Raw genomic sequence first — 72,089 nt, forward strand, 5'->3', positions numbered from 1 at the left:
AATTAAGGTGAAGTAAATACCTGCCAAGTATTTTAACCAAAAAGTGGTTGATTATGTTTAATTAAGAGCCAGTAAAACAGTTTCATGCCATATTTCACTAAACAAGTCGGAGGACAGATACATGTGGGTTTCGCAATTCAAATGGACATTGACGTTATCTCAACCACATGGGGTGTGCAGCCTACACATTCTGAGTGCCGGTCACAAGCTCAGATAAATTGAGGGTGATATTTGAGAAAATGGGTGAGTGCCCTCATTCTAACCACATGGGATGTACAGCCAGTACATTCTCAGTGGCAAGCCTCGAAAAATGAATAGAAGGCAGCTAGGAGCAGGAGAGGAAGAAAGTTAAGTGTCAAAATGAGAGTCTGGAGTTTGAATATTTACAACATGACTGGTAAAGGGAGAGAGGGGGCTGATCTGGAGAGGGAAAAGTAAGGCAAGCAGCATCGATGGTGGGTTCAAGTTGCATCGTGTGGATGAGAGGATAAATTATGTTATTCTAAAGGGGGACTATCAGGAGTGTGAAGTTAGAAACCAAAGGAGTGATTATTAGTGTCCATGCATATGCCCCCGAAGTAGGTTGTGAGATGTAGAAAGAAACCATGACCTTCCTGCAGTGAGACCACAGTGCTAACCACTAATACAACATGACAATATGTACAACATTCAGAAATTCTCCAGCACTGCAAAAGCAAGTGATTTCAAGTCTAGTTTTTAGAATTAGAGCATAAATACTTACCTTGTTAAGCTCAGTTTGGGCTCTCTCTTTGGAAGCCAGAGCCAACTCCAAGGCCATCATTTCACTTTTTAACAACTTCTGCACCACTGCTAGTTTCTCCTGGGGGCCAACAAAACCCAGTCAGAGCCATTTTAATGGGAAAATCCACAACACTACTAATTAGCATCAGAGTGTTTGCAGTGAATGTTTACAAAAGGAACAGCATGACTAACATCTGTTTGATCGCAACAAAAACCAAGTTACCTGTAGTGCTTTAATGTCATTTTCTTCCTTCATTGTTTGATAAACTCCCAGTCACCTGGTGTCATCTGATATCCTTTCATCCCACGCAGCACAGAGTTTGGGTCATTCTGCCGAGAGACGTGTGCCAAGCTGCCTGCCAATCAGATATTCCATAATTTTATTTAAGGGGTGGTGTCAATGCAACCAAATAAGACAATACAAAAGTAGGGAAGTTCTTGTTACATTTATAGGGACACTAATAATCATTTGTTAATTGAAATGATGTCGAGTCTGAGTGGAAATGTTTCATATAAAACTGTTCAATCACAATAAAATGGGTGGTTGTGTTCATAAATCCAATGGCTTCAACAAAGGCGGTTCAAATCTTTTACAATATGCTAGACAGGAAGATATTTGCCATGCAAACAGATTGTTCTCCACAGGCAGAGTTTTCTGTGCATGTTCACTCGTTTTGTTGAAAAACGAGGATTGGGGGAACTGCTTAGATTTTACAGTAAAGCAACAATGGGAATTTTCAGAGTTTTTTTTTTAAGTGACTTTCAATCAGCAGAAACCAACAAGGAATTGTTCTGTAAAGCCCATGAACCACCATGTTTTTACAAAATCGGGTCCAGGAAAGAACAACAGAACAATATGGAATCATCTGATTTTTATTACAGCCACGTAAATAATCCCTGTGGACGCACTGATCAGAAGGTTTCCTTTCTGACTGGATTCTAGTCCTGCAGAAATCCTTATATATAGTATGTAAATGTAGCTACTGTAGTGATGCAATGAAATGAAACAGAAATCAAAGTACATGTGAGAATCAATTTTTTCCCCCTTCTTATATTTTCCATATTGTCCCAAGCTTTCCCAATTTGGCGTTTCATTTAAATGATTCAGTTCCAATTTATTTTCATTTATATAGCACCAAATCACAATGACAAAGTAAGAAATAATCAGTGACTTTGAAAATCCAGTGTTCCACACTTGGTGATGCCCAGTTTGAAAAGATGTTCCTACTAGCTTGGCTCCTGGGGACTGGTGCTTTGGCTGAGTTGGTAGTGCACTAGTCCCGAGAGCAAGAATCTAGGGATGTGGACAAGTAGGCCAGCGCCTCAATTAGGTTCTACATAACTGTATGCAACCGCATTTTTGGGAGTCGCACAGCGAGTTCCCTGCGGTTCACATTGCTATTGGAGGGATATCCTGATCTATTTTTAGGTCGATGAAAAAAAAAAATCACCCAGCTCCCACCTGTGTTTGAATTTTCGTCACACGCAATTGGAGAAAAATTACCAGATTTCTTGGTTTTGCTTCATCAAAGTCACTTAAATTGTACCCAAAGGAAGAATAGGGATTGAATATCAATGTATAGGGAATAAAGAGTAAGCATTTCTCTTCATTTTTGCTGAATTTCAGAAGGATTGGCCGTTTCACAAAGATTCTGGTCGATCGCCAAAATCCAGCGACTGTCGTTGAGATGATAGACCATTTAAAATGAAGGAGAGGTGGTAATCCATCATTCCTGAAAATTTCATGGAGATATCTTGGCTATTAAGGAAATTATGAGAAAAAAAAATAAGGAACAAGTACAACTCGGTCACAAAGGCCCCGTTTCATCTATTCATTAAGGCCAGGAAAACAAGCCCAATTCCCAGCACAAAAATGTCCATAGCTTCCTTAATACTTAAGATAATCACATTATTTTGGTGTCATTCTAAAGAGATTTTCATGTTCTTTCTGAATTCAGTCAGATTTTATGTTGTATGGGACAGAATGTTTATACACATCCCTAAAGAATCGTGGTGTTTGAGCCCCATCATGGCCATAAAGATGCATCATTTGGTTACACAAAGCAAAGTGGTCATGAAAGTGACAGGTGGTGCCAACTCTGCATTTTTATGTCTTGTTTAATTATGTGAAAGCAATTTATTGTTTAATAACTGATCAATTTATTCGTTATTTTGAAGTTCTGCCTCCTAAATCACAAACTGCGGGGAACATGTATAACTGATGGACATTTTGTTAGCCATCTGTACCATAAAAGCACAAATGTTCCATGCATTTTGCAAAGCTGAAGTATTTATGATTGGGACTTGGACTGTATTGGAATTGTACTGCTGTGCGAGTCTCATAGCACACAAGACTGAAAATTTCCACACCCAACATATTTTACAAAAACGTTCAGAGCCTCGTTCTGACATCAGAAGCATTTCCAGAAATGGTAGTCAGATTTGGAACATAAGAGGGACAAACAAATAAGACAAAAGTGTCTCAAAGGTTCTTCAAATGTTTTCCATTAGAGAACTAGTTATCACAAAGCTGTTTTATTAGCATGCCATAGTAGTTACTTAAACACATTCTGGCTCTGCCATTTGGATCCACACCAGCTCAGACTGAACCTTTGCATATTTTGTGAGACTTAGTGTAAATAAAGCATCAAAATCATAAAATGCATAAATATAACATTACAAACTAAAAATGACTGACCGTACGCTCTATGAGTACAATTTAAAAACAGAGTACCTGTGTTAATCTCAGGTGTGATACGAACACACACCGTGTTTGGGTCACACTGCTCTGCAGTACCTGAATCCTGACAGAGAAGACACAGGTGATGAGGATGACCTTTGACCTATTACAGTAACATCCTTTCTGACAAAGAAAAGCTGTGAGATACATACAGCATGTCTGTGCTCAGGATGCACGAGGTCATCCTTCTGCTCTGCACCGCAGAAGTCCAGATATCGCCTCACGTCTGGCAGAGAAGGACTGCGGTTTAGCTGACGACCTGAAGGGATGTAATTTCCGTTGCAGCTGCTGTCAGGCACACTGCAACTGTATCCACACGACATGTTTGAAACCTCTGCCAACTTTAGTCCTTAAAAAATATATAATAAGTATATAATTAGAAAACAGTCATCAGTACAAGAGCTGGTGCTTGTTTGTTCCTCACACGCCTTTTAATGAGAACAGCTGCTTTACTTCATTGCTTATCATTTTCACCTGTGCTTCACGTTTGACTTGGTTACTCCTCCCAACCAGTAGATGGCGGCAAACACTCACTTTTGACATGGCGCCAAAACTTGAGGTGTTTTTCTGATGGAAGTCTCTAATTTTTGTTCACGTTTGTTAGATATTTTTTTACTCATGTGTAATTCCTTGTTATTTTTTCCTATTAAAAAAGCTTCAGAAAACATCCATAAATACAAAGTGAAAGCTGCATATTGTGACTGGGAATATGACAGTGCATAAAACCACTAATTAAAATGAGAAAAACAAGATGACATGCATATATATATATATATATATATATATATATATATATATATATATTTCTGAAATGGAAAGTCACTTGAAAAAAGAACTCTGAAACGGACTCTGCAGATGAATGGCATGAGCGCTGCTGGATGACCCCTTCCTGTGGACTGGACGCCTGCATGGATGTCTTATCAAATGCATCTTCTTTTGTTGTGTTATGTTCTGTTTTGTAAAACTGAAAATCATGAAATGACACGCACATCACAAAATTTATTGGCGTGCAGGGTCAAAAAATAGCATCAAAAGCAAAAAAGAAAGAGACCCGCCCAGCCAGTCAGCTCCTGAGGAAGGGCGAGGCCCGAAACGTCACATTTTTTTGGTGCTGCATTAAAGGTTTGCTTCGGAGCTGACTGGCTGTGCAGGTCTCTTTTCTGTTTTGTAAAACTGCAAAATCTTGTAACTGTTAGATTGGCCTAAGCAGTGAGTCACCCCTTTGAGTTGGGCCTGCTTGTTTCTTCCTCAGTGTCAGAGGGAGTTTTTTTCTTACCACTGTCACCTGTATGCTTGCTCTAGGGGATGGTAAAGGCCCCTTCACACATAGTGTGAATATGTACAACTCCAGGGTGACACCCGTCGGAGCAGCTGGTATGTGTGCACCATGAAACATCGCGCTGATGGGCAGGCATGCATGATGCTGGTGCAACGGTTCTTGCACGTGGGAACACAGTGCCACCAGCTGCACAATGTGCACGTGGTGCACGAAGAAAAAAATAAATGACAAAAACAATACATGCTGCGACGGTTCTGTGGACGCAGGCACACAGCAGCTTTTACCCAGCTGCGTGATGTGTAACCACATCGAGCAGCTGAAAAAAAATGAAAGTCGCCCATGGGATTTGAACCAGTGGCTTCCAAAAGCTCTGATTACAATCAGAAACTTTACCAAGTGAACTACCATTGCTGTCCTGTAAAGGGTGCTGAACACTGCCTCATATCAGGAAGCACATGGACGTATTAAAAAAAAAAATAAATAAAACGATGCACCATATAAAAACATTGCATTGTATTAAATCCCTCTCATCAAGCGGGCAATAGAAATATGATCTGTCTGTTCCTCTGTAGATGACCCATGGTCACTGACGTACAGTCATGAAATGATATGAATGAGAAGCAGTTAGGTTGTCTCATTCACGTCCACATCTGCTGGCGTGTGTCCTGCCGGCCTGTGCGCGTCTTGCTGACACGTGTGTCTTGTGGATGGTGCATCACAGGACACCGCGTCATGTGGAACAGACCTCAAGTGGGTGACGTGACAGTCAGATTGCCTGCTGCGTGTTATGTGACGGTCCGTTTCAACCTGGGGGCAGCCTGTACATGTGCGCACCATGCTCGTTGCTGCAGCCCGTCTCCTCAGTGATATATGTTTTTATTTATGTCCACTTGATGACAGCAAACAGACACGCGCGTCACAGTGGTCAGTTGTTAGTCCATGTCTGTTCAAACAGAGTACCGTCCAGCTGGGATGTCCAGAATGACAGATCTACATAGCCGCTCTGCCATAGCCACACCTGTCATCTCAGCACACACACTGAAGCCACACTCGTGGGGCACTTAGACAAATTTGACTGTGAGTACGACAGTGATTGTCTGCATTCTCTTGTGCTAAGAGTACGAATGGCCACACATTTTCTAAGTGTTATGTGAGCGGTGTTAGATGTTTGTGCATGTCAGCTGGAATTTGTCCGGCACCTGCCGTGAGAGAGTTCATTGGGTTCACACAGTGCACACTGTCTTTCAGCTGCTGGTGTGCGCAAATAGTTGTAGCAACAGGTGTACGAGGCATTAGAGGCAGGGATGAAATTACACAGTTTGCATACGATTCCTGCTTCATGCGCACTTAATGCGCAATTTGTCCAAATTCACACTATGTGTGAAGGGGCCCTTAGACATTCACTTATCTTTCCAGTGACCATGTTTCTTCAGCCGTTAAGATTGAGAGACTTCTGGGAGGAGCATATGGAGTCATGAGGTCCCTGGACACAGGTGTTTGGTGATGCTGATACCTTTGCAGAAGAACAAAGGCAGCTTTGTTGTGCTATATAAACTAAATAAACAGGCTGTGATTCACAACACTCATTAGGCCCCCTTCACACAACACGAAAGCTGCAGAAACTGGAAGAAAATTCACGAACCAAAAACCAAATGCGGAACCTCGAAACATTCCACCAACTGTCCGGAGGGATGCAAGGTCGGAGAGGCGGGCACGATACCACGGCAACGATTTTGTTCATGCACCGGAATACAGTTGTGAGCATATGGAAAGTCACGCACACAGCAGCGGAGCAAAAAAAAAAAAAATGACCACCACAATTAATTATACTTATTTCCTGTTATAAAGAACGGATTTAGCCTCCGCCTAGACGTACACCAGGAAGTAATGAAATGACGTGGATTACTGTTCTCCCTTTCATGTTTTACATGAATTACCTGATGAGCTTGTCTCAAAAAAGACTCAGCCGTCTCCTGTGTCATGAAGAGTCGTCTTCCGTTTCATGAAGACTCGGCTCCCATCTCATGAAGAGCTGGGCTCTCGCATTGTTAACACATCAGCCATCACGGCATGCCCAGCGCGCAGTGATCCACTGCAAATGTGATGTGTTTCAATTATTCAGGGCTGTGAAATGAAAAATGTGAAATCTGAGGAAAATTCGCAGGGGGTGGAGCTGGGGTCTAGGGCCCGTGGGGCCCCAGAAACCAAATTAATTTAGTATCTAATGATACATTTTCAGCATCTCCTGAAAAAAAAAAATCTCAAAAGAAGTGCATACGAGGTCTGTCCATAAAGTAACGGTCTTTTTTTTTTTTTAAACTATATGGATTTCATTCATATGTTTTTACGTCAGATATGCATGAACCCTCGTGCGCATGCGCAAGTTTTTCCACGCCTGTCGGTGACGTCATTCGCCTGTGAGCACGCCTTGTGGAAGGAGTGGTCCCGCCCCCTCGTCGGATTTTCATTGTCTGGAAATGGTGGAATGAAAAGGACTTTTCCATCAGAATTTTTTCAGAAGCTGTTAGAGACTGGCACCTGGAAACCATTCGAAAAATTTATCTGGCTTTTGGTGAAAATTTTACGGGCTTCACAGAGAATAAGGACTTTAACTACAGCTTTAAGGACGCTCGGCGCGCCGCGCTCCGAGCTGCTACGTCGCGGCACAAACCACTGGATCATTTCTAAGCTGATGGCTCTGTGGATACAAGACCGTTGTGTGCACTTTCACTGATTATCACAAGAGCTGGACATCAGCCATTTTCTGGCAGATTTCACTTTTAACAAGAGATTTTGTCATGGAAAGCCGCGCGGAGGCTTTGCGCGTCACGACCGATTCGCTGATGAAGCGAGACAAAGGAACACCTCCGTTACGGAGAGTTAGAGGACAAGTTGGGACATGTCCAGCTCTCCTCAAGTTCTCTTATACTCACTCGACTGGTAAGCACTGAAAGCCAAGATAGACATGTCCCAACTTGTCCTCTAACACTCCGAAACGGAGGTGTTCCTTTGTCTCGCTTCATCAGCGAATCAGTCGTGACGCGCGAAGCCTCCGTAGCCATCAGCTTAGAAATGATCCAGTGGTCGCAGCTCGGCGCACCGACCGTCCTTAAAGGGGTCCTTAAAGCTGTAGTTAAAGTCCTTATTCTCTGTGAAGCCCGTAAAATTTTCACCAAAAGCCAGATAAATTTTTCGAATGGTTTCCAGGTGCCAGTCTCTAACAGCTTCTGAAAACATTCTGATGGAAAAAAAAAGTCCTTTTCATTCCGCCATTTCCAGACAATGAAAATCCGACGAGGGGGCGGGACCACTCCTTCCACAAGGCGTGCTCACAGGCGAATGACGTCACCGACAGGCGTGGAAAAACTCACGCATGCGCACGAGGGTTCAAGCATGTCTGACGTAAAAACATATGAATGAAATCCATATACTTTAAAAAAAATAAAAAGGACCGTTAAATGATCCTAGATTCAACCTTTCATTTAAACTGTTAATGTTTAAATAACAGAATATGACATGGAAGTAGGACCTGGAATGATTTTCCTTTTAATTGTGCATTAACTCAGAACATTTAAACTACATGAAATTCATGAAGACTGAAAAGACTGTTACAGCATTTTAAAAACCACAGCTAAAGCTTGTAGAATATTTTTAAAATCATGGTAAAATATCAGTAACACACCTTATAGCAACAAAGTCACATATTGTGTAAATTCCTGTAAATCCATTCAAAGCCAAAGTGTCTATTTTCCCATGAAAAGTCCACATTAATAAAAACTAATTTACATTCTTGTGTAAATTCATGTAAATCCATTTAAAGCCACAATATATTTTTCCAATGAAAGAAAGTCTAGATTAATAAAACAAAAAGGGTCATAATCTTGTCTAAAATCCTGTTTGAACAGCATGTTTTTTTTCCAGGGAAAAAAAAATTCTTACATACGTGGAGTATTTCTGTTTAGGCTCTCAGTTTTCCAGTTGGTTTCCATAGTAGAGAAGCTTGAATCTTCGACTGGACTGGGTTGCTTGACGTGAGGACGTTTTGCTTCAAATCACAGAAGCTTCCTCAGCTAAAATTCTTGCTCTGGTAGTCTGACTTCTGTCTTGACTCTTGTAGAGAAGAATAAACCAGAAGCCAACAAAAGCTGGAGTTTTTAACCTAACCAGACCCCTCCTACCGAGAGGCCGACTGCTATAGGCTAGTGACTAAACAATAGCTCTAATTAGCACCTATTGTGCACTCTCCTAACGATGGGATGGAAGCCTCCCCTGATGGCCCCCTTGACGACTCTCCTGATGACGTGAATGACTCATTACCATGAACAAAAGACTGAAACTACTTAGACCTGAGCTTGGAACGTGGAGCTTTTCCCTATGCAGCAGTATGCTGAGGTCTATGTGAGGAAGACGCAAAAAATTAAACCCGTTTAATTTTTTCTGTGTAGAGCGCAGGACGCAGAAAGCACAGTTTTAAGCAGGTCTGCACAACACAGTGCTATACTGTACACATCCAAAAACTGAGTGCTTGCATCCAGAGTGAATCAGCTGTGGAACAGGTGTAGCGTGTGTGTGGCTGCATGATCACGCAGCCCGCAATGCCTCTGTGTGTGCTCTCTGTCTCTCTATCTGTCGCTTTAGAATGCTGACAAAAAAGTAAGAGTTTAAATGGCAATATTTTCTATTTTATTTGGGGGGCACAAAACAAACTCTGAACTTTGCGATCTGTTTCATGCGGACAGACTGTTTCATTCACATACAGAGTAAATAAAGGGGCTTTACCTGGAAAACAACGTCTGAAAATACGTTTAATTCCTGTCGTAGCTGGAAACGTAGCGTTTGATGACCTGATCATACCTGGTCAGGTCTGATCAGATTAACCCGGTGCTTTAAAAGTTTAAAGAGTCACAGCACTTCATTCATGGCAGCGTTTACCACAGCCAAACTCATCAGCACTCTGTACACAATGAAAGTGATCCACCAAGACAAAAATAAAATAATGTTAAATTACTGTTTCTGACCTGCACCACACTGTGCAGTACCGACTCAAACTGCTTGGTGGAAACTGGGCTGTCGGCATACGCTATTTGTCAAGGTGTGACAGCTGCATTAATTTATGCCAGCATTTTTAATAAATGGTTTGACAGGGCCTAAAGCAACCATACGCTACTATAAGCAAGTCTAGAAATGCAACCAAGCGCCATCACACTCCAGCCTACACAGGGACTAAGCCAAATGTGCACAATTTTCCAGTGTACTCCATCCGCATTTTAGCGCAACTGTATACAAGCCTGGTGTGAAAGGGGCTTAAGTGCCCAGCGAGCAGTGTTAGATGTTAGTGTATGACACCCGGAATTTGGCCGACACCTGCCTAGAGGGGGATTGAATGAGCACTCGCTGTCTTACAGCTGCTGATGTGTGTGAAAGGTTGTGGCGACAGCTGTATGAGATGTTTGAGGCAGCACTGATTTTTCATGAATAGCTTTTTGCATCGTTCAACATACATCACACATCATTGATCTCATCTGTCTATTTATGTAAATAAATGGACTGCATTTATTGTTAATGTTTGATTGCAGAGATCAATTGCAACCCAAAAATGCAGGGAGCGTGGACACAAAGGATTTTATCAACCACGGTGATTTATTGTGACATAGTTCCAAAAAAGGTGCAAAAGGTGTTTAACAGTACCAAAATATCCCATACATACAGTGCAGCAAAAACACAGAGGCTGCAAAGTGAAAGATCAAAAAGCAGGGCAAAAACTGAGGAAGTCACAAGAAACAGTACTTACACACAAGAATATACAAGAACCTGGATGAGGAGTTTATACTGGAGATCTACACAATGTACCGGCAATGACTGATAAACAAGGAAGTGCTTAAATAACTAAACTGATGAAGGAACAGGTGTGTTGAATCAGGGGAAGGAGGAGGAGCAAGTGCACAGGAGGAGCTGACTGAACAAAATGAAGGATGGTGAGTGATGGGGTCAAAGGTCATGTGATAACTAATAAAAGGTGATCAGAACTAAACAGAATCTGCAGGTGAGTAGAACAAAATATACAGAAAAGCTAAACCGGGAGCAAAGGTGCACATAAGGTAACTACAGACAGTGAAAATAAAATGATTCACAAAACCACACTGAAAAGCAAAGGTGCACTTAAGGTAACTGCAGAAAAGAAAACAAGCAATTTAACAAAAATCACAGTGAAAACTAAGCAACAACCACAATGAAATACATAACCAAAACTAGAGGGGAACTCAAACCAATGAGGGAGTGTAACAGAAAACTAAGACAGGACATGAGAACAGCACAAACCATTGCAAATAAACACTCAAAGTGCACTAACAGGGGCGAATCCCAACATTTATATTCCGCTTTTACATGATCTGCATCAGACACTCAACACACTTTACAAATATCTATCTATCTATCTATCTATCTATCTATCTATCTATCTATCTATCTATCTATCTATCTATCTATCTATCTATCTATCTATCTATCTATCTATTCCATAAATGGTGCATTTTTTTCAATGATTTAAATGTGACCAAATTAAAAAAAATACTATTTTGTAACTATGTACAACCATAAATAAGAAAAAAAAAATTATACCTTAAAAATAGAAAAGCACAGATTGAATGTTTTTACCACATTTCAAAGCAATTGCACAGGTATAAAAATCCAGACAGTATCTCACAAGCCCCAAGTCATAAAGTAATACAAACAACAGATGAAGTCTTGGGTTTGAAAACCGGTGTTGTTCCAAAGATTGAGTTGAGTTATTGTATTATATTGTGTATATTATATTCTGTGTTACATTTGGCTGCTTTTGCACACGTCCAGCTAGTTGTCCCACAAACATGCTGTGGGGTTACTGTCAAATAATGCTGATAAATCAGGAGAACACTGAGAACTCTGTGGATTTTCATAGCAATAAAAAACCCCAGGACCTAAAAATACCATATTACAAGACCATACGTGAATGTAAAACAGAGGACCGACTTGACTATAAGTTATCTTTGGTTTGGTCAGATCTTGTGTTTTAGAATCTAGTGATCTTGACGACCACCAAAACACCTCCACTTGATGTTTTGAACGAAACTAAAGGTCATCCTAGCTGTGTGTAGCCAAGCAATGCCATGCCCAAACATCATTCTGTAGATGCCACCATGTTGTACCAACAGAGAAGAGACATGGATGCATGTTCTCCATGATGTAATGTTGCACCAGTATAATATTGACCATCCAGTTGTATTCTGATGTTAAACACTATAATTCCAGAAATTATCTCTGCCAAACTTTCCCAGTTCAATGTTTATCCTACCATCTGTCCCTGGATCACAAGCTTCCTGTCAAACAGGAAGCAGCAGGTGAGGCTGAAGAACATCATCTCTGACACATGGACAATCAGCACTGGAGTCCCACAGGGACGTGTCCTCTCCCACTTCTCTTCTTTCCATGCCATCAACTTATTGAACAGATGACCACGGATACATTGCTTTCCCACCCATGCATGACACCTTGTTGCCATCTAGGAACCAAAGCGATGTGTTGGATGAGGCAACTTGTGTCTTCAGTGCATGCGCCCACACCTGAGACCATCATAACTCCACAAACAGGCAGACGAGACCTCAAAAAGGTCTTTTCTTAGGTTGTTAGCTGAGGATGCTATGAGAATGGAAAAGCACAGAATTAAGTATCGAAGTACTTCACTAATTATGATCTGCTTAAGTCCATGTTGTATCGGTTTGTCTAAAAATCCTTTTTATTTTGTACAAATACATTTCTCAAAGATGATGTGTGCACTTTTATTCTGAAAGGCCAAACTGGAGGACTGAAGAGTACAGTTGTAGTAGCTATTGGACCCACCCACTTCCCCCCACTCCCAACATGGTAGTTATGAAAGTGTGCATGTGATACGCTGGTGGGATGTCCCACACAGATCTCATTGGAGGTGCACTGTGAGAGCTGCTGCATTCAGGTATCGACTTCTTTCTGTGAAAAAAGAAGAACTACAGCAGAATGGTGAGTGTTTATTACCACTGACAAATCAACATCTGTTACCACATGACAAGGACTGTCACATCTGAAGTGTGCTCCTTACTCTTGACATCTTAAAATGTATTATTATTATTATTCTGGCAGTTTTACAAAAGTTCATACACTTACACTTGACTTATGGCTTCCTGCGTAATAACATTGAGCCATGTTGCCGTATGTAAACACACACATTGAACGCAGCAGCTTTTGAAACCGACAAACCCAAAAATCTAATCAGTGGAAATAGGTTAGCAGTCATGTGGCACTGGCTCCTGTAAAGGTGAACTGTTACCATACAGGGAGGTTTGATTGTTTGTAAGGTGGCTTAGTGGTTAGCACTGTTGCCTCACAGCAAGAAGGTCATGGGTTTGATTCCCACCTGTGGCCTTTCTGTGTGGAGTTTGCATGTTCTCTCCGTGTTTGCATGGGTTTCCTCCCACATTTAAGACATGCAGGTTAGGTGGTTGAAAACTTTAGAATTGTCCAGGTCTCCCTTGCAAAAGAGGTCTCGAGCTCAATGGGACTAACCTGGTTAAATAAATAAATAATGTTGTGGATGGGAATACTGATGTTCCTTTTGGCTTTATGCTCATAAACAGCTCAGCCTGTGCAGAATGTTTGACAGTAATGCACATATGCACAATACATGTTTTTGTCAGTAGAGGACACCACCACAAATTCAAGTGAGTTAAAAGTACAAAGTGAGGGATCAGGAAACAAACGGTATGTGAGATATTTCTGTTGTGACGTTGCTCTGTTGTGAAATTGGTGTGTTTGGCACATTGCAACATTTGCAACCAGTGCCAGCTGGTGGAACATTTCTAACACAAGTACGGCTGCACAATATTCAACAAGGTGTTGTAATCATCACAGTAAGATTCAATGCAAAATGTGTGGATGCAAAAGTACTTTTGACCAGACCTGTACTATTTGTAGAAAATGTAAAAAACTACAATAAAAGAGTCACTCAGAGACTGTAACACTTCCGTCTCATGCAACATATGTTTAACACTGATTCATGCTTATTCTCAGTGATAACACAGTACGTGGTTGTGTAGCCTTCACATACAATCAAGAGCTAAACAGTTATAATTTTGAGTTTGACCTTTCAAGGTCATCCAAGGTCAAAAGTCCAATAGAAAGGTGATGCATGCCTTTGTGTTAGTGTTTCTTAGTAACCATGGGTGTAGCTCTAACCAATTCTTCAAAATAGCCATGCAAAATGAGCTTTACCTTTCAAGGTCAAATATTATGTGACCACTTGAAACTAACTATATGTGCATCTTAAACATTTCCTGTAAATATCACCATACATAAATACTGGGCCAAAAAAATCTGACCTTGGCCCGTGACCTTGACTTTTTCTCAAAATCAAATCACCTTTTCTTTGCCTGATTCTCTTTTATTCCACCAAGTTTGGTCCAACCTGGATCAAATCTGTTGAAGGTACTTTATTCACAAACAGGCAAAGGGAAAGACACATACACAGGACTGAAACCCCCCCCCCCCCCCCCCCCCCCCACGCACACACACACACACACATGCTACCACTATGCAGGTCTAACAAACCCAATAACATACAGGAAAGACCACAATGGGAAAAAATATATATTTGAATCAAACATTTAATGCTGTTTTGAAGACCAAGTGGTATTTTGGACTTCTGCAGTTGAAAACTCCCACTTCCAAATTCAAAGCGTTCCAGCTCCCTGACACAAAACGTTATTAAGAAAAATAACTGCATGAGCTTTGGCACTGCTACTAGTAAATTAATATTCCTGAAGAAAAAAAAAACAACTTTATCTGGCTTTGAGCTGGGCCCTGTGACAGACTGGCATCCGGTCCATGGTGTACCCTGCCTCATGCCCCTGTGACTGCTGGGATAGGCTCCAGCAGTGCGGCGGCACAGGAAAAACACCTCCGTGTTGATAACCATTTGTAAAATCCAGGCGGCTTTTGATGGCTTTCAGTGGAGTGAGTATATGAGAAATGGTTTAACAGCAGGACATGTTCCAACTTGTCCTTAAGGCTTCCAACAGAGGTGTTTTTCCTGTGGCAGAGCGTCGCGGCGGCTGAAAGACGTGCGGACGGGTCCGCACGTCTTTCATTAAAAAAATCTCCTTTAACAGTGGAATATCCGGATAAAATGCTGAAACCGACTTCTTCTGAAACTTCTCTGTTCTCTCACGACGTCCTGGATCAATAGAACCTGAAATGTGGAGGTTTTCAGCTTGAACAGGCTGACGCCGCCGCCTGAGAGCGCTGTGCGACGTCTCGCACTGTGGGAAGTCCTTAAAGCGACAGAATCACCTCAAAATCTCTCATCAGCCGTTAAAATTTTCACTGAAAACCAGCTTAATTTTTCGAACCGTGTCCACTTTGATGTGTCTCACAGGTTTAGAAAAAATTTTGATCAAACAAAGCGCCAGTCTCTCAGCAACTTCTCAGACAAAGGAATTCCGACGAGGGGCTGGACAACTCCTCCCACAAGGAGTGCTCACAGGCGAATGACGTCACCGACAGGCGTGGGAAAACTCACGCATGCGCACGAGGGTTCAAGCATGTCTGACGTAAAAACATATGAATGAAATCCATATAGTTTTTGAAAAAATAAAAAGGACCGTTACTTTATTGATAGCCCTCGTAAATACATACAACAGGAGAACAGTTTTTTAACTAATGTTGATGCACCACAAAGCATCTTTTGGTCATCGTCCCTTGAGCTGGAGGATGACTGTCTTCCATCCTCGCTGGCTTTGGTGGTGAGTTGAGATATGGCTGATGACTTTGGCTGCACATATTTTACTGAAAGGGTTCTTGCTTTTCTTCTCACTCTTTTCTTCCTGGATTGTTCAAAGTGATCCACTCCTTGATGAATGAGGGGTTTCCAGGTCAACACCTTTTAACAAACACATTTAGCCTGAGGTAATAAAATAAATAATAATTATTCCAACTGTGAAAATTTGAATGACATGTAAGACATTTATTTTTCACCATCACAACATCACTACAGGAAGCAGATTGTTGCCGCAAAGTGTAAATTTCACAAGCTATGTGGCGAGAGCTGAAGTGTTGTAAGAGCAGCTCACTGCTTTTTACAGCTCGCAAATATCCCCAAGCCCCAACATATGAAACAAAACTACACATTTTTAATTTATTCTGTACTTTTTTGTCACCAAAACTACAAAAACTTTCAGTGGCATGAGTTTATAGTTGTGTCGGTGTAGTTTGAAGGTTTTTCTGTGATATTTGCTGCAGACTGGAGTCCAAACAGGTCAGTGGGGGAGAGGATAGCTGTGTGTGTGTGTGTGTGTGTAGGATGGATAAATGACACTTTGCTCAAAATAGCTCTCTGGTGAGCTGCCATTGCTGTATTTGGTTATGTCCATGTCACCGTTGCTCCACCTCTTTCGTTACCACCAGCTTTATAGGTGGGGAAGAGCACAGTCAAAGATCAAAATTTGGAACAAACAAACTTATTGCTCTGTGAAAACAAGAGCAATCAGAGATTTCTGATGTCCGCCAATCCAGACCCAGATTACCTCCAAAATTCCAAAATCAGTGGAGTCTTCCATGCCCTAATATGTATCTGTGGTGCAAATTTGGTAAGAATCCATGAAGCAGTTTTGGCGTAACCCTTCAAAGCCTATATAAAGTGAAACTTAATCCAGAATATAATATCCTTCTCTGCATTACTCCACTATGAAGCTAAGAGTGGTGATGCCAAATGCAAAATTTGAGCTGTGCACAATTTCTCCAATCACAGCCAGAGAAGCATATAAACTCTTCTGGGTTGTCTGGGTGTCTTGGTGGCTTTCCTCACTCTTCTCCTACTTGCAGTTGCTCAGTTTTTAGAACCAGCTACTCCATAAAGATTTACCATAGAGTGTCATACTGTTTGTATTTCTTCATAATTGATGTAAATAAAGTCCAAGACATATTCAGTGTCAGCTTTACCATCAGAGAGCCTCTACCCCAGTGGTGGGCACAGCTAACCAAAAAGTTAGTTTCAGTAACCATTAATCCGATAGCTGAAAAGTTATCTTTTATGACACCAAACCGATAAACTGCTAAAAAGTCTGTCTTTATTGCAGATAACCAATAACTTTTAGTATTGATTCGGACGCGGCCACATCAGATTACACTGTCGGCTTCTGATAAACCAGTTTCACTTTAAGTGCCGCAGGGGCTGCTGGGTAAATTCAAGGATCACAAACACAAAAAGAATGCACGAAAAATGAATGAATAAAAAATAAAACCCCAAACGCTGTCATCATCTTTCAAAAGCAGTAAAACACACTATTAGAAGTCACAGTTTATCTCTGTATGATATACACCGTCATTTACAAAATAAAAGCTGCTGCTTTTTTCCACACGCTTTGAACCATGCGGCTTAAACAACCAAAACTGTCCATTAATGCATTGACTGGCAGAGTACAAGACACGTAGTAAATATAAATTCTTACCTGTTAGTTTTAGTGGGATTCATGAAGAAAATAATCCACATAAAGCCTCCTGATTATCCAAAACGGTGTCTAAAATGGTGAAGAAAAGTCCCTCTGTAACACAGCTGTGCCATGAGATCTCCTCGCTCCCACCGAGTCTTGGCAATTAAATTATCCAGTCAGCCACAAAGAAATAAACTAAAATAATGTTAAAATTAGTCCGTTTTGTTTGTGTCGAGTGGATGGTAACAGTATAATGTCCAAAGTGAACCTGAACTACACTACCCACAATGCTCCCTGCGTCGACCAGCCAATCACGTCTTGCGTTTAATGATGACGTCATCAGCTAGCGACAGCCAGTCTGCCACAAACCACTGATCTACACACGACAGGGATTAAAATGTTTGATTTTAGGGTTTTCAAATGTTTTTGACCGTTAAACTTTGCTCACTTTACCAGCAAAAAAAAACAACACACAAAAAAAAAAATGTTAGTGGACTGAAAGTTATCTGAACTAAATTTATCAGAAGATAGTTGGTCCACTGATGGTTTCTAAACTTATCTGAAAAGCTAATCTGTTAACAAAAATGTTAAGGATTTTATATATATATATATATATGTTATCACTGTTAAACATTTGTACCTTCGGTGTTGTGCTGTTTGCACTTCACCCTGAGAATGTATGTGTTATTCAACCTTGTTTTAGCTTTGTCTTCTTTCTCATGAGAACGGTGTTGTGCTGTTTTGCACCTGTCTTAACCAAGCCTGAGAATTCAATTTTGTTTTAGCACTCTGGGGTCAATCTGAGCTGGGAATGAAGGACTGGATGTACTTATTGTTATAACATAACTTTGTTTTCGCAGCCTCTAACGACTGGGAGCAAGAGAACGTTTTGACTATTGTGATGTGGTGTTTAGTGTGAAGGAGTGTGGAAGACAGGACACTTCAGGCAGATGCAGAACAGCTGATACCTGCAACAGACGAACGAGATGTGCTGACCTGAAGTGTTCTTCCTTACAGCTGCACTTGACGTATGCGTTTATGTTATGGGAAGAAACTTGTCTTGCGTCATTACCCCCACCCTTAGGACAAGTTTCTTGTTTATGTGATGAGGGCGTCTCTTAATAAAAAGAGCGGAAAAGCAGGCCAGACTTTAGTGTAGCCTTGGTGTACAGCCTGGCCGCACTCCGCGCGTAATATTTGACTTTCTGTCTCACTGGTGTTTCTTGACTCTGTTTGTCTTGTTAAAGGTTTAAAAATGTTTGGAGGAGAAAATACCCAACAAAAAACATTAGCTTTGATAATTATCGGTTATCGAATTAGCTGAACAGTGCTCACCACTGCAACTACCACGAAAGACTCCAAGCTGTCATTGATGTTAAAGGGGGAAAATACATGGTATTAATAATAGGGGTATGTGAACTTTTGATCAGGGTCATTTGGGTAGTTTCTTTTGTCATTATGATTTTAAAAAGAGTAAACACATTTGTTTGACAATAAATGGCTTCTCCGAACCATTAACCATGAGTGAAAAAAAAGTTTTGTGTTATTCATATTCTTTGAACAATGAACAAAAAAATCTACAATTTTGCCAGGGTATGTGTGTGTGTAAGTAACACTTATTTCCAGATGGGTAACATGTGTTGGGAGCTGTACTGCTTGAAGGCTGCTCTGGGGAACATCCTGAAAAGTTGCTGGATCCCAAAAATGTTGCTGGACATTATAGTTGGTGTATACAAAGGTTCTGTGAGTGTTGTGAGGAATGGAAGTAGAACCCAGTGAATTCAGGCATTCATCAGGGATACAGGGCTGTGAAATGAAATTTGTGAAATCCGAGGAAAATTCGCAGGGGGTGGACCGGGGTCTAGGGCCTGTGGGGCCCCAGAAACCAAATTAATTTTGTATCTAATGGTACATTTTCAGCATCTCCTGGAAGAAAAAATCTCAAAAGAAGTGCATATTTAAATGATTCTAGATTCAGCCTTTCATTTAAACTGTCAATGATCATGTTGAAATAACAGAATATGACGTGGAAGTAGGACCTGGAATGATTTTCCTTTTAATTGTAAACCAAATTATGCATTAACTCAGAACAATTAAACTACATGAAATTCATGAAAACTGAAAAGACTGTTAAAGCATTTTAAAAACCACAGCTAAAATTTGTAGAATATTTTTTAAAATCATGGTAAAATATCAGTAACACACCTTATAGCAACAAAGTCACATATTGTTGTGTACATTCCTGTAAGTCCACTCAAAATCACAGTGTCTTTTTTCCATGAAATAAGTCCACATTAATAAAAACGTATTTACATTCTTGTGTAAATTCATGTAAATCCATTCAAAGCCATAATGTATTTTTCCAATGAAAGAAAGTCTACATTAATAATAAAAAATGTCACATAATCTTGTCTAAAATCCTGTTTGAACAGCACAATGTTTATTTTCCAGGGAGAGAAAATTCTTACCATGTTTCCTGATGGCACAGTTCGCTTTTCCCGTTTCTTTTATCTTTCAGGTGTGTTTATGAAGCCAGCGCCAAGTCCACGGATTCTTGTCCCTATCAAACTTTTTCAAACAGTCTTTCTTGCCATCTTCGCTCTGTCTCATGTCGCTCCGTGACACAGACATGCTGCAAAGTTCTTTTAAAAACTTGAGAGCTTTAAAAGTTTGCGATGTCCACATGCTACGTTTAGCTTCAGCGTCTTACGGGAGCCACACAGCGTCGCTGCAGCAACCAACCAGTCCCGCTTTAACACAACTGTCGTAACAGCTATGCTTTGAGTGGCATTTTTCCTCTGCGAAGTTCGGCGGAGCCGAGGACATGATTTGTATCTGTAACACACAGATCAGTGTCCGCGGACTTATCAAACTTGCACAATGTCATAAAAAAAGGACACACTTTGCGATAGGCATTTTAAAAACTCAGTGACGATCACAATTACAGAGTACAACACTACTCCCCCCACCGCCCCCAATGATGAAATCCATGGAATTCCTCAGATCCGCTTAGTTTTCACAGCCCTGGGGATATGTCCTGGCTCCTATTCAGTACAATGTTTGTGTTTTGTAGAGTTGTTGAGAACAGCAGCTTAAATGCTTTTGTTAGTGAGGAAAGGATCACTGACCTTAACTTTGTGGACGATGCTGTGATCTTTGCAGAATCACTAGATGACCTGATTACAACACTTGAGTAACTGAGTGAGGAGTCAGAGTATTGGACTTTGCAACCGTTGTGGATCAAGACTCGGATCCAGTCTTTCAGTGATGTTATGGACTTGGCCATCAGAAGAGTATCTGTGTGGAGTGAATATGTTGGACACGGAGACAGTTTTACTTATCTCTGCAGTGGACATGTATGCCTCTGGAACATTGGCATTTGAGGCCAAGAGATGCCTGGCAATAACTTCTGGAGTCATGACATTACTGGACATAGGTGTTTGGAGATTCCAACAATTTTGCAGGAGATATTATCATACAGGACCTGTATGATAAAACTACTCCAACGTACTCCTGCAACCGCTAATTTCAAACTATGCATAACTTCAAAACCGCACATAAGATAAAATCAATGATTACTCCGAATATCCTTCCCTACAAGAAACCAAAATACATTCAGGTCTATAGTGTATTGTATGAAAAACAAAATTTTCTGTTGTTCTGGTGCATTAAAATTAATGGACTATTAACCATTAATTAGATGCCCTTTTAATCTGGAGAATTCAACATGATACCATTCATTGTTTCTGAGTGAAGGAGTGGGCACATTTTTATATCTATCGATTCTTTCACTTGCTTCATTGCCTAAACTTTGCCAAATAATACAAAAATATTTACTCGTGAAAACTGACTTTTAAATTCAGAAAGGGAATAAACGTGTTTATATGAGTGCTGATCCAAACATATCAATTATATTTGGAAGACTTTAGAAAATTTGAAGATGTAATGTAAAATGGTCAAGATCAGTTTTGGAGGACTTTTATTAGTACAGTATAATACAATATAATGGTAATATAATTTTTTAAAATTACAACACAGCTCCAAGTTGAGCTACAATTATGAAAATGGGATCTTAAGCCTCGATAGGTTATGAATCAGAGCTGGTTTAAAGTCATTTTCAACCTGTATAAATCACAAAAGTTAATTTTTCTTTCACAGCGGGAGTGCATTTCTATCCACGTGGGCCAGGCAGGCATCCAGATGGGCAACACCTGCTGGGAGCTGTACTGCTTAGAGCACAGCATCCAACCTGATGGATACATGTCCAGTGAAAAAAATAAAGGAGGTTATGACGACTCTTTCACCACCTTCTTCAGTGAGACCAGCGCCAGGAAGTATGTTCCCCGAGCCATCTTCATTGATTTGGAGCCCAGTGTTATTGGTAAGTTTGACAATATCCTGGTCAAACATCTGGGAACACTGCTGCAAAAAAAAAAAAAAAAAGTCCAAGATGGACAGGCACCTGAGAAGTAGTATTTCAGGGGTAGGTTGGGTCAACAGTATTGTATATGGAACTGTTTTTAATGTTTCAACAACAGTCGGGCAAATCAACTGGAACATTTGGAAGGATTTGTTTATCATCAATTGATGTACTGAGGCCCCATTTAGCAAAGCTCATAATGTGTTCCTTTTAACATGGACTCCAGAATAATGTTTGAAACATTTCACAATATACTGTGTGTATATGCATTGCAAGTTAGCCACAAGTGGCAGCTTTCAGTGCTGATAAGTGAAGCCAACGTGGAAGTGACCAGCTGTTGTAAAGCTGACCACTGTAGGCATTCTGATTATTTTATTTCAATTATCTGACATTATATGGTTAAGTGGTTAAATATACTAACAGAAGTCAGTACTTAAGTATGTCTGTTGTTATATTTTTATTATTTATTTTGTATGTTGACACCATTTGCACTAATTGTAGGTACTGATAGTCTCATGAGAGTAGCTCTACTGATGATACCACAGTTACCGCTGTGATGTCGGAGATTTAACATAGGGGTCTATTAGTGCAGCAGATAACACAATATTTACAGAGGAATCCATCAAATGGTGATACAAGCACCAAATTTGGCAACAGTACACCTTAGATATTACTCTTTTGAAAAAAACGACAGGCCACTTGACTTTTCAATAGGCGGCCATGTAGGGGTCAATTGAAGAATTACATAGGGGTCAAAATATAAAAATGCTCCAATCATATTGAAAATTATACCACATTATTTGTCTGATTGTGAAGATTCCAAAAAGGTATAGTTTGGACTATCTATGACTTAATTCTATAGAGTTATGGGATAAACACAACAAGAATGGTGACACAAAGTTCAGTTTCAGTTTGTCCAGGGGTCAAAAGTTAGAGTTGCTCCAATTTTGTTCAAAGGTGATGCAAATTATTGGTTGAGTTAATAGGGTTTCAAAAAGTAATAGTTTGCACCATGTATCATGCTTAGTTATCACGTTATGGGGTAACATATGTCACATGTCATAGAATTCAATGGCTGTCAACATTATTTAACCTTTACTTTAGAGACCAAGCATTCAACACAGTCAAAACAATTCCATTTATTAATCCAAGTAGCTCATTCAACAATTTGCACCATTTTTTTTTACTAAAGCTGGAGCAACTTTAACTTTTGGCCCCTGTACAAACTGAAATTGACCTTTGTCACCATTCTTAAGGTTTTTACACCATATCTCCATAACATTCAGTCATAGATAGCCCAAACTGTACCTTTTTGGAATCTTTATGATCAGACAAATAATATGGCATAGTTTTCTATATGATTGGAGCATTTTTATATTTTAACCCCTATGTAATTCTTCAATTGACCCCTACGTGGCCACCTATTGAAAATTCAAGTGGCCCGTCGGTTTTTTCAAAAGAGCAATGTCTAAGGAGAATTTGTGCTGGATTTGGTGCTTGTATTACTATGTGAAGTATTGTTTCAGTTATTTGCTGCACTATATGAGGAGTGACTTGCTTTTGGAACCAGCCTCAAGTGGCCACTCAATGAACTACAAGTTTTTGCATTTCCATATTGGCATTTCTAACCATTGGTGGTGGTCACTTGAATATCAAGAGAAAGTATAAAGCTTGAAGATCGTGGGTCCAAAGATTGACTCTTGTGGCACCCGTGATCAACATTTATTATCTGTAGAGGTAAATAATTAATCCCAGGACCACATAGGCAGACTGAGCTTTGAAGCCTATGGATTAAGGACTGAGTTGAATGAAGCAGAAGTCAATCAATCAATCAATCAATTTTTTTATATAGCGCCAAATCACAACAAACAGTTGCCCCAAGGCGCTTTATATTGTAAGGCAAGGCCATACAATAATTATGTAAAACCCCAACAGTCAAAACGACCCCCTGTGAGCAAGCACTTGGCTACAGTGGGAAGGAAAAACTCCCTTTTAACAGGAAGAAACCTCCAGCAGAACCAGGCTCAGGGAGGGGCAGTCTTCTGCTGGGACTGGTTGGGGCTGAGGGAGAGAACCAGGAAAAAGACATGCTGTGGAGGGGAGCAGAGATCGATCACTAATGATTAAATGCAGAGTGGTGCATACAGTGTTGTGTGGGCCGCTGAAGAGGAGGTACTGCTGGCCCACCACCACTAGAGGGCGCCCTGCCTGGAGTGCGGGCTCCAGGCACCGGAGGGCGCTGCCGCCTTACAGGAGCAGCCAGGATGACAGCTGTCACCCATCACTGGAGACAGCTGATCCCAATCAACAAGGAGGTATATCAGCAGGACGGCATCTCCACCTCATTTGCCGAGATATCGCCTTACCAAAGAGGTAACAATCTCAGCCTACACATACGTGTGACTTTAATTGTATTCTTGTTGATTATCTGTAGGACAGCTGACTACCAGACAGCATTTGGATAAGTACTCACCTTCCTACACTTCTTGATTGTTGTTGACGAGAGGTGGAGGTGGACTCTCCACCCTCCGTGTTGCTGGGTGCAGCCGCATCCACACCTGACTGTTTCTGTTTCTTGCCAGCAGTACCGGATCAGACGAGCGGAGGCAGTGGCCACCTGGGAATTCGGGACTTGGCGGCTCCAGTATTCCCGGGGTTCGGTGGCAGAGGAAATCGGGTTGGTTCCGGTTCGACTTGGACAGACGTCTCCTATCGTCGAGCCTGCCCACACGACACCGTTGTAATTAAACTCAGTCTCAATATTGTAATCGGTTGTATTTGTTGTGCCTGTTTCACAACAGTAAAAACAGTGTTATTTGACTCCTCCATTGTCCGTTCATTTGCGCCCCCTGTTGTGGGTCCGTGTTCCTACACTTTCACAACAGGATATCTCGGCCAACGTCATGGATCCCGAGGGGCGTCAACCGGCTGTTGAACGGCCAATGGAAGACCAGGACGCGCAGGCGTCCTCGGGAGGGGTGATCGGTGAGTTGCAGCGGATCCTCGCCGCTTTCACGACTCGGATGGATTTAATGACTGAGCAGAACGTCCTCCTGAACCGCAGGGTGGAGGCTCTCGCCGCACAAGTGGAAGCGCGCCCCCTGGGCGCCGCTGCGGCTCTCCCTCCCGTCGACCCTGTGCGTAACAGCGATGTTCCACTGGTCGTCCAACGACCTCCCCACCTTCCCCTGAAGCTTACATAAGCCCCCCAGAGCCGTACGGAGGCTGTGTGGAGACGTGCGCAGATTTTCTTATGCAGTGCTCGCTCGTCTTCGCACAGCGTCCAGTCATGTACGCGACCGATGCTAGCAAGGTAGCTTATGTAATAAACCTGCTTCGCGGTGAGGCACGCGCTTGGGCTACAGCGCTCTGGGAGCAGAATTCACGGCTCCTTCTGACATATGATGGGTTTGTAAGGGAGCTCAGAACCGTGTTCGATCACCCTAATAGAGGCGAAACCGCTTCAACCGTGCTACTGTCAATGAGACAGGGGCGTCGGAGCACAGCTGCCTATGCAGTCGACTTCCGCATCGCGGCTGCGAGGTCCGGCTGGAATAGCACTGCGCTCCGCGCCGCCTTTGTAAACGGACTGTCATTTGTTCTTAAGGAGCACCTGGTGGCTAAGGACGAACCGCGGGATTTAGATGGGCTCATCGATCTTGTCATACGGTTAGACAACCGGTTAGAAGAACGTCGGCGGGAACGAGACGAAGGGCGTGGCCGGGCACGCGCCGTCCCTCTCCCTTCCGGTTCCGACCGCGCTCCGCCTTCCCCACGCTCCACGGCCCCTGCGCTCCGTGGGACCACAGCTCCCCCTACTGACGAAGCTATAGACACGAGTAGGGCAACATTTAGGGCACCGGATGCACAGAGGAGACGGGCCCACGGAGCTTGTTTTGTTTGTGGTGCCATAGAGCACCATATGAGAGACTGCCCCGAGCGGTTAAACTCCAACGCCCGCCCCTAGAGACTGGGCTAGGGGTGGGCCGAGACATTCACGTGGGACACACCCACATTGCCACACGACTCCCAGTCACGATCCTTTATGAGGACTCAACGCTGAAGGCCCCAGCACTGGTGGACACGGGCTCTGAGGGGAATCTGTTGGACAGCAGATGGGCCAGGGAGATAGGGCTCCCTCTGGTGGCGCTTACCTCGCCTGTTCAGGTTCGGGCACTAGATGGCTCCCTACTCCCTCCGATCACGCATAAGACACCTCCTGTAACTCTGGTGGTGTCAGGAAATCACCGGGAGGTGATCGAGTTTTTTGTGACCCAGGCCACCTCCCGTGTGGTTTTAGGATTTCCCTGGATGTTGAAGCACAATCCCCGGATTGATTGGCCGTCCGGGGTAGTGGTGCAGTGGAGCGAGACCTGCCATCGGGTGTGTCTAGGTTCCTCGGTTCCTCCCGGCTCCCAAGCTAAGGAGGAGGTCAGAGTCCCGCCCAGTCTGGGGACGGTGCCGGTGGAGTACCACGACCTTGTTGACGTGTTCAGCAAGGATCTGGCTCTCTCTCTTCCCCCCCACCGTCCGTATGATTGTGCCATCGATTTGGTTCCGGGCAGTGAGTTCCCGTCCAGTAGGCTGTACAACCTCTCACGGCCTGAACGCGAATCAATGGAGACCTACATCCGGGACTCGTTAGCTTCCGGGTTGATCCGGAATTCCACCTCCCCGATGGGCGCAGGTTTCTTTTTTGTGGGCAAGAAAGACGGCGGACTTCGTCCATGCATTGATTATAGGGGGCTGAACGAGATCACGGTTCGCAACCGATACCCGTTACCCCTGTTGGATTCAGTGTTCACACCCCTGTATGGAGCCCAAATTTTCACCAAGCTTGATCTTAGAAATGCGTATCACCTGGTTCGGATCCGGAAGGGAGACGAGTGGAAGACGGCATTTAACACCCCCTTAGGTCACTTTGAGTACCTGGTCATGCCGTTCGGTCTCACAAACGCTCCCGCAACATTCCAAGCGTTGGTTAATGATGTCTTGCGGGATTTCCTGCACCGGTTCGTCTTCATATATCTAGACGATATACTCATCTTTTCTCCGGACCCTGAGACCCATGTCCAGCATGTACGTCAGGTCCTGCAGCGGTTGTTGGAGAACCGGCTGTTTGTGAAGGGCGAGAAGTGTGAGTTCCACCGCACGTCTTTGTCCTTCTTGGGGTTCATTATCTCCTCCAACTCCGTCGCTCCTGATCCGGCCAAGGTTACGGCGGTGAGAGACTGGCCCCAACCCACAAGCCGTAGGAAGTTGCAACAGTTCCTAGGCTTTGCTAATTTCTACAGGAGGTTCATTAAGGGCTATAGTCAGGTAGTTAGCCCCCTGACAGCCCTGACCTCACCAAAAGTCCCCTTCACCTGGTCGGGTCGTTGCGAAGCCGCGTTCAAGGAGTTGAAACGGCACTTCTCGTCTGCACCTGTTTTGGTGCAGCCCGATCCTAGTCGCCAGTTAGTGGTTGAAGTGGACGCCTCGGACTCAGGGATAGGAGCCGTGCTGTCCCAGAGCGGGAAGACCGATAAGGTCCTTCACCCGTGTGCCTATTTTTCCCGCAGGTTGACCCCAGCCGAACGGAACTATGACGTCGGCAATCGAGAGCTTCTTGCGGTGAAAGAGGCTCTTGAGGAGTGGAGACATCTGTTGGAGGGAACGTCCGTGCCATTCACGGTTTTCACTGACCACCGGAACCTGGAGTATATCAGGACCGCCAAGCGGCTGAATCCCAGGCAAGCCCGCTGGTCACTGTTCTTCGGCCGTTTTGACTTCCGGATCACCTACCGTCCCGGGACCAAAAATCAGAGATCGGATGCTTTGTTCCGGGTACACGAAGATGAGGTCAAAACGGAGTCGTCGGATCCCCCGGATCCCATCATCCCGGAGTCCGCTATCGTGGCCGCCCTCACCTGGGACGTGGAGAAGACCGTCCGGGAGGCCCTGACACGAGACCCGGACCCCGGAACCGGACCGAAGAACAAACTCTACGTCCCACCAGGAGCTAGGGCTGCAGTCCTGGACTTCTGTCACGGTTCTAAGCTCTCCTGCCATCCTGGGGTGCGTAGGACCATGGCAGTCGTCCGGCAGCGCTTCTGGTGGGCGTCCTTAGAGGCCGACGTCCGGGGTTACATCCAGGCCTGTACCACCTGTGCCAGGGGCAAGACCGATCACCGCAAAACCTCGGGTTTGCTACAGCCGCTGCCCGTTCCTCATCGCCCCTGGTCCCACATCGGCCTGGATTTTGTCACGGGTCTCCCGCCGTCCCAGGGAAACACCGTCATCCTCACGATAGTGGACCGATTCTCCAAGGCGGCCCACTTCGTGGCCCTCCCGAAGCTACCAACGGCCCAGGAGACAGCGGACCTCCTAGTCCACCACGTCGTCCGTCTGCATGGGATACCATCAGACATCGTCTCCGATCGCGGTCCCCAGTTCTCCTCGCATGTTTGGAGGAGCTTTTGCCGGGAACTGGGGGCCACGGTCAGTCTCTCGTCCGGGTATCACCCCCAGACCAACGGACAAGCAGAACGGGCCAACCAGGAGATGGAGCAGACCCTACGCTGTGTGACAGCCGCGCACCCGACGGCCTGGAGTACCCACCTGGCCTGGATCGAGTACGCCCACAACAGTCAAGTATCATCAGCCACCGGCCTCTCCCCTTTCGAGGTGTGCTTGGGGTATCAACCCCCGTTGTTTCCGGTGGTTGAGGGGGAGGTCGGTGTGCCCTCGGTCCAGGCCCACCTACGGAAGTGCCGTCGGGTGTGGCGTGCCGCCCGTTCTGCTTTGTTAAGGGCCCGGACGAGGGCGAAGAACCATGCAGACCGGCGGCGGGTCCCGGCTCCCACGTATCGTCCTGGGCAGGAAGTGTGGTTGTCCACCAAGGACATTCCCCTACAAGTGGACTCCCCAAAACTGCAAGAACGATACATCGGTCCGTACAAGATACTCAAGGTCATCAATCCCGCCGCAGTGAGGCTCCAGCTTCCGGCCTCACTGCGGATTCATCCAGTATTCCACGTCTCTAGGATTAAACCTCATCACACCTCACCCCTCTGCACTCCGGGTCCGGCGCCACCTCCTGCCCGGATCATCGACGGAGAGCCGGCTTGGACCGTGCGCCGGCTCCTCGACGTCCGACGGATGGGCCAGGGTTTTCAGTATCTGGTGGACTGGGAGGGGTACGGCCCCGAAGAACGCTCCTGGGTGAAGAAGGGCTTCATCCTGGACCCGGCCCTCCTGGCCGACTTCTACCGTCGCCACCCTGACAAACCCGGTCGTGCGCCAGGAGGCGCCCGTTGAGGGGGGGGGTCCTGTTGTGTGGGCCGCTGAAGAGGAGGTACTGCTGGCCCACCACCACTAGAGGGCGCCCTGCCTGGAGTGCGGGCTCCAGGCACCGGAGGGCGCTGCCGCCTTACAGGAGCAGCCAGGATGACAGCTGTCACCCATCACTGGAGACAGCTGATCCCAATCAACAAGGAGGTATATCAGCAGGACGGCATCTCCACCTCATTTGCTGAGATATCGCCTTACCAAAGAGGTAACAATCTCAGCCTACACATACGTGTGACTTTAATTGTATTCTTGTTGATTATCTGTAGGACAGCTGACTACCAGACAGCATTGGATAAGTACTCACCTTCCTACACTTCTTGATTGTTGTTGACGAGAGGTGGAGGTGGACTCTCCACCCTCCGTGTTGCTGGGTGCAGCCGCATCCACACCTGACTGTTTCTGTTTCTTGCCAGCAGTACCGGATCCGACGAGCGGAGGCAGTGGCCACCTGGGAATTCGGGACTTGGCGGCTCCAGTATTCCCGGGGTTCGGTGGCAGAGGAAATCGGGTTGGTTCCGGTTCGACTTGGACAGACGTCTCCTATCGTCGAGCCTGCCCACACGACACCGTTGTAATTAAACTCAGTCTCAATATTGTAATCGGTTGTATTTGTTGTGCCTGTTTCACAACAGTAAAAACAGTGTTATTTGACTCCTCCATTGTCCGTTCATTTGCGCCCCCTGTTGTGGGTCCGTGTTCCTACACTTTCACAACATACAGAGCAAAAAGAGAAAGAAACAGTGCATCATGGGAACCCCCCAGCAGTCTACGTCTATAGCAGCATAACTAAGGGATGGTTCAGGGTCACCCGATCCAGCCCTAACTATAAGCTTTAGCAAAAAGGAAAGTTTAAGCCTAATCTTAAAAGTAGAGAGGGTGTCTGTCTCCCTGATCTGAATTGGGAGCTGGTTCCACAGGAGAGGAGCCTGAAAGCTGAAGGCTCTGCCTCCCATTCTACTCTTACAAACCTAGGAACTACAAGTAAGCCTGCAGTCTGAGAGCGAAGCACTCTATTGGGGTGATATGGTACTACGAGGTCCCTAAGATAAGATGGGACCTGATTATTCAAAACCTTATAAGTAAGAAGAAGAATTTTAAATTCTATTCTAGAATTAACAGGAAGCCAATGAAGAGAGGCCAATATGGGTGAGATATGCTCTCTCCTTCTAGTCCCCGTCAGTACTCTAGCTGCAGCATTTTGAATTAACTGAAGGCTTTTTAGGGAACTTTTAGGACAACCTGATAATAATGAATTACAATAGTCCAGCCTAGAGGAAATAAATGCATGAATTAATTTTTCAGCATCACTCTGAGACAAGACCTTTCTGATTTTAGAGATATTGCATAAATGCAAAAAAGCAGTCCTACATATTTGTTTAATATGCGCTTTGAATGACATATCCTGATCAAAAATGACTCCAAGATTTCTCACAGTATTACTAGAGGTCAGGGTAATGCCATCCAGAGTAAGGATCTGGTTAGACACCATGTTTCTAAGATTTGTGGGGCCAAGTGCAATAACTTCAGTTTATCTGAGTTTAAAAGCAGGAAATTAGAGGTCATCCATGTCTTTATGTCTGTAAGACAATCCTGCAGTTTAGCTAATTGGTGTGTGTCCTCTGGTGTGTGTCATAAAATGTTCAGAAATAAAAGTGGTACAACAAAGTGTACCACTTCCCTAAATATTATTAATATTGATTACTTGATGTTTGAAACAGACATTTGTCTCCCTTTCAGATGAGGTCCGTACAGGTGCATACCGTCAGCTTTTCCACCCTGAGCAGCTGATATCAGGAAAAGAGGATGCAGCCAATAACTATGCCCGTGGTCACTACACTATTGGAAGAGAACACATTGACTCTGTACTTGACAGAATACGCAAACTGGTAAGGGGAGGTGGTATAAATATTGATTGCAAAATGTTGTTCCATTACACAGTAATAAACCTAATAAGTCTTTATCTTTCAGTCTGACCACTGCACAGGCCTCCAAGGATTCCTGGTCTTCCACTCTTTTGGAGGAGGGACCGGCTCTGGCTTTACATCTTTACTGATGGAACGACTATCAGTAGATTATGGCAAGAAATCAAAGTTGGAGTTTGCCATCTATCCGGCTCCTCAAGTGTCCACAGCTGTGGTGGAGCCATATAATTCTATCTTAACCACTCACACCACCCTGGAGCACACTGACTGCGCCTTCATGGTGGACAATGAAGCCATATATGATATCTGTCGCAGAAACTTGGACATCGGGCATCCATCTTACACCAACCTGAATCGCCTCATCAGCCAAATAGTTTCCTCCATCACTGCCTCTTTGCGCTTTGATGGTGCCTTGAATGTAGACCTGACAGAGTTCCAAACCAATTTGGTGCCCTACCCACGAATCCACTTCCCTCTGGCCACCTATGCTCCAGTTATCTCAGCCCAGAAAGCCTACCATGAGCAGCTCACTGTGGCTGAAATCACCAACTCATGTTTTGAACCGGCCAATCAGATGGTGAAATGTGATCCTCGCCATGGGAAGTACATGGCCTGCTGCCTCCTGTACCGTGGCGATGTGGTGCCCAAGATGTGAATGTAGCCATCAGCAACATCAAATGAAGCGCAGCATACAATTTGTGGACTGGTGTCCCACAGGCTTCAAGGTGGGCATCAATTACCAGCCGCCCACTGTGGTTCCTGGAGGAGACCTTGCCAAGGTGCAGAGGGCTGTGTGCATGCTGAGTAACACCACTGCCATCGCTGAGGCCTGGGCTCGACTTGACCACAAGTTTGACCTGATGTATGCCAAGAGGGCCTTTGTCCACTGGTACGTTGGAGAGGGAATGGAAGAGGGTGAGTTCTCTGAAGCTAGAGAAGACATGGCTGCCCTGGAGAAGGATTATGAAGAGGTTGGCATTGATTCATATGAAGATGAAGATGGAGAGGAGTATTAGGCTACACATAATCTCTGCCACTGCTAGGCAATGAGTTGTCAAATTAAATTTGAGCCAGGGTTTACCTGAAAAATGAAGCTATAAGCACAGAATATTTTTCGTCCTTTTCTAAATAAAGCTGTTGTCACAATTCTTCAATTTTAAGTTTCACTGTTCTATTCTGCTGCACTCACAAAATACATATGTCGAGCCCTCTCACCATAAAATTAATTTAATCAGGATATGTTTCCCAATCATTCACTCCATTCATATTGCAAGCCTTAATGTTCAATTCTGATCTACTGCTCTCTCCCTATCTCAGTCCACACTGTATACCAGACTGGAACTGAACTCGGTCACAGTCATGCTGCCTTTCAGCTAAGCTGTTCTTTCCACATCATTTGTCTTTGATATTGACTTATTATTCCACACACACATATTCTGTGATTGCTTTTTTGGATATTTACCTTGTACATTCAGTTTAGGCTTTAGTGTGTGTGTGTGTGTGTGTGTGTGCGCACATGTTTTTTTCTTGTCTTTCTTTGGCTGTGATGTGGTCTGTTCCATTTTACTGAAAGCACAGCTGCTGTCAAATGTTTTGTCAACTCACTCACTCACTCATCATCAACCACTTATCCCAGATCGGGTCACGGAGGCAAAGCTCCAGCAGGGGACCTCCAGACTTCCCTTTCTCGGGCCACATTGACCACCTCTGACTGGGGAATCCCGAGGCATTCCCAGGCCATATGGAGATATAATCTCTACACCTAGTCCTGGGTCTTCCCTGGGGTCTCCTCTCAGATGGACGTGCCTGGAACACCTTACTAGGAGGGCGCCCAGGGGGTATCCTTACCAGATGCCCAGAACCACCTCAGCTGGATCCTTTCAATGCGAAGGAGCAGTGGCTGTACTCCGAGCTCCCCACGCATGCCCGAACTTCTCCCCCTATCTTTAAAGGAGACACCAGCCACCCTTCTAACGGAAGCCCCCTTCTCGTCACAACAGTACGGTAGAGCAAATGCAACACTGCCCCTGCTGTGCTGATTCATCCAGCCATCCACACTCCATTGCCCCCTCACTTGTGAACAGACCCGAGGTACTTGAACTCCTTCATGTGGGGCAAACCACATTCCCTACCCGGAGTAGGCAATCCTTCGGTTTCCTGCTGAGAACCATGGTCTCAGATTTAGAGGTGCTGATCCACATCCCAGCCGCTTCACACTCACCTGTGAATCGATCCAGTGAGTGTTGGAGGTCACAGGCTGATGAAGCAAACAGGACCACATCATGTGCAAAAAAGCAGTGATGAGACCCTGAGCCCACCAAACTGGAAACCCTCCTCCCCCAGACTACGCCTCGATATTCTTTCCATGAATATCACAAACAGGATTGGTGACAAGGTGCAGCCCTGGCGGAGGCCAACCCCCACCAGAAACGAGTCCGACTTATTGCCGAGCACCTGAACACAACTCTCGCTTTGTGAGTACAGAGACTGGATGGCCTGAGAAGGAGCCCCTCACTCCATACTCCTGCAGCACCTCCACAGTATCTCCCAGGGTACCTGATCATACGCTTTCTCCAAGTCCACAAACACATGTGGACTGGATGGGCATACTCCCAGACCCCCTCCAGGATTGCTTGTGAGAGTGAAGAGCTGGTCGGTTGTTCCACAACCAGGACGGAACCTGTCCCTCATTGTTCCTCTTCAATCAGAGGTTTGACTACCGGCCGAGCCCTCCCTTCCAGCACCCTGGAGTAGACTTTACCAGCGAGGCTGAGTAGTGTGATGCCCTGTAATTGGCACACACTCTCTGGTCCCCCTTGTTTAAATATGGGACCCCACACCCAGTTTACCACTCCTTAAATTCTGTCAAAGACCTCAACGCAATGTTGAAGAGACATCTCATCCAAGACAGTCCCTCCACACCGAGAGCCTGCACCAATTCTGGACGGAATTCTGGAGCCTTTGCCACTGCAGAGTTGATTGACTACCTCAGTGACTTCCACAAGCTCTGCCCATACTATAGAGGGTCCTTCGGTCTGATGCAGGAGTTCCTCAAAGTGTTGCTTCCAGCGCCGGATTACATCCTGAGTTGAGGTCACGGAGCCCATCCTTACTATAGACAGCTTGGATGGTTCCCTGTTTTCCTCTCCTGAGGTGCCTCACGGTCCACCAGAAGCACCTGGTGCTGACCGAAAGTCCTTCTCCATGGTTACGCCGAGCTCCCTCCCACACCATCTGCTTTGCCTCCCCACAGCAGAGGCTGCCGCCCTTCAGGCCTGTCAGTACCTTGCAACTGCCTCCGGAGTCCTCCGAAATAACATATTCTGGAAGGCCTCCTTCTTCAGTCAGATGGCTTCCCTGACCACCGGTATCCACCACGGTGTTTGAGGGTTGCCGCCCCTTGAGGCACCTGAGACCTTCAGGCTACAGCTCCCCGCTGCAGCTTCAGCAATGGAAGCTTTGAACATTGCCCATTCTGGTTCAATGCCCCCAACCTCCACAGGGATACTAGAAAAGATCCACCGGAGGTGTGAGTTAAAGCTCTGTCGGACTGTGGGCTCCTCCAGACGTTCCTAGTTCACCTGCAATATCTGTTTGGGCTTACCATGTCTGTCCAAAGTCCTCCCCCACCCTCTGATCCAACTCACCACCAGATGGTGATCAGTTGACAGCTCTGCCCCTCTGTTCACTTGAGTGTCCAGAACATGTTGCGTCAGATCAGATGAGACAATCACAAAATCAATCATCGATCTTCAGCCTAGGGTGCTCTGGTACCATGTAAACTTATGAGCATCCTTATGTTTGAACATGGTGTTCATTATTTACAGTCCATGACTAGCACAGAAGTCCAATAACAAACAACCATTTGGGTTTAGATCAGGGAGGAGAGGCCGTTCCTCCCAATCACACGTCTCCAGATGTCAACTTAAGAATACAAATCTATAATTACATACACACCATCATCATTATTATTATTATTATTATTATTATTATTATTATTATTATTATTATTATTATTATTATTATTATCATCCTATGAGTCATAGAGCTCTGTGAGTGCAGAGCCAAAAAAAGTGGCTTTCTTGAACACAGCAGTAATGTGACTTTCGTCAATCGCTGAGATGGTTGTACTCATATTTTCCATGTGGAACTTCTTTCCCAATCATAGATAGTCATGTAAAATGTATTAATTATTTAATTACATCTGACAAGTAAATAAGTCCCTTCAGCTGCTCCCTTTACTGAGAGTCGCCACAATAAATCCAAGGTGAATCTCCATGTTTAGTTGGCACAGGTTTTACGCTGGTTGCCCTTCCTGACACAACTCCACATTACATGGATAAATGTGACAGGGGTGGGGTTTGAACCAGGAACCTTCCACACCAAGTGTAATAGCCACTTGGCCACCACTCCTGCTAATTATGTCCACCAAGGACATAATAAAATCAATAGCGTTTATTTGTCTGTCTGTCTGTTAGCAATGATTACGTCAATACATATAGATATTAGGTCATGGAAGACTCCATTACATTTTGGAGGTGATCCGGACTCTGGATTCTAGATCAAGATTTCACTTTATATAAGCTTTGAAGGATTATGCCAAAACTACTTCCAAGAGTTCTCACCAAATTTGCACCACAGATAGATATTAGGGCATGGAAGGCTCCACTGAATTTTGGAGGTGATATGGATCTGGATTGGTGGACGTCAGAAATCTCGAATTGCTCTTGTTTTGTCACAGTGATGATGCATGATGACAATTTTTTTCCATCTGTTTTCACTGCATCCTGATTGTGGCATGCATCAATGATCCAAAGCCACCAAAATATTTGGCTGATCAGATATTGTAATGTCAGGCTACACTTGAAGCTAAATGAAAATATAATGCATATCTTTTTATTTTTTGGGGGGCGAGCAGTGAGCGGGGGTGAAACTTGACTGCAGTAGCTGTGACCGTGGAGTTGTGGTGTGAAGAGTTCTGGTCAGTGATGAGTGAAAATTGTCATCTAGCGCACGTTCTGATCAGAGCCAGGAGTGGGGATTCATGAACTGAACGTGATTTCCTCCACATATTTTCAGGATGTCACCGGAATGGACAGATATTTATATGGAGGAATTTACACAGTGACTGCCACCTGTGCAGATTTGTGCCAAAGTTCAATAAAGAATGACATCAACGCTGCATGAATTCTGATATGACTGTTCAGACTGAGGTCACATTGTGAAAAAAATCAGACCCGTCTCTGATTCAAGACTGCATATGAAAGGGGGCCAAATTGTAGTTGTAAAAAATCTGATTCCTTGTGACTTGTGCTGCTCACACATGAAAAAATCAGATCTGAGTCAAAAATGAGCAAATATCAGAATCGAGCCACATCTGACGTGCAGTCTGATTGTAGCTATAGAAAACATTAAATGCTATAAAAAGTGAGGCAAGCAGGAAATTCACCCAAGGCAAAATCAGAAAGAATAATAGTCTTCTTCTTCTCACATTTTACGAGGTCTGTCAATAAAGTAACGGTCCTTTTTATTTTTTTCAAAAACTATATGGATTTCATTCATATGTTTTTACGTCAGACATGCTTGAACCCTTGTGCGCATGCATGAGTTTTTCCATGCCTGTCAGTTACGTCATTCGCCTGTGAGCACGCCTTGGGAGGATGTTGGTCCCGCCCCCTCGTCAGATTTCATTGTCTGGAAATGGCGGAATGAAAAGGACTTTTTTGTCCATCAGAATTTTTCAGAAGCTGTTAGAAACTTGGCACCTGGAAACCATTCGAAAAAATTTATCTGGCTTTTGGGTGAAAATTTTACGGGCTTCACAGAGAATAAGGACTGTTAGTACAGCTTTAAGGACCCCTTTAAGGACGCTCGGCGGCGCTGTGCTCAGAGCTGCGACGACGCGGCACAAGCCACCGGACCATTTCTAAACGGATGGCTCTGTGGATACGAGGACCGTCGTGTGCCTTTCTCTGGTTATCACAAGAGCTGGACAATCAGCCATTTTCCTGGCAGATTCACTTTTAACAAGAGATTTTGTCATGGAAAGCCGCGCGGAGGCTTTGCGCGTCACGACCGATTCGCTTTGGAAGTGAGACAAAGGAACACCTCCGTTTCGGCGTGAGTTCTGCATGTCTTTGGAAGTAGGAAGAAGCTGGAGTGAACCCATGTCAACATGGGGAGAAAATGCAAACTCTACACAGAAAGGCCCAGGTGGAAAGTGATCCCAGGACCTTCTTGCTGTGAGACAACAGTGCAAACCACTATGTCACTGTACCACCCTTGAACAAAATTTCACACAGGTACACAAGGAGCTTTACAGTGCAAGTGAACTTATAGGTAGTAGTTATATGCTTGCAGTGTTGTGAAAGTGTCGTGACACGGACCACAACAGGGGGGCGGTAATGAACAGACAATGGATAAGCCAAAAGTAACAATTTAATGTTGTGAATCGCACAACGACGTACAGACAATAACAATATGGTGGACTGTCAATCATACACCAGGTGACGTGTGGGCAGGCTCGACGATAGAAGACGCCTGGCGAGAGAAGAGCTGGATCCCCACACAGCTTCCACCACCAACGGAGCTGAAGAACACCGGAGCCGCCAAGCCCTGCGCCCCAGATGGCCGCTGTCTTCAGCAGTCAGACCCGGTACTGCTGGCAGAAAACAGAGACAGTCCTGATGAGTGTGGTTCGCACACTCAGTACTCCCACAGTCAGTGTTCAGTAAAGGAGGGAGAACCTCCACCTCCAATCACACACTCGTGCAGCTCCTGTTTAACCACTTATCTTGGTTTGGGGGTGTGAGGTGAAGCCGTCGTGATCACACCAAACGCCAATCCCACAGATAAGGCAGAACACACACAGGCTAACGGCTGCAAAAGAAGTTCAGGTTATCACTCCAATGATTTGAGTCAGCAGAGAAAGTTACCTGAATGGTAGCTGATTTCTCGGCGGGGAGGTGGAGTTGCAATCCGGCCTTATGGTGGTGGTGATGAGTAGTGGATGAGTGACAGCTGGTACGGATGATGAGTGACAGCTGTCACTCCTGGTGCTCCGACGCCCTCTCGTGCTTGAAGCCCGCACTTCAAGCAGGGCACCATCTTGTGGTGGTGGGCCAGCAGTACCTCCTCTTCAGCGGCCCCACAACAGGACCCCCCCACCTCAATGGGCGCCTCCTGGCGCCTCGACCAGGCTTGTCCGGGTGCCGCCGGTAGAAGCGGCCAGGAGGGCCGGGTCCAGGATGAAGCTCCTCTTCACCCAGGAGCGTTCTTCGGGTCCATACCCCTCCCAGTCCACAAATACCTGGAACCCCCGGCCCTTCCGACGGACATCCAGGAGCCGGCGCACGGTCCAAGCCAGCGCACGGTCCAGCCGGCGCACGGTCCAAGCCGGCTGCCCGTCGATGATCCGGGCAGGAGGCGGCGCCGGTCCGGGGGTACAGAGGGGTGAAACATGTGAGGTTTGAGTGTGACACATGGAAAACCGGGTGGATCCGCAGTGAAGCTGGCAGCTTGAGCTTCACTGCGGCTGGACTGAGGACTTTGAGGATGTGGAAAGGTCCAATGTATCTGTCCTTCAACTTTTGGGATTCCACTTGCAGGGGAATGTCCTTTGTGGAAAGCCAAACCTCCTACCCAGGCTGATACGCAGGGGCCGGGGCACGCCGGCGGTCTGCATGGTTCTTGGCCCTCGTCCGGGCTTTGAGCAGGGCAGAGCGGGCGGTACGCCACACCCGACGGCACCTTCTCAGATGGGCCTGGACCGAGGGCACCCCGACCTCTCCCTCCACTAGCGGGAAAAATGGGGGCTGGTACCCCTAACACACTTCAAATGGGGAGAGGCCGGTGGCAGACGAGACTTGGCTGTTATGAGCGTACTCGATCCAGGCCAGATGGTCACTCCAAGCCGTCGGGTGCGCGGAGGTCACGCAACGGAGGGCCTGCTCCAGTTCCTGGTTAGTCCGCTCTTCCTGCCCGTTCGTCTGGGGGTGGTACCCAGACGAGAGACTGACGGTGGCCCCCAGTTCCCTACAGAAACTCCGCCAGACCTGGGAGGAGAACTGAGGACCACGATCCGAGACAATGTCTGATGGAATCCCATGCAGACGCACGACGTGGTGGACCAGGAGGTCTGCAGTCTCCTGCGCCGTCGGGAGCTTCGGGAGGGCCACGAAATGGGCCGCCTTGGAGAACCGGTCCACTATCGTTAAGATGGTGGTGTTTCCCTGGGACGGCGGGAGGCCCGTGACAAAGTCCAGGCCGATATGAGACCAGGGGCGACGAGGCACAGGCAGAGGCTGGAGGAGGCCTTGGGCCTTGTGGTGGTTGGCTTTGCCCCTGGCACAGGTGGTGCAGGCCTGGACATACTCCCGGATGTCGGCTTCCATAGACGCCCACCAGAAGCGCTGCCGGACCACTGCCACGGTCCTTCGCACCCCTGGGTGACAGGAGAGCTTGGAACCGTGACAGAAGTCAAGGACCGCAGCCCTGGCCTCTGGTGGGATGTACAGTTTGTTCTTCGACCGGCCCCTGGGTCCGGCTCCATGTCAGGGCCTCCCGGACGTCTTCTCCATGTCCCATGTAAGGGCGGCCACGACAGTGGACTCGGGGGATGATGGTTTCAGGGGGGTCTGACAGCTCGTCTTGACCTCCTCTTCGTGCACCCGGGACAGGGCGTCAGATCGTTGGTTCTTGTGTCCCGGGGCGGTAGGTGATCCGGAAGTCAAAACGCCCGAAGAACAGCGACCAGCGGGCTTGCCTGGGGTTCAGAACGCTTCGCGGTCCGGATGTACTCCAGGTTCCGATGGTCCGTGAAAAACCGTAAATGGTACCGATGCTCCCTCCAACAGGTGTCTCCACTCCTCAGAGCCTCCTTCACCCGCAAGAAGTTCCCGATGCCGACGTCATAGTTCCGGTTCAGCTGGGGTCAACCTGCGGGAAAAGTAGGCACATGGATGGAGAACCTTGTCGGACTCCCCGCTCTGGGATAGCACGCTCCTATCCCTGAGTCAGAGGCATCCACTTCAACAACAAACTGGCGCTGGGATCGGGCTGCACCAGAACCGGTGCAGTCGAGAACCGGCGTTTCAACTCCCTAAACGCGGCTTCGCACCGATCTGACCAGATGAAGGGGACTTTTGTGAGGTCAGGGCTGTCAGGGGGCTAACTACCTGACTGTAGCCCTTGATGAACCTCCGGTAAGAAATTTGCAAAACCGAGGAACTGTCGTAGTTTTCCTACGGTTCGTTGGTTGGGGGCCAATCTCTCACCGCCGCAACCTTGGCCGGATCAGGGGCGACGGAGGTTGAGGAGATGATGAACCCCAAGAACGACAAAGAAGTGCGGTGGAAACTCACATTCTCGCCCTTCACAAACAGCCGGTTCTCCAACAACCGCTGTAGGACCTGACGTACATGCTTGACATGGGTCTCAGGATCCGGAGAAAGATGAGTATATCGTCTAGATATACGAAGACAAACCGATGCAGGAAGTCCCGCAAGACGTCATTACCAATGCTTGGAATGTCGCGGGCAGCATTGGTGAGGCCCGAACGGCATGACCAGGTACTCAAGTGACCTACCGGGTGTTAAATGCCGTCTTCCACTCGTCTCCCTCCCGGATCCGAACCAGGTGATAAGCATTCCTAAGATCCATTTCGTGAAAATTTGGGCTCCATGCAGGGGCGTGAACACTGAATCCAACAGAGGTAACGGGTATCGGTTGCGAACCGTGATCTCGTTCAGCCCTCTGTAAATCAATTGCATGGGACGGAGTCCGCCGTCTTCTTGCGCACAAAAAAGAACCACAGCACCCTCGGGGAGGTGGGAGTTCCGGATCACCCGCAGCTAACGAGGTCCCGGATGTAGGTCTCCATTGATTCGCGTTCCGGACGTGAGAGGTTGTACAGCCTGCTGGACGGGTACTCAGCGCCCGGTATCAAATCATGGCCAATCATACGGACGGTGCGGGGGCAGCGTGAGTGCCAGATCCTTGCTGAAGACGTCAGCAAGGTCGTGGTACTCAGCCGCACCGCCGCCAGATTGGGGGGGACTAAAACCTCCTCCTTAGCTGTCACACCGGGTGGAACGGGATCCTAACAATCTTGGTGGCAGGTTTTCGCTCCACTGAACCCCAATTCCAGAAGGCCAATCACCGGGTTGTGTTTTAACACCCATGGAAAACCCAAAATCACTCGGGAGGTAGAAGGTGGTTACATAAAAACACAATCTCCTCCCTGTGATTCCCAACACCACCAATGTCACTGCTGAGTCTGGTGTGTGATTAGTGGAAGAGGGGTGCCATCTAGTGCCCGCACCGACAATGGTGACGGTAAGGCCACTAGAGGGAGCCCAACCTCCTTTGCCCATCTGCTATCCAGCAGATTCCCCTCGACCCGTGTCCACCAGTGCTGGGGTGTGAAGGGTTAGATCCCCACTCAGGATCGTGACTGGGATTCATGCAGATCGTCGGGGTTTCCCCACGTGGTGTTGTGACCCACCCTTAGCCCAGTCTCTAAGGACGAGTGCTGCTGTTTTGACCGTTTGGGGCATCTCTCTGTGTGTGCTTAGTAGCGCTGCAGAGAAAACACTCTCCACGGATCAGCCTCCTTTGTCTCTGATCTGATCGTTTTTTGGCCCTGCTCGTCAACGCCAGCAGGGGGAGCTGTTGTCACGTGGAGAGCCCTGGCAGTGGAGCGTGGGGAAGTCGGCTCCCTTTCAGACCCGGGAGGAAGAGGGACGGCGTGTACTTGACCACGCCTCTCGTCTCGCTGCCGTCGGTGTTCCGTTAATCGGTTGTCTAACCGTATAACCAGGTCAATAAGCCCATCTAAATCCCGCGGCTCGTCCTTCGCCACCAGGTGCTCCTTAAGGACCAGAGACAGTCCGTTTACAAAGGCGGCGCGGAGCGCAACAGCATTCCAGCCGGCTCGCGCTGCCGCGATGCGGAAGTCGACTGCATACTTCGCTGTGCTCCGACGCCCCTGCCGTATCGACAGCAGCACACTGAAGCGGTCTCGCCTCTATGAGGGTGGTCGAACACCTGTCGGAACTCCCTCACAAACTCAGTATAACCGTTAGGAGCCGTGAATTCTGCTCCCAAAGCGCCGTAGCCCAGGCGCGTGCCTCTCCTCGAAGCAAATTGATCACATAAGCCACCCGGCTGGCGTCTGCTGTGTACATGACGGGAGGCTGTGAAAAGACGAGCGAGCGCTGCATCAAGAAGTCCGCGCACGTCTCCACACAGCCTCCGTACGGCTCCAGGAGGGCTTATGTATGCTTCAGGGGACGGTGGGGGGGGTTCGTGAACGACCAGCGGAATGTCTGTTTCTGGCACACACGGTCAGCAGGAGGAGGTTGCTGCAGCAGCGCCCTGAGCAACGCGCTTCCACCTGGGCGGTGAGAGCCTCTATCCTACGATTGAGAACACTGCTCTGCTCGGTAACTAAGTCCAACCGAGCGGTAAAGGCGGTTAAGATGTGCTGCAGCTCACCAACACGCCTCCTGCTGGCGCCTGTGCACCTCGCTCTTCCATTGGCTGTTCAAGCGATGGTTGACGCCCCTCGGGATCCATGACGCTGGCCCGAGAAATCCTGTTGTGAAAGTGTCGTGACACGGACCCACAACAGGGGGCGGTAATGAACGGACAATGGATAAGCCAAAAGTAACAATTTAATGTTGTGAATCGCACAACGCGTACAGACAATAACAATATGGTGGACTGTCAATCATACACACAGGTGACGTGTGGGCAGGCTTGACGATAGAAGACGCCTGGCGAGAGAAGAGCTGGATCCCCACACAGCTTCCACCACCAACGTAGCTGAAGAACACCGGAGCCGCCAAGCCCTGCGTCTTCAGCAGTCAGACCCGGTACTGCTGGCAGAAAACAGAGACAGTCCTGATGAGTGTGAGTTCGCACACTCAGTACTTCCCACAGTCAGTGTTCAGTAAAGGAGGGAGAACCTCCACCTCCAATCACACACTCGTGCAGCTCCTGTTTAACCACTTATCTTGGTTTGGGGTGTGAGGCGAAGCCATCGCTGATCACACCAAACGCCAATCCCACAGATAAGGCAGAACACCACAGGATAACGGTTGCAAAAGAAGTTCAGGTTATCACTCAATGATTTGAGTCCAGTAGAGAAAGTTACCTGAATGGTAGCTAGATTTCTCGGCGGGGAGGTGGAGTTGCAGTCCGGCCTTTATGGTGGTGGTGATGAGTAGTGGATGAGTGACAGCTGGTACGGATGATGAGTGACAGCTGTCACTCCTGGTTGCTCCGACGCCTCTCTCGTGCTTGAAGCCCGCACTTCAAGCAGGGCGCCATCTTGTGGTGTGGGCCAGCAGTACCCATCCTCTTCAGCGGCCCACACAACATGCAGCCCACTTTCCAAAGGACACTCATGATTTTACCAGTTGGATTAGGATTGTACCAAGGATTCTCCAGTTACATGCCCACCGCTTGAAGTCCAGCATTGTGGTCAATGATTCATGTATTACATGAAGACACTTGCTTCTGATAGTTACAAGTATAAGTCACTACAGGTATAATTGTCAGTTTTCCCAAATATAATTACACTTCTTACACCATACTTAGGTGTTTCCGTATATTTGTCAGTTTGCACCAAGTAACATTTCTTTTTTCTGTATGAGTTAGTATGACAAATATAGAGAGTTAGATTTTTTTTATATAATTGTCAGTATAAAACTAAGCATACTTTTAGTATATCTGTTTAGTATGCATATATTGGATAGGTACATAAGTCAACCAACAAGCATACCTATCTTATTTTTAGATTAAAAGAGTAACTTCTTTTTGTGTAACGTATGGGTTATCCACTGTTACCCCACGTTACCAGGTGAATACTTTTTTTGTAATGGCACACCTGTGCTCCACGCATGCATGTGGGGCACACATGGACAAGTGGACAGCTTCGCTGCAAAGTTTGCTGGCAGTTGGGCCATACAGTCCCTCAGACGGATCCTTTCCAGGGAAGTTTTTTTTTTGCCCACTTCAGCAGCAGAATGCAACTCTGGACACTGTGATGGTTGGATTATCACATGGAATTATTTATTTTTCCTTTTGGGTGAGTGGATTCTAACTGCAGGCTGGTGTCCTGGCCTCATGTCCTCATCTGTGAAACACCTCTGGACTGCTGTTGGAGGTAAGATGCTTGTGTATTAATGGTGTAACAGCCTGCCAGAAGCTCCATGTGATATCTCCTCCAGAGTTCGAAGATGGACATTTATTACAACGCATGAGTTCCGTCTGGCTGAGCCTGATGCGTTCAATGACGTGTAACTGCGCGGCATGGAGAGGCACAGATGCCCGTGTTATGATGGAGACAATAATTCACATTATTTGCGTTGCCCATGGGAAGGAATGGACACGCAGCAGCGCATGGTGCTGCTGTTGACATGACAAGATGAAGCGTGCCACATACAGTTCAACAGTTCCTTTGCAGGACATACCGGACATACCATGTCAGATCTATCTCAAGGTTCCGTCATATGTGCTCAAATTTTTTCGGGTCGCGTTTTACCGCCATCACAATATGTAAATTGCAATTAGATGGTCCTCAGACTGCTCATGGACCATGGTCAGACAGGTGCCCCATCTCAACCGCACCTGGAGAATTATGAACATGTGCTCCACACTTGGGGCCACTGGCAGATTTTGACCAAGTGTGTCGACTTCTGCATATGGCTGTCAGAATGTTTTGGAACTGAAATCTGACACCTTTTGGCTGTGTGCCATTTCTAGCCCAGTCTCACATTTTTTTTTTTTTGTTTGTTTGTTTTTCCGACCTCCCACCACGAAATGAGTCAAATTTTCGAGACAGGTTTTTTTAAATTCACTATTACTACCCTACTCTCCTACCCCCAACCATAACCTAATCCTACTCCTTCCCCCGACCCTAACCATAACCATCCTGACCCCCCCGCTTCACTTTTAATTTCGTGAAGCCATCATGTGTCATGACAAAAATGAGGCATTTTCATCACAATATCACAAACCAATAGATTATGTATATTTCGTGTTGCTGAATCACAACTTGCCGTGGGCATTTCATAAGTCCAATGCGTGATTCCGGCTATGTGTGACGGGGGTATTACAGTCACTCCAGCACTCCGTAGACAGCATGAGCAGTTTGGAAGTTTGGCCCTTTTCAGGTTTTTGTCATTCTTTCAGCTACTCTTATTTGAGGTTTCAACAACAGAAAGGTGTAGCTCCTCCTCACTCCTCTTCATGGACGTCTGATGGACTTTGACCATATTTGTTTCTTTTGGATGGTCAAATTTTACTCTGGTGCTATTTTGTGTGTGTGTACGTGCCCACCTGTGTGTGCCCCTTTTGTGTCTTGCCACTTTTAATTACAGTTATGTAATTCCACACAATGCATGTTATGACGTAACCACAGAAAAATGACACCTGTCACATCTCAGAAGTTTTGTGCACACTCAAACAGTTCCGTTCCAGTCTCATTAGTGTAACCTCTCCCAACTCACCTTTCATTTGTGCAGTTACATCAAAGTGTAATCAATGATCAATAATCAAAGAAGTAAGCAGGTGCAGAAAATAAATGAATGAATGACATTGGTTGCAATCACAAATTTGTGAATCATATCATCATAGAACTCATAACCTGTTTCACATGCTGCTAACTTGGGAGTATTGGTAGACTTTTAATCATGAACACGAATTCACAGTTAGGTCATCATCCGGTGGCTGTTGAATAAAAGACATTTTGAAATGATCAACACCAAAAGAATTATTGTACTTCTGCATGAAAATGGCAAAAGATCAATGAAGTAAAGAATATTAACAGCAAAATATACAGAAAACTGCAAGAAGTCAACAAATCACATCTACAAAATAAAAAAAAAAAATGTATTGTTGGACCAACACTGTAACACTGTAATCACATTAGGATTTGGAATTACTGATCATGTAGTCTTGATAAATGACTGAGGTTGGTTTTTGATGACTTTATGGCTGCAACACTGCTACTCTGCCATTAGTGTGTAGATGTACACAGATACGGTATAGAATATAATCTAGTTTTAATTACTTGTCTGTCAGCTGTGGCACTTTAAAAAAAAATGTGGCTTGGGTATGTGTTCTGTGATGAATCTTTTAATTTAATGTAATAATGAAAAGTCAGGTCACATCTGGGAGCGTGTGTTATGTGTCGGACGCAGCCCGGAGAACCGACCAGCGTTTGAAGGACCCAGTATAAAATAAGCAGAGCACGGTACAAAGGATAACAACATTTAATTACATAACAGTGATGTGAAAAATACAACAAATGATGCGCGGTCTGGCGTGGTGGAATTGCAGTGTGCTCCCAGCAGCACTAACGGTCCGGAGCCAGAAACTGTTCGGACCCAAGGACCCCGCCGACACCCCCCAGTGGCCGCGACAAACCGAGTCTGTGAAAGAAGAAATCATCATGTGAGTCCACACTCCACACACAGAGAGACCACTCAAAGGTGTACATAAACAGCAACTTACTCCGAATATCCTTCCCTACAAAAACCAAAATACATTCAGGTCTATAGTGGTATTGTAAAAAACAAAATTTTCTGTTTGTTCTGGTGCATTAAAATTATGGACTATAACCATTATTAGATGCCCTTTTAATCTGAGAATTCAACATGATACCATTCATGTTTCTGAGTGAAGGGGCACATTTTATATCTATCGATTCTTTCACTTGCTTCATTGCCTAAACTTGCCAAATATACAAAAATTTACTCGTGAAACTGACTTTTAAATTCAGAAAGGGAATAAACGTGTTTATAATGGCTGATCCAAACATATCAATTATATTTGGAAGACTTTAGAAAATTTGAAGATGTAATGTAAAATGGTCAAGATCAGTTTTGGAGGACTTTTATTAGTACAGTAAACAATATAATGGTAATATAATTTTTTAAAATTACAACACAGCTCCAGTTGAGCTACAATTAGAAAAGGGATCTTAAGCCTCGTAGGTTATGAATCAGAGCTGGTTTAAAGTCATTTTCAACCTGTATAAATCACAAAAGTTAATTTTTCTTTCACAGCGGATGCATTTCTATCCGTGGGCCAGGCAGGCATCCAGATGGGCAACACCTGCTGGGAGCTGTACTGCTTAGAGCACAGCATCCAACCTGATGGATACATGTCCAGTGAAAAAATAAAGGAGGTTATGACGACTCTTTCACCACCTTCTTCAGTGAGACCAGCGCCAGAAGTATGTTCCCCGAGCCATCTTCATTGATTTGGAGCCCAGTGTTATTGGTAAGTTTGACAATATCCTGGTCAAACATCTGGGAACACTGCTGCAAAAAAAAAAAAAAAGTCCAAGATGGACAGGCACCTGAGAAGTAGTATTTCAGGGGTAGGTTGGGTCAACAGTATTGTATATGGAACTGTTTTTAATGTTTCAACAACAGTCGGGCAAATCAACTGGAACATTTGGAAGGATTTGTTTATCATCAATTGATGTACTGAGGCCCCATTTAGCAAAGCTCATAATGTGTTCCTTTTAACATGGACTCCAGAATAATGTTTGAAACATTTCACAATATACTGTGTGTATATGCATTGCAAGTTAGCCACAAGTGGCAGCTTTCAGTGCTGATAAGTGAAGCCAACGTGGAAGTGACCAGCTGTTGTAAAGCTGACCACTGTAGGCATTCTGATTATTTTATTTCAATTATCTGACATTATATGGTTAAGTGGTTAAATATACTAACAGAAGTCAGTACTTAAGTATGTCTGTTGTTATATTTTTATTATTTATTTTGTATGTTGACACCATTTGCACTAATTGTAGGTACTGATAGTCTCATGAGAGTAGCTCTACTGATGATACCACAGTTACCCTGCTGATGTCGGAGATTTAACATAGGGGTCTATTAGTGCAGCAGATAACACAATATTTACAGAGGAATCCATCAAATGGTGATACAAGCACCAAATTTGGCAACAGTACACCTTAGATATTACTCTTTTGAAAAAAACGACAGGCCACTTGACTTTTCAATAGGCGGCCATGTAGGGGTCAATTGAAGAATTACATAGGGGTCAAAATATAAAAATGCTCCAATCATATTGAAAATTATACCACATTATTTGTCTGATTGTGAAGATTCCAAAAAGGTATAGTTTGGACTATCTATGACTTAATTCTATAGAGTTATGGGATAAACACAACAAGAATGGTGACACAAAGTTCAGTTTCAGTTTGTCCAGGGGTCAAAAGTTAGAGTTGCTCCAATTTTGTTCAAAGGTGATGCAAATTATTGGTTGAGTTAATAGGGTTTCAAAAAGTAATAGTTTGCACCATGTATCATGCTTAGTTATCACGTTATGGGGTAACATATGTCACATGTCATAGAATTCAATGGCTGTCAACATTATTTAACCTTTACTTTAGAGACCAAGCATTCAACACAGTCAAAAAATTCCATTTATTAATCCAAGTAGCTCATTCAACAATTTGCACCATTTTTTTTTACTAAAGCTGGAGCAACTTTAACTTTTGGCCCCTGTACAAACTGAAATTGACCTTTGTCACCATTCTTAAGGTTTTTACACCATATCTCCATAACATTCAGTCATAGATAGCCCAAACTGTACCTTTTTGGAATCTTTATGATCAGACAAATAATATGGCATAGTTTTCTATATGATTGGAGCATTTTTATATTTTACCCCTATGTAATTCTTCAATTGACCCCTACGTGGCCACCTATTGAAAATTCAAGTGGCCCGTCGGTTTTTTCAAAAGAGCAATGTCTAAGGAGAATTTGTGCTGGATTTGGTGCTTGTATTACTATGTGAAGTATTGTTTCAGTTATTTGCTGCACTATATGAGGAGTGACTTGCTTTTGGAACCAGCCTCAAGTGGCCACTCAATGAACTACAAGTTTTTGCATTTCCATATTGGCATTTCTAACCATTGGTGGTGGTCACTTGAATATCAAGAGAAGTATAAAGCTTGAAGATCGTGGGTCCAAAGATTGACTCTTGTGGCACCCGTGATCAACATTTATTATCTGTAGAGGTAAATAATTAATCCCAGGACCACATAGGCAGACTGAGCTTTGAAGCCTATGGATTAAGGACTGAGTTGAATGAAGCAGAAGTCAATCAATCAATCAATCAATTTTTTTATATAGCGCCAAATCACAACAAACAGTTGCCCCAAGGCGCTTTATATTGTAAGGCAAGGCCATACAATAATTATGTAAAACCCCAACAGTCAAAACGACCCCCTGTGAGCAAGCACTTGGCTACAGTGGGAAGGAAAAACTCCCTTTTAACAGGAAGAAACCTCCAGCAGAACCAGGCTCAGGGAGGGGCAGTCTTCTGCTGGGACTGGTTGGGGCTGAGGGAGAGAACCAGGAAAAAGACATGCTGTGGAGGGGAGCAGAGATCGATCACTAATGATTAAATGCAGAGTGGTGCATACAGTGTTGTGTGGGCCGCTGAAGAGGAGGTACTGCTGCCCACCACCACTAGAGGGCGCCCTGCCTGGAGTGCGGGCTCCAGGCACCGGAGGGCGCTGCCGCCTTACAGGAGCAGCCAGGATGACAGCTGTCACCCATCACTGGAGACAGCTGATCCCAATCAACAAGGAGGTATATCAGCAGGACGGCATCTCCACCTCATTTGCCGAGATATCGCCTTACCAAAGAGGTAACAATCTCAGCCTACACATACGTGTGACTTTAATTGTATTCTTGTTGATTATCTGTAGGACAGCTGACTACCAGACAGCATTTGGATAAGTACTCACCTTCCTACACTTCTTGATTGTTGTTGACGAGAGGTGGAGGTGGACTCTCCACCCTCCGTGTTGCTGGGTGCAGCCGCATCCACACCTGACTGTTTCTGTTTCTTGCCAGCAGTACCGGATCAGACGAGCGGAGGCAGTGGCCACCTGGGAATTCGGGACTTGGCGGCTCCAGTATTCCCGGGGTTCGGTGGCAGAGGAAATCGGGTTGGTTCCGGTTCGACTTGGACAGACGTCTCCTATCGTCGAGCCTGCCCACACGACACCGTTGTAATTAAACTCAGTCTCAATATTGTAATCGTTGTATTTGTTGTGCCTGTTTCACAACAGTAAAAACAGTGTTATTTGACTCCTCCATTGTCCGTTCATTTGCGCCCCCTGTTGTGGGTCCGTGTTCCTACACTTTCACAACAGGATATCTCGGCCAACGTCATGGATCCCGAGGGGCGTCAACCGGCTGTTGAACGGCCAATGGAAGACCAGGACGCGCAGGCGTCCTCGGGAGGGGTGATCGGTGAGTTGCAGCGGATCCTCGCCGCTTTCACGACTCGGATGGATTTAATGACTGAGCAGAACGTCCTCCTGAACCGCAGGGTGGAGGCTCTCGCCGCACAAGTGGAAGCGCGCCCCCTGGGCGCCGCTGCGGCTCTCCCTCCCGTCGACCCTGTGCGTAACAGCGATGTTCCACTGGTCGTCCAACGACCTCCCCACCTTCCCCTGAAGCTTACATAAGCCCCCCAGAGCCGTACGGAGGCTGTGTGGAGACGTGCGCAGATTTTCTTATGCAGTGCTCGCTCGTCTTCGCACAGCGTCCAGTCATGTACGCGACCGATGCTAGCAAGGTAGCTTATGTAATAAACCTGCTTCGCGGTGAGGCACGCGCTTGGGCTACAGCGCTCTGGGAGCAGAATTCACGGCTCCTTCTGACATATGATGGGTTTGTAAGGGAGCTCAGAACCGTGTTCGATCACCCTAATAGAGGCGAAACCGCTTCAACCGTGCTACTGTCAATGAGACAGGGCGTCGGAGCACAGCTGCCTATGCAGTCGACTTCCGCATCGCGGCTGCGAGGTCCGGCTGGAATAGCACTGCGCTCCGCGCCGCCTTTGTAAACGGACTGTCATTTGTTCTTAAGGAGCACCTGGTGGCTAAGGACGAACCGCGGGATTTAGATGGGCTCATCGATCTTGTCATACGGTTAGACAACCGGTTAGAAGAACGTCGGCGGGAACGAGACGAAGGGCGTGGCCGGGCACGCGCCGTCCCTCTCCCTTCCGGTTCCGACCGCGCTCCGCCTTCCCCCGCTCCACGGCCCCTGCGCTCCGTGGGACCACAGCTCCCCCTACTGACGAAGCTATAGACACGAGTAGGGCAACATTTAGGGCACCGGATGCACAGAGGAGACGGGCCCACGGAGCTTGTTTTGTTTGTGGTGCCATAGAGCACCATATGAGAGACTGCCCCGAGCGGTTAAACTCCAACGCCCGCCCTAGAGACTGGGCTAGGGGTGGGCCGAGACATTCACGTGGGACACACCCACATTGCCACACGACTCCCAGTCACGATCCTTTATGAGGACTCAACGCTGAAGGCCCCAGCACTGGTGGACACGGGCTCTGAGGGGAATCTGTTGGACAGCAGATGGGCCAGGGAGATAGGGCTCCCTCTGGTGGCGCTTACCTCGCCTGTTCAGGTTCGGGCACTAGATGGCTCCCTACTCCCTCCGATCACGCATAAGACACCTCCTGTAACTCTGGTGGTGTCAGGAAATCACCGGGAGGTGATCGAGTTTTTTGTGACCCAGGCCACCTCCCGTGTGGTTTTAGGATTTCCCTGGATGTTGAAGCACAATCCCCGGATTGATTGGCCGTCCGGGTAGTGGTGCAGTGGAGCGAGACCTGCCATCGGGTGTGTCTAGGTTCCTCGGTTCCTCCCGGCTCCCAAGCTAAGGAGGAGGTCAGAGTCCCGCCCAGTCTGGGGACGGTGCCGGTGGAGTACCACGACCTTGTTGACGTGTTCAGCAAGGATCTGGCTCTCTCTCTCCCCCCCCCCCGTCCGTATGATTGTGCCATCGATTTGGTTCCGGGCAGTGAGTTCCCGTCCAGTAGGCTGTACAACCTCTCACGGCCTGAACGCGAATCAATGGAGACCTACATCCGGGACTCGTTAGCTTCCGGGTTGATCCGGAATTCCACCTCCCCGATGGGCGCAGGTTTCTTTTTTGTGGGCAAGAAAGACGGCGGACTTCGTCCATGCATTGATTATAGGGGGCTGAACGAGATCACGGTTCGCAACCGATACCCGTTACCCCTGTTGGATTCAGTGTTCACACCCCTGTATGGAGCCCAAATTTTCACCAAGCTTGATCTTAGAAATGCGTATCACCTGGTTCGGATCCGGAAGGGAGACGAGTGGAAGACGGCATTTACACCCCCTTAGGTCACTTTGAGTACCTGGTCATGCCGTTCGGTCTCACAAACGCTCCCGCAACATTCCAAGCGTTGGTTAATGATGTCTTGCGGGATTTCCTGCACCGGTTCGTCTTCATATATCTAGACGTATACTCATCTTTTCTCCGGACCCTGAGACCCATGTCCAGCATGTACGTCAGGTCCTGCAGCGGTTGTTGGAGAACCGGCTGTTTGTGAAGGGCGAGAAGTGTGAGTTCCACCGCACGTCTTTGTCCTTCTTGGGGTTCATTATCTCCTCCAACTCCGTCGCTCCTGATCCGGCCAAGGTTACGGCGGTGAGAGACTGGCCCCAACCCACAAGCCGTAGGAAGTTGCAACAGTTCCTAGGCTTTGCTAATTTCTACAGGAGGTTCATTAAGGGCTATAGTCAGGTAGTTAGCCCCCTGACAGCCCTGACCTCACCAAAAGTCCCCTTCACCTGGTCGGGTCGTTGCGAAGCCGCGTTCAAGGAGTTGAAACGGCACTTCTCGTCTGCACCTGTTTTGGTGCAGCCCGATCCTAGTCGCCAGTTAGTGGTTGAAGTGGACGCCTCGGACTCAGGGATAGGAGCCGTGCTGTCCCAGAGCGGGAAGACCGATAAGGTCCTTCACCCGTGTGCCTATTTTTCCCGCAGGTTGACCCCAGCCGAACGGAACTATGACGTCGGCAATCGAGAGCTTCTTGCGGTGAAAGAGGCTCTTGAGGAGTGGAGACATCTGTTGGAGGGAACGTCCGTGCCATTCACGGTTTTCACTGACCACCGGAACCTGGAGTATATCAGGACCGCCAAGCGGCTGAATCCCAGGCAAGCCCGCTGGTCACTGTTCTTCGGCCGTTTTGACTTCCGGATCACCTACCGTCCCGGGACCAAAAATCAGAGATCGGATGCTTTGTTCCGGGTACACGAAGATGAGTCAAAACGGAGTCGTCGGATCCCCCGGATCCCATCATCCCGGAGTCCGCTATCGTGGCCGCCCTCACCTGGGACGTGGAGAAGACCGTCCGGGAGGCCCTGACACGAGACCCGGACCCCGGAACCGGACCGAAGAACAAACTCTACGTCCCACCAGGAGCTAGGGCTGCAGTCCTGGACTTCTGTCACGGTTCTAAGCTCTCCTGCCATCCTGGGGTGCGTAGGACCATGGCAGTCGTCCGGCAGCGCTTCTGGTGGGCGTCCTTAGAGGCCGACGTCCGGGGTTACATCCAGGCCTGTACCACCTGTGCCAGGGCAAGACCGATCACCGCAAAACCTCGGGTTTGCTACAGCCGCTGCCCGTTCCTCATCGCCCCTGGTCCCACATCGGCCTGGATTTTGTCACGGGTCTCCCGCCGTCCCAGGGAAACACCGTCATCCTCACGATAGTGGACCGATTCTCCAAGGCGGCCCACTTCGTGGCCCTCCCGAAGCTACCAACGGCCCAGGAGACAGCGGACCTCCTAGTCCACCACGTCGTCCGTCTGCATGGGATACCATCAGACATCGTCTCCGATCGCGGTCCCCAGTTCTCCTCGCATGTTTGGAGGAGCTTTTGCCGGGAACTGGGGGCCACGGTCAGTCTCTCGTCCGGGTATCACCCCCAGACCAACGGACAAGCAGAACGGGCCAACCAGGAGATGGAGCAGACCCTACGCTGTGTGACAGCCGCGCACCCGACGGCCTGGAGTACCCACCTGGCCTGGATCGAGTACGCCCACAACAGTCAAGTATCATCAGCCACCGGCCTCTCCCCTTTCGAGGTGTGCTTGGGGTATCAACCCCCGTTGTTTCCTGGTTGTGAGGGGAGGTCGGTGTGCCCTCGTCCAGGCCCACCTACGGAAGTGCCGTCGGGTGTGGCGTGCCGCCCGTTCTGCTTTGTTAAGGGCCCGGACGAGGGCGAAGAACCATGCAGACCGGCGGCGGGTCCCGGCTCCCACGTATCGTCCTGGGCAGGAAGTGTGGTTGTCCACCAAGGACATTCCCCTACAAGTGGACTCCCCAAAACTGCAAGAACGATACATCGGTCCGTACAAGATACTCAAGGTCATCAATCCCGCCGCAGTGAGGCTCCAGCTTCCGGCCTCACTGCGGATTCATCCAGTATTCCACGTCTCTAGGATTAAACCTCATCACACCTCACCCCTCTGCACTCCGGGTCCGGCGCCACCTCCTGCCCGGATCATCGACGGAGAGAGCCGGCTTGGACCGGTGCGCCGGCTCCTCACGTCCGACGGATGGGACCAGGGTTTCAGTATCTGGTGGACTGGGAGGGGGTACGGCCCCGAAGAACGCTCCTGGGTGAAGAAGGGCTTCATCCTGGACCCGGCCCTCCTGGCCGACTTCTACCGTCGCACACCCTGACAAACCCGGTCGTGCGCCAGGAGGCGCCCGTTGAGGGGGGGTCCTGTTGTGTGGGCCGCTGAAGAGGAGGTACTGCTGCCCACCACCACTAGAGGGCGCCCTGCCTGGAGTGCGGGCTCCAGGCACCGGAGGGCGCTGCCGCCTTACAGGAGCAGCCAGGATGACAGCTGTCACCCATCACTGGAGACAGCTGATCCCAATCAACAAGGAGGTATATCAGCAGGACGGCATCTCCACCTCATTTGCTGAGATATCGCCTTACCAAAGAGGTAACAATCTCAGCCTACACATACGTGTGACTTTAATTGTATTCTTGTTGATTATCTGTAGGACAGCTGACTACCAGACAGCATTTGGATAAGTACTCACCTTCCTACACTTCTTGATTGTTGTTGACGAGAGGTGGAGGTGGACTCTCCACCCTCCGTGTTGCTGGGTGCAGCCGCATCCACACCTGACTGTTTCTGTTTCTTGCCAGCAGTACCGGATCCGACGAGCGGAGGCAGTGGCCACCTGGGAATTCGGGACTTGGCGGCTCCAGTATTCCCGGGGTTCGGTGGCAGAGGAAATCGGGTTGGTTCCGGTTCGACTTGGACAGACGTCTCCTATCGTCGAGCCTGCCCACACGACACCGTTGTAATTAAACTCAGTCTCAATATTGTAATCGGTTGTATTTGTTGTGCCTGTTTCACAACAGTAAAAACAGTGTTATTTGACTCCTCCATTGTCCGTTCATTTGCGCCCCCTGTTGTGGGTCCGTGTTCCTACACTTTCACAACATACAGAGCAAAAAGAGAAAGAAACAGTGCATCATGGGAACCCCCCAGCAGTCTACGTCTATAGCAGCATAACTAAGGGATGGTTCAGGGTCACCCGATCCAGCCCTAACTATAAGCTTTAGCAAAAAGGAAAGTTTTAAGCCTAATCTTAAAAGTAGAGAGGGTGTCTGTCTCCCTGATCTGAATTGGGAGCTGGTTCCACAGGAGAGGAGCCTGAAAGCTGAAGGCTCTGCCTCCCATTCTACTCTTACAAACCCTAGGAACTACAAGTAAGCCTGCAGTCTGAGAGCGAAGCACTCTATTGGGGTGATATGGTACTACGAGGTCCCTAAGATAAGATGGGACCTGATTATTCAAAACCTTATAAGTAAGAAGAAGAATTTTAAATTCTATTCTAGAATTAACAGGAAGCCAATGAGAGAGGCCAATATGGGTGAGATATGCTCTCTCCTTCTAGTCCCCGTCAGTACTCTAGCTGCAGCATTTTGAATTAACTGAAGGCTTTTTAGGGAACTTTTAGGACAACCTGATAATAATGAATTACAATAGTCCAGCCTAGAGGAAATAAATGCATGAATTAATTTTTCAGCATCACTCTGAGACAAGACCTTTCTGATTTTAGAGATATTGCATAAATGCAAAAAAGCAGTCCTACATATTTGTTTAATATGCGCTTTGAATGACATATCCTGATCAAAAATGACTCCAAGATTTCTCACAGTATTACTAGAGGTCAGGGTAATGCCATCCAGAGTAAGGATCTGGTTAGACACCATGTTTCTAAGATTTGTGGGGCCAAGTGCAATAACTTCAGTTTTATCTGAGTTTAAAAGCAGGAAATTAGAGGTCATCCATGTCTTTATGTCTGTAAGACAATCCTGCAGTTTAGCTAATTGGTGTGTGTCCTCTGGTGTGTGTCATAAAATGTTCAGAAATAAAAGTGGTACAACAAAGTGTACCACTTCCCTAAATATTATTAATATTGATTACTTGATGTTTGAAACAGACATTTGTCTCCCTTTCAGATGAGGTCCGTACAGGTGCATACCGTCAGCTTTTCCACCCTGAGCAGCTGATATCAGGAAAAGAGGATGCAGCCAATAACTATGCCCGTGGTCACTACACTATTGGAAGAGAACACATTGACTCTGTACTTGACAGAATACGCAAACTGGTAAGGGGAGGTGGTATAAATATTGATTGCAAAATGTTGTTCCATTACACAGTAATAACCTAATAAGTCTTTATCTTTCAGTCTGACCACTGCACAGGCCTCCAAGGATTCCTGGTCTTCCACTCTTTTGGAGGAGGGACCGGCTCTGGCTTTACATCTTTACTGATGGAACGACTATCAGTAGATTATGGCAAGAATCAAAGTTGGAGTTTGCCATCTATCCGGCTCCTCAAGTGTCCACAGCTGTGGTGGAGCCATATAATTCTATCTTAACCACTCACACCACCCTGGAGCACACTGACTGCGCCTTCATGGTGGACAATGAAGCCATATATGATATCTGTCGCAGAAACTTGGACATCGGGCATCCATCTTACACCAACCTGAATCTCGCCTCATCAGCCAAATAGTTTCCTCCATCACTGCCTCTTTGCGCTTTGATGGTGCCTTGAATGTAGACCTGACAGAGTTCCAAACCAATTTGGTGCCCTACCCACGAATCCACTTCCCTCTGGCCACCTATGCTCCAGTTATCTCAGCCCAGAAAGCCTACCATGAGCAGCTCACTGTGGCTGAAATCACCAACTCATGTTTTGAACCGGCCAATCAGATGGTGAAATGTGATCCTCGCCATGGGAAGTACATGGCCTGCTGCCTCCTGTACCGTGGCGATGTGGTGCCCAAAGATGTGAATGTAGCCATCAGCAACATCAAAATGAAGCGCAGCATACAATTTGTGGACTGGTGTCCCACAGGCTTCAAGGTGGGCATCAATTACCAGCCGCCCACTGTGGTTCCTGGAGGAGACCTTGCCAAGGTGCAGAGGGCTGTGTGCATGCTGAGTAACACCACTGCCATCGCTGAGGCCTGGGCTCGACTTGACCACAAGTTTGACCTGATGTATGCCAAGAGGGCCTTTGTCCACTGGTACGTTGGAGAGGGAATGGAAGAGGGTGAGTTCTCTGAAGCTAGAGAAGACATGGCTGCCCTGGAGAAGGATTATGAAGAGGTTGGCATTGATTCATATGAAGATGAAGATGGAGAGGAGTATTAGGCTACACATAATCTCTGCCACTGCTAGGCAATGAGTTGTCAAATTAAATTTGAGCCAGGGTTTACCTGAAAAATGAAGCTATAAGCACAGAATATTTTTCGTCCTTTTCTAAATAAAGCTGTTGTCACAATTCTTCAATTTTAAGTTTCACTGTTCTATTCTGCTGCACTCACAAAATACATATGTCGAGCCCTCTCACCATAAATTAATTTAATCAGGATATGTTTCCCAATCATTCACTCCATTCATATTGCAAGCCTTAATGTTCAATTCTGATCTACTGCTCTCTCCCTATCTCAGTCCACACTGTATACCAGACTGGAACTGAACTCGGTCACAGTCATGCTGCCTTTCAGCTAAGCTGTTCTTTCCACATTTGTCTTTGATATTGACTTATTATTCACACACACATATTCTGTGATTGCTTTTTTGGATATTTACCTTGTACATTCAGTTTAGGCTTTAGTGTGTGTGTGTGTGTGTGTGTGTGCGCACATGTTTTTTTCTTGTCTTTCTTTGGCTGTGATGTGGTCTGTTCCATTTTACTGAAAGCACAGCTGCTGTCAAATGTTTTGTCAACTCACTCACTCACTCATCATCAACCACTTATCCCAGATCGGGTCACGGAGGCAAAAGCTCCAGCAGGGGACCCCAGACTTCCCTTTCTCGGGCCACATTGACCACCTCTGACTGGGGAATCCCGAGGCATTCCCAGGCCAGTATGGAGATATAATCTCTACACCTAGTCCTGGGTCTTCCCTGGGGTCTCCTCTCAGATGGACGTGCCTGGAACACCTTCCTAGGGAGGCGCCCAGGGGGTATCCTTACCAGATGCCCGAACCACCTCAGCTGGATCCTTTCAATGCGAAGGAGCAGTGGCTGTACTCCGAGCTCCCCACGCATGCCCGAACTTCTCCCCCTATCTTTAAAGGAGACACCAGCCACCCTTCTACGGAAGCCCCCTTCTCGTCACAACAGTACGGTAGAGCAAATGCAACACTGCCCCTGCTGTGCTGATTCTCCAGCCAATCTCACACTCCATTGCCCCCTCACTTGTGAACAAGACCCCGAGGTACTTGAACTCCTTCATGTGGGGCAAACCACATTCCCTACCCGGAGTAGGCAATCCTTCGGTTTCCTGCTGAGAACCATGGTCTCAGATTTAGAGGTGCTGATCCACATCCCAGCCGCTTCACACTCACCTGTGAATCGATCCAGTGAGTGTTGGAGGTCACAGGCTGATGAAGCAAACAGGACCACATCATGTGCAAAAAAGCAGTGATGAGACCCTGAGCCCACCAAACTGGAAACCCTCCTCCCCAGACTACGCCTCGATATTCTTTCCATGAATATCACAAACAGGATTGGTGACAAGGTGCAGCCCTGGCGGAGGCCAACCCCCACCAGAAACGAGTCCGACTTATTGCCGAGCACCTGAACACAACTCTCGCTTTGTGAGTACAGAGACTGGATGGCCCTGAGAAGGGAGCCCCTCACTCCATACTCCTGCAGCACCTCCCACAGTATCTCCCAGGGTACCTGATCATACGCTTTCTCCAAGTCCACAAAACACATGTGGACTGGATGGGCATACTCCCAGACCCCCTCCAGGATGCTTGTGAGAGTGAAGAGCTGGTCGGTTGTTCCACAACCAGGACGGAACCTGTCCCTCATTGTTCCTCTTCAATCAGAGGTTTGACTACCGGCCGAGCCCTCCCTTCCAGCACCCTGGAGTAGACTTTACCAGCGAGGCTGAGTAGTGTGATGCCCTGTAATTGGCACACACTCTCTGGTCCCCCTTGTTTAAATATGGGGACCACCACCCCAGTTTACCACTCCTTAAATTCTGTCAAAGACCTCAACGCAATGTTGAAGAGACATCTCATCCAAGACAGTCCCTCCACACCGAGAGCCTGCACCAATTCTGGACGGAATTCTGGAGCCTTTGCCACTGCAGAGTTGATTGACTACCTCAGTGACTTCCACAAGCTCTGCCCATACTATAGAGGGTCCTTCGGTCTGATGCAGGAGTTCCTCAAAGTGTTGCTTCCAGCGCCGGATTACATCCTGAGTTGAGGTCAACGGAGCCCATCCTTACTATAGACAGCTTGGATGGTTCCCTGTTTTCCTCTCCTGAGGTGCCTCACGGTCCACCAGAAGCACCTTGGTGCTGACCGAAAGTCCTTCTCCATGGTTACGCCGAGCTCCTCCCACACCATCTGCTTTGCCTCCCCACAGCAGAGGCTGCCGCCCTTCAGGCCTGTCAGTACCTTGCAACTGCCTCCGGAGTCCTCCGAAATAACATATTCTGGAAGGCCTCCTTCTTCAGTCAGATGGCTTCCCTGACCACCGGTATCCACCACGGTGTTTGAGGGTTGCCGCCCCTTGAGGCACCTGAGACCTTCAGGCTACAGCTCCCCGCTGCAGCTTCAGCAATGGAAGCTTTGAACATTGCCCATTCTGGTTCAATGCCCCCAACCTCCACAGGGATACTAGAAAAGATCCACCGGAGGTGTGAGTTAAAGCTCTGTCGGACTGTGGGCTCCTCCAGACGTTCCTAGTTCACCTGCAATATCTGTTTGGGCTTACCATGTCTGTCCAAAGTCCTCCCCCACCCTCTGATCCAACTCACCACCAGATGGTGATCAGTTGACAGCTCTGCCCCTCTGTTCACTTGAGTGTCCAGAACATGTTGCGTCAGATCAGATGAGACAATCACAAAATCAATCATCGATCTTCAGCCTAGGGTGCTCTGGTACCATGTAAACTTATGAGCATCCTTATGTTTGAACATGGTGTTCATTATTTACAGTCCATGACTAGCACAGAAGTCCAATAACAAACAACCATTTGGGTTTAGATCAGGGAGGAGAGGCCGTTCCTCCCAATCACACGTCTCCAGATGTCAACTTAAGAATACAAATCTATAATTACATACACACCATCATTATTATTATTATTATTATTATTATTATTATTATTATTATTATTATTATTATTATTATTATTATTATCATCCTATGAGTCATAGAGCTCTGTGAGTGCAGAGCCAAAAAAGTGGCTTTCTTGAACACAGCAGTAATGTGACTTTCGTCAATCGCTGAGATGGTTGTACTCATATTTTCCATGTGGAACTTCTTTCCCAATCATAGATAGTCATGTAAAATGTATTAATTATTTAATTACATCTGACAAGTAAATAAGTCCCTTCAGCTGATCCCTTTACTGAGAGTCGCCACAATAAATCCAAGGTGAATCTCCATGTTTAGTTGGCACAGGTTTTACGCTGGTTGCCCTTCCAGACAAAACTCCACATTACATGGATAAATGTGACAGGGGTGGGGTTTGAACCAGGAACCTTCCACACCAAGTGTAATAGCCACTTGGCCACCACTCCTGCTAATTATGTCCACCAAGGACATAATAAAATCAATAGCGTTTATTTGTCTGTCTGTCTGTTAGCATGATTACGTCAATACATATAGATATTAGGTCATGGAAGACTCCATTACATTTTGGAGGTGATCCGGATCTGGATTCTAGATCAAGATTTCACTTTATATAAGCTTTGAAGGATTATGCCAAAACTACTTCAAGAGTTCTCACCAAATTTGCACCACAGATAGATATTAGGGCATGGAAGGCTCCACTGAATTTTGGAGGTGATATGGATCTGGATTGGTGGACGTCAGAAATCTCGAATTGCTCTTGTTTTGTCACAGTGATGATGCATGATGACAATTTTTTCCATCTGTTTTCACTGCATCCTGATTGTGGCATGCATCAATGATCCAAAGCCACCAAAATATTTGGCTGATCAGATATTGTAATGTCAGGCTACACTTGAAGCTAAAATGAAAATATAATGCATATCTTTTTATTTTTGGGGGGCGAGCAGTGAGCGGGGTGAAACTTGACTGCAGTAGCTGTGACCGTGGAGTTGTGGTGTGAAGAGTTCTGTCAGTGATGAGTGAAAATTGTCATCTAGCGCACGTTCTGATCAGAGCCAGGAGTGGTGGATTCATGAACTGAACTTGATTTCCTCCACATTTTCAGGATGTCACCGGAATGGACAGATATTTATATGGAGGAATTTACACAGTGACTGCCACCTGTGCAGATTTGTGCCAAAGTTCAATAAAGAATGACATCAACGCTGCATGAATTCTGATATGACTGTTCAGACTGAGGTCACATTGTGAAAAAAATCAGACCCGTCTCTGATTCAAGACTGCATATGAAAGGGGGCCAAATTGTAGTTGTAAAAAATCTGATTCCTTGTGACTGTGCTGCTCACACATGAAAAATCAGATCTGAGTCAAAAATGAGCAAATATCAGAATCGAGCCACATCTGACGTGCAGTCTGATTGTAGCTATAGAAAACATTAAATGCTATAAAAAGTGAGGCAAGCAGGAAATTAACCCAAGGCAAAATCAGAAAGAATAATCGTCTTCTCTTCTCACAATTTTACGAGGTCTGTCAATAAAGTAACGGTCCTTTTTATTTTTTTCAATAAACTATATGGATTTCATTCATATGTTTTTACGTCAGACATGCTTGAACCCTTGTGCGCATGCATGAGTTTTCATGCCTGTCGTTACGTCCTTCGCCTGTGCAGCAGCCTTGGAAGGGAGTGGTCCCGCCCCCCTCGTCAGATTTTCATTGTCTGGAAATGGCGGAATGAAAGGACTTTTTTTCCATCAGATTTTTTCATAGCTGTTAGAAATGGCACCTGGAAACCATTCGAAAATTTATTGGCTTTGGTGAAAATTTTACGGGCTTCACAGAGAATAAGGACTGTTAGTACAGCTTTAAGGACCCCTTTAAGGACGCTCGGCGCGCTGTGCTCCGAGCTGCGACGACGCGGGCACAAGCCACCGGACCATTCTAAACGGATGGCTCTGTGGATCCGAGACCGTCGTGTGCCTTTCTCTGGTTATCCCAAGAGCTGGACCATCAGCCATTTTCCGGCAGATTTCACTTTAACAAGAGATTTTGTCATGGAAAGCCGCGCGGAGGCTTTGCGCGTCAGACCGATTCGCTTTGGAAGTGAGACAAAGAACACATCCTCGTTTCGGCTGTGAGTTCTGCATGTCTTTGGAAGTAGGAAGAAGCTGGAGTGAACCCATGTCACATGGGGAGGAAAATGGCAAAACTCTAACACAGAAAGGCCAGGTGGAAAGTGATCCCAGGACCTTCTTGCTGTGAGACAACAGTGCAAACCACTATGTCACTGTACCACCCATTGACAAAATTTCCACAGGTACACAAGGAGCTTTACAGTGCAAGTGAACTTATAGGTAGTAGTTATATGCTGCAGTGTTGTGAAAGTGTCGTGACACGGACCCACAACAGGGGGCGGTAATGAACAGACAATGGATAAGCCAAAAGTACAATTTATGTGTGAATCGCACACGACGTACAGACAATAACAATATGGTGGACTGTCATCATACACAGGGTGACGTGTGGGCAGGCTCGACGATAGAAGACGCCTGGCGAGAGAAGAGCTATGATCCCCACACAGCTTCCACCACCAACGGAGCTGAAAGAACACCGGAGCCGCCAAGCCCTGCGCCCCAGATGGCCGCTGTCTTCAGCAGTCATACCCGGTACTGCTGGCAGAAAACAGAGACAGTCCTGATGAGTGGATTCGCACATCAGTACTCCCACAGTCAGTGTTCAGTAAAGGAGGGAGAACCTCCACCTCCAATCACACACTCGTGCAGCTACTGTTTAACCACTTACTCTTGGTTTGGGGTGTGAGGTGAAGCCGTCGCTGATCACACAAACGCCAATCCCCAAGATAAGGCAGAACACCACAGGATAACGGCTGCAAAGAAGTTCAGTACTCACTCAATGATTTGAGTCAGCAGAGAAAGTTAACCTGAATGGTAGCTGATTTCTCGGCGGGGAGGTGGAGTTGCAATCCGGCCTTTATGGTGGTTGGTGATGAGTAGTGGATGAGTGACAGCTTGGTACGGATGATGATGACAGCTGTCACTCCTGGTTGCTCCCGACGCCCTCTCGTGCTTGAAGCCCGCCTTCAACAGGCACCATCTTGGGTGGTGGGCCAGCAGTACCTCCTCTTCAGCGGCCCACACAAACAGGACCCCCCCTCAATGGGCGCCTCCTGGCGCTCCGACCAGGCTTGTCGGGTGCCGCCGTAGAAGTCGGCCAGGAGGGCCGGGTCCAGGATGAAGCTCCTCTTCACCCAGGAGCGTTCTTCGGGTCCATACCCCTCCCAGTCCACCAAATACTGGAACCCCCGGCCCTTCCGACGGACATCCAGGAGCCGGCGCACGGTCCAAGCCAGCGCACGGTCCAAGCCGGCGCACGGTCCAAGCCGGCTGCCCGTCGATGATCCGGGCAGGAGGCGGCGCCGGTCCGGGGGTACAGAGGGGTGAAACATGGTGAGGTTTGATGTGTGACACATGGAAAACCGGGTGGATCCGCAGTGAAGCTGGCAGCTTGAGCTTCACTGCGGGCTGGACTGAGACTTTGAGGATGTGGAAAGGTCCAATGTATCTGTCCTTCAACTTTGGGATTCCCACTGCAGGGGAATGTCCTTTGTGGAAAGCCAAACCTCCTACCCAGGCTGATACGCAGGGCCGGGGCACGCCGGCGGTCTGCATGGTTCTTGGCCCTCGTCCGGGCTTTGAGCAGGCAGAGCGGGGCGTACGCCACACACCGACGCACCTTCTCAGATGGGCCTGGACCGAGGCACCCCGACCTCTCCCTCCACTAGCGGGAAAAATGGGGGCTGGTACCCCTAACACACTTCAAATGGGGAGAGGCCTGGTGGCAGACGAGACTTGGTTGTTATGAGCGTACTCGATCCAGGCCAGATGGTCACTCCAAGCCGTCGGGGTGCGCGGAGGTCACGCAACGGAGGGCCTGCTCCAGTCCTGGTTAGTCGCTCTTCCTGCCCGTTCGTCTGGGGGTGGTACCCAGACGAGAGACTGACGCGTGGCCCCCAGTTCCCTACAGAAACTCCGCCAGACCTGGGAGGAGAACTGAGGGACCACGATCCGAGACAATGTTGATGGAATCCCATGCAGACGCACGACGTGGTGGACCAGGAGGCTGCAGTCTCCTGCGCCGTCGGGAGCTTCGGGAGGGCACGAAATGGGCCGCCTTGGAGAACCGGTCCACTATCGTAAGATGTGGTGTTTCCCTGGGACGGCGGGGAGGCCCGTGACAAAGTCCAGGCCGATATGAGACAGGGGCGACGAGGCACAGGCAGAGGCTGGAGGAGGCCTTGGGCCTTGTGGTGGTTGGCTTTTGCCCCTGGCCACAGGTGGTGCAGGCACTGGGACATACTCCCGGATGTCGGCTTCCATAGACGCCCACCAGAAGCGATGCGCGACCACTGCCACGGTCCTTCGACACCCTGGGTGACAGGAGAGCTTGGAACCGTGACAGAGTTCAAGGACCGCAGCCCTGGCTCTGGTGGGAGTACAGTTTGTTCTTCGGACCGGCCCCCTGGGTCCGGGCTCCATGTCAGGGCATCCGGACGGTCTTCTCCATGCCCATGTAAGGGCGGCCACGACAGTGGACTTCGGGATGAGGTTTCAGGGGGGTCGACAGCTCGGTCTTGACCTCCATATTCTGGCACCAGGGACAGGGCGTCAGATACGTTGGTTCTTTGTCCCGGGGCGGTAGGTGATCCGGAAGTCAAAACGCCTTCGAAGAACAGCGACCAGCGGGCTTGCCTGGGGTTCAGACGCTTCGCGGTCCGGATGTAATCCAAGTCGGTCCGATGGTCCGTGAAAAACCGTAAATGGTACCGATGCTCCCTCCAACAGGTGTCTCCACTCCTCAAGAGCTCCTTCACCGCAAGAAGTTCCGATTGCGACGTCATAGTTCCGTTCAGCTGGGGTCAACCGCGGGAAAAGTAGGCACATGGATGAGGAACCTTGTCGGACTCCCCGCTCTGGGATAGCCACGGCTCCTATCCCTGAGTCGAGGCATCCACTTCAACAACAAACTGGCGCTTGGGATCGGGCTGCACCAGAACCGGTGCAGTCGAGAACCGGCGTTTCAACTCCCTAAACGCGGCTTCGCACCGTCTGACCAGATGAAGGGGACTTTTGTGGAGGTCAGGGCTGTCAGGGGGCTAACTACCTGACTGTAGCCCTTGATGAACCTCCGGTAGAAATTTGCAAAACCGAGGAACTGTCGTAGTTTCCTACGGTTCGTTGGTTGGGGCCAATCTCTCACCGCCGCAACCTTGGCCGGATCAGGGGCGACGGAGTTGGAGGAGATGATGAACCCAAGACGACAAAGATAGTGCGGTGGGAACTCACACTTCTCGCCCCTTCACAAACAGCCGGTTCTCCAACAACCGCTGTAGGACCTGACGTACAGCTTGACATGGGTCTCAGGATCCGGAGAAAAGATGAGTATATCGTCTAGATATACGAAGACAAACCGATGCAGGAAGTCCCGCAAGACGTCATTAACCAATGCTTGGAATGTCGCGGGCGCATTGGTGAGGCCGAACGGCATGACCAGGTACTCAAAGTGACCTAACGGGGTGTTAAATGCCGTCTTCCACTCGTCTCCCTCCCGGATCCGAACCAGGTGATAAGCATTCCTAAGATCCAATTTCGTGAAAATTTGGGCTCCATGCAGGGGCAGTGAACACTGAATCCAACAGAGGTAACGGGTATCGGTTGCGAACCGTGATCTCGTTCAGCCCTCTGTAATCAATGCATGGACGGAGTCCGCCGTCCTTCTTGCGCACAAAAAAGAAACCAGCACCCATCGGGGAGGTGGAGTTCCGGATCAACCCGGCAGCTAACGAGTCCCGGATGTAGGTCTCCATTGATTCGCGTTCCGGACGTGAGAGGTTGTACAGCCTGCTGGACGGGTACTCAGCGCCCGGTATCAAATCAATGGCACAATCATACGGACGGTGCGGGGGCAGCGTGAGTGCCAGATCCTTGCTGAAGACGTCAGCAAGGTCGTGGTACTCAGCCGGCACCGCCGCCAGATTGGGGGGGACTAAAACCTCCTCCTTAGCTGTCACACCGGGTGGAACCGAGGATCCTAAACAATCTTGGTGGCAGGTTTCGCTCCACTGAACCACAATTCCAGAAGGCCAATCAATCCGGGGATTGTGTTTTAACACCCATGGAAAACCCAAAATCACTCGGGAGGTAGAAGGTGTTACATAAAACACAATCTCCTCCCTGTGATTCCCAGACACCACCAATGTCACTGGCTGAGTCTGGTGTGTGATTAGTGGAAGAGGGGTGCCATCTAGTGCCCGCACCGACAATGGTGACGGTAAGGCCACTAGAGGGAGCCCAACCTCCTTTGCCCATCTGCTATCCAGCAGATTCCCCTCCGACCCCGTGTCCACCAGTGCTGGGGTGTGAAGGGTTAGATCCCCACTCAGGATCGTGACTGGGATTCATGCAGATCGTCGGGGTTTCCCCACGTGGGTGTTGTGACCCACCCTTAGCCCAGTCTCTAAGGACGAGTGCTGCTGTTTTGACCGTTTGGGGCATTCTCTCTGTGTGTGCTTAGTAGCGCTGCAGAGAAAACACTCTCCACGGATCAGCCTCCTTTGTCTCTGATCTGATCGTTTTTTGGCCCTGCTCGTCAACGCCAGCAGGGGGAGCTGTTGTCACGTGGAGAGCCCTGGCAGTGGAGCGTGGGGAAGTCGGCTCCCTTTCAGACCCGGGAGGAAGAGGGACGGCGTGTACTTGACCACGCCTCTCGTCTCGCTGCCGTCGGTGTTCCGTTAATCGGTTGTCTAACCGTATAACCAGGTCAATAAGCCCATCTAAATCCCGCGGCTCGTCCTTCGCCACCAGGTGCTCCTTAAGGACCAGAGACAGTCCGTTTACAAAGGCGGCGCGGAGCGCAACAGCATTCCAGCCGGCTCGCGCTGCCGCGATGCGGAAGTCGACTGCATACTTCGCTGTGCTCCGACGCCCCTGCCGTATCGACAGCAGCACACTTGAAGCGGTCTCGCCTCTATGAGGGTGGTCGAACACCTGTCGGAACTCCCTCACAAACTCAGTATAAACCGTTAGGAGCCGTGAATTCTGCTCCCAAAGCGCCGTAGCCCAGGCGCGTTGCCTCTCCTCGAAGCAAATTGATCACATAAGCCACCCGGCTGGCGTCTGCTGTGTACATGACGGGAGGCTGTGAAAAGACGAGCGAGCGCTGCATCAAGAAGTCCGCGCACGTCTCCACACAGCCTCCGTACGGCTCCGGAGGGCTTATGTATGCTTCAGGGGACGGTGGGGGGGGTTCGTTGAACGACCAGCGGAATGTCTGTTTCTGGCACACGGTCAGCAGGAGGAGGTGCTGCAGCAGCGCCCTGAGCACGCGCTTCCACCTGGGCGGTGAGAGCCTCTATCCTACGATTGAGAACACTGCTCTGCTCGGTAACTAAGTCCAACCGAGCGGTAAAGGCGGTTAAGATGTGCTGCAGCTCACCCAACACGCCTCCTGCTGGCGCCTGTGCACCTCGCTCTTCCATTGGCTGTTCAAGCGATGGTTGACGCCCCTCGGGATCCATGACGCTGGCCGAGAAATCCTGTTGTGAAAGTGTCGTGACACGGACCCACAACAGGGGGCGGTAATGAACGGACAATGGATAAGCCAAAAGTAACAATTTAATGTTGTGAATCGCACAACGACGTACAGACAATAACAATATGGTGGACTGTCAATCATACACCAGGTGACGTGTGGGCAGGCTTGACGATAGAAGACGCCTGGCGAGAGAAGAGCTGGATCCCCACACAGCTTCCACCACCAACGGAGCTGAAGAACACCGGAGCCGCCAAGCCCTGCGTCTTCAGCAGTCAGACCCGGTACTGCTGGCAGAAAACAGAGACAGTCCTGATGAGTGTGAGTTCGCACACTCAGTACTCCCACAGTCAGTGTTCAGTAAAGGAGGGAGAACCTCCACCTCCAATCACACACTCGTGCAGCTCCTGTTTAACCACTTATCTTGGTTTGGGGTGTGAGGCGAAGCCATCGCTGATCACACCAAACGCCAATCCCACAGATAAGGCAGAACACCACAGGATAACGGTTGCAAAAGAAGTTCAGGTTATCACTCAATGATTTGAGTCAGTAGAGAAAGTTACCTGAATGGTAGCTGATTTCTCGGCGGGGAGGTGGAGTTGCAGTCCGGCCTTTATGGTGGTGGTGATGAGTAGTGGATGAGTGACAGCTGGTACGGATGATGAGTGACAGCTGTCACTCCTGGTTGCTCCGACGCCCTCTCGTGCTTGAAGCCCGCACTTCAAGCAGGGCGCCATCTTGTGGTGGTGGGCCAGCAGTACCTCCTCTTCAGCGGCCCACACAACATGCAGCCCACTTTCCAAAGGACACTCATGATTTTCCAGTTGGATTAGGATTTGTACCAAGGATTCTCCAGTTACATGCCCACCGCTTGAAGTCCAGCATTGTGGTCAATGATTCATGTATTACATGAAGACACTTGCTTCTGATAGTTACAAGTATAAGTCACTACAGGTATAATTGTCAGTTTTCCCAAATATAATTACACTTCTTACACCATACTTAGGTGTTTCCGTATATTTGTCAGTTTGCACCAAGTAAACATTTCTTTTTTCTGTATGAGTTAGTATGACAAATATAGAGAGTTAGATTTTTTTTATATAATTGTCAGTATAAACTAAGCATACTTTTAGTATAATCTGTTTAGTATGCATATATTGGATAGGTACATAAGTCAACCAAAAGCATACTATCTTATTTTTAGATTAAAAGAGTAACTTCTTTTTGTGTAACGTATGGTGTTATCCACTGTTACCCCACGGTTACCAGGTGAATACTTTTTTTGTAATGGCACACCTGTGCTCCACGCATGCATGTGGGGCACACATGGACAAGTGGACAGCTTTGCTGCAAAGTTTGCTGGCAGTTGGGCCATACAGTCCCTCAGACGGATCCTTTCCAGGGAACTTTTTTTTTTGCCCACTTCAGCAGCAGAATGCAACTCTGGACACTGTGATGGTTGGATTATCACATGGAATTATTTATTTTTCCTTTTGGGTGAGTGGATTCTAACTGCAGGCTGGTGTCCTGGCCTCATGTCCTCATCTGTGAAACACCTCTGGACTGCTGTTGGAGGTAAGATGCTTGTGTATTAATGGTGTAACAGCCTGCCAGAAGCTCCATGTGATATCTCCTCCAGAGTTCGAAGATGGACATTTATTACAACGCATGAGTTCCGTCTGGCTGAGCCTGATGCGTTCAATGACGTGTAACTGCGCGGCATGGAGAGGCACAGATGCCCGTGTTATGATGGAGACAATAATTCACATTATTTGCGTTGCCCATGGGAAGGAATGGACACGCAGCAGCGCATGGTGCTGCTGTTGACATGACAAGATGAAGCGTGCCACATACAGTTCAACAGTTCCTTTGCAGGACATACCGGACATACCATGTCAGATCTATCTCAAGGTTCCGTCATATGTGCTCAAATTTTTTCGGGTCGCGTTTTACCGCCATCACAATATGTAAATTGCAATTAGATGGTCCTCAGACTGCTCATGGACCATGGTCAGACAGGTGCCCCATCTCAACCGCACCTGGAGAATTATGAACATGTGCTCCACACTTGGGGCCACTGGCAGATTTTGACCAAGTGTGTCGACTTCTGCATATGGCTGTCAGAATGTTTTGGAACTGAAATCTGACACCTTTTGGCTGTGTGCCATTTCTAGCCCAGTCTCACATTTTTTTTTTTTTGTTTGTTTGTTTTTCCGACCTCCCACCACGAAATGAGTCAAATTTTCGAGACAGGTTTTTTTAAATTCACTATTACTAACCCTACTCCTACCCCCAACCATAACCTAATCCTACTCCTTCCCCCGACCCTAACCATAACCATCCTGACCCCCCCGCTTCACTTTTAATTTCGTGAAGCCATCATGTGTCATGACAAAAATGAGGCATTTTTCATCACAATATCACAAACCAATAGATTAATGTATATTTCGTGTTGCTGAATCACAACTTGCCGTGGGCATTTCATAAGTCCAATGCGTGATTCCGGCTATGTGTGACGGGGGTATTACAGTCACTCCAGCACTCCGTAGACAGCATGAGCAGTTTGGAAGTTTGGCCCTTTTCAGGTTTTTGTCATTCTTTCAGCTACTCTTATTTGAGGTTTCAACAACAGAAAGGTGTAGCTCCTCCTCACTCCTCTTCATGGACGTCTGATGGACTTTGACCATATTTGTTTCTTTTGGATGGTCAAATTTTACTCTGGTGCTATTTTGTGTGTGTGTACGTGCCCACCTGTGTGTGCCCCTTTTGTGTCTTGCCACTTTTAATTACAGTTATGTAATTCCACACAATGCATGTTATGACGTAACCACAGAAAAATGACACCTGTCACATCTCAGAAGTTTTGTGCACACTCAAACAGTTCCGTTCCAGTCTCATTAGTGTAACCTCTCCCAACTCACCTTTCATTTGTGCAGTTACATCAAAGTGTAATCAATGATCAATAATCAAAGAAGTAAGCAGGTGCAGAAAATAAATGAATGAATGACATTGGTTGCAATCACAAATTTGTGAATCATATCATCATAGAACTCATAACCTGTTTCACATGCTGCTAACTTGGGAGTATTGGTAGACTTTTAATCATGAACACGAATTCACAGTTAGGTCATCATCCGGTGGCTGTTGAATAAAAGACATTTTGAAATGATCAACACCAAAAGAATTATTGTACTTCTGCATGAAAATGGCAAAAGATCAATGAAGTAAAGAATATTAACAGCAAAATATACAGAAAACTGCAAGAAGTCAACAAATCACATCTACAAAATAAAAAAAAAAATGTATTGTTGGACCAACACTGTAACACTGTAGTCACATTAGGATTTGGAATTACTGACCATGTAGTCTTGATAAATGACTGAGGTTGGTTTTTGATGACTTTATGGCTGCAACACTGCTACTCTGCCATTAGTGTGTAGATGTACACAGATACGGTATAGAATATAATCTAGTTTTAATTACTTGTCTGTCAGCTGTGGCACTTTAAAAAAAAATGTGGCTTGGGTATGTGTTCTGTGAGTGAATCTTTTAATTTAATGTAATAATGAAAAGTCAGGTCACATCTGGGAGCGTGTGTTATGTGTCGGACGCAGCCCGGAGAACCGACCAGCGTTTGAAGGACCCAGTATAAAATAAGCAGAGCACGGTACAAAGGATAACAACATTTAATTACATAACAGTGATGTGAAAAATACAACAAATGAGTGCGCGGTCTGGCGTGGTGGAATTGCGGTGTGCTCCCAGCAGCACTAACGGTCCGGAGCCAGAAACTGTTCGGACCCAAGGACCCCGCCGACACCCCCAAGTGGCCGCGACAAACCGAGTCTGTGAAAGAAGAAATCATCATGTGAGTCCACACTCCACACACAGAGAGACCACTCAAAGGTGTACATAAACAGCAAACACTTCCTGGCTTAATCACTAATCAGCTTCCCTCCCTGCAGGCATGGAATACCCTGTTCACATAACTCA

At 47.1% G+C, this 72,089-nt stretch overlaps 2 pseudogenes; both read left to right on the top strand.

The window, feature by feature from the left end:
- The first annotated feature begins 12,688 nt into the window (after window positions 1–12,688).
- Window positions 12,689–32,103, top strand: LOC117514225 (annotated as a pseudogene).
- A 14,945-nt stretch (window positions 32,104–47,048) lies between these two features.
- Window positions 47,049–57,678, top strand: LOC117514232 (annotated as a pseudogene).
- Window positions 57,679–72,089: the final 14,411 nt, after the last annotated feature.

The sequence above is a fragment of the Thalassophryne amazonica genome, chromosome 1, assembly GCF_902500255.1.
Source record: "Thalassophryne amazonica chromosome 1, fThaAma1.1, whole genome shotgun sequence".
Lineage (NCBI taxonomy): Eukaryota > Metazoa > Chordata > Actinopteri > Batrachoidiformes > Batrachoididae > Thalassophryne > Thalassophryne amazonica.